Source organism: Uloborus diversus, chromosome 6 (genome assembly GCF_026930045.1).
Source record: "Uloborus diversus isolate 005 chromosome 6, Udiv.v.3.1, whole genome shotgun sequence".
Lineage (NCBI taxonomy): Eukaryota > Metazoa > Arthropoda > Arachnida > Araneae > Uloboridae > Uloborus > Uloborus diversus.
Window position 1 is genome coordinate 150,305,844 of NC_072736.1, and position 72,089 is coordinate 150,377,932.

At 33.0% G+C, this 72,089-nt stretch overlaps 2 protein-coding genes across 3 annotated transcripts in view; one reads left to right on the forward strand and one right to left on the reverse strand.

The window, feature by feature from the left end:
• Positions 1-15,875: 15,875 nt before the first annotated feature.
• Positions 15,876-44,683, reverse strand: LOC129224585 (DNA polymerase delta subunit 2-like). The gene is made up of 10 exons (XM_054859067.1): positions 44,475-44,683; positions 39,103-39,224; positions 38,309-38,432; positions 33,537-33,651; positions 30,508-30,694; positions 29,810-29,890; positions 26,157-26,314; positions 21,074-21,201; positions 16,757-16,855; positions 15,876-16,665 (listed from the first exon to the last, which is right to left on the reverse strand). The coding sequence occupies exons 1-10, from the start codon at positions 44,677-44,679 to the stop codon at positions 16,547-16,549; spliced, it is 1,338 nt and encodes a 445-aa protein (XP_054715042.1). The 5' UTR covers positions 44,680-44,683; the 3' UTR covers positions 15,876-16,546.
• Positions 44,684-56,452: 11,769 nt separating this feature from the next.
• LOC129224340 (uncharacterized) overlaps positions 56,453-72,089 on the forward strand; it is an 18,282-nt gene continuing 2,645 nt past the window's right edge. Inside the window, exons 1-6 of one of the 2 annotated variants that reach the window (XM_054858781.1) lie at positions 56,453-56,526; positions 60,545-60,644; positions 64,669-64,729; positions 65,659-65,766; positions 67,595-67,654; positions 70,131-70,337. In XM_054858781.1, the coding sequence (XP_054714756.1) occupies positions 60,603-60,644; positions 64,669-64,729; positions 65,659-65,766; positions 67,595-67,654; positions 70,131-70,337 (478 nt within the window). In that variant the 5' untranslated portion in view covers positions 56,453-56,526; positions 60,545-60,602. Of the gene's footprint in view, positions 56,527-57,296; positions 57,400-60,544; positions 60,645-64,668; positions 64,730-65,658; positions 65,767-67,594; positions 67,655-70,130; positions 70,338-72,089 lie in introns of those variants that run through there. The other variant, XM_054858782.1, reaches the window with a different exon arrangement.

A 72,089-nucleotide genomic window follows, 5' to 3' on the forward strand; every position in this document is an offset into this window, starting at 1 on the left:
AGTGAATAGTCCGATTCGAAAAAAAAAATATTTTTGTTCGAAAGATCTCGGCGAGGACACCTCATTTCTATATTTCACTTTTTGATTTGAACTATATTTTGTTCAATTTTGAACGGTTCAAAAAAACTTAACATTAGCACCTACGGGGAAATTCAAGGCGATTTAAAACTGTGAGGCGAATTTGCTTCAAATAAATTTTGTAGGAAAAAGCTTTTGATGAAAAACTTGTATATAAAATATCTTTTTGATTTGAACAATTTTCCGTTGAATTTTGAACAGTTCAAATCCCTTAACATTAGCGCCTACAGGGAAACTGAAAGTCAACGTAGATTCCATACTTGAAGGCGGATTTACTTCAAACAAATTGTGTTGGAAATAGCTCTTGACGACTAACTCCAGACTCCGAGAATTTAAGGGCACTTGACTCCAACTCCTGTGCCCGACAATTGGTTGGACTCCGACTCCCGACTTCGACTCTGACTTCCTAACTTTGGCAAAAATTTATACAAGGAGGACAAGTGACCGACTCCGATTCTTGGATATTCGACTCCGACTCCTTTATCCCAAAATGAGATTGACTCTGACTCCGCAGCTATGGTTTTAACTGTGAAATAAGTATTTTTAATATGAGTTGTTTTTATTTCTACTCTAAAGTTGTAATTTAGGTATGCAGTTTTTGGCGTATAAACTCGAAGTCATTTATGTTTCTACATAAAGATATGAGTAGGCAATTTTTTTTTTTTTTTTTGACAATGAAAATTATTTCTTTAAGTTGAGATTTTATTGTTTTCATTTATTTTGGTAAGTGCATTAATTCATTTAAAGAATTATTATTTTTGGCAACAGGAGAAAAGAAACGATTTTTTTTTTTTTTTTGATATGATGTATTTATTTTAATTAGCTTATTGATTTTAATTATTATTTTTTCGTTTTAAAAGTGGTTAAAGAATTTTTTTTAAATGAAAAAAAGTATATTAGCTGCTAGCTTTGTTTAAAAGGTGCTGCTATTTTGTTCGTTTATTTAATTTATTTTATTTTTTCTTTTTTTTTTTACGCATCTAATTTTTTAGATGAAATGAGTGAGGCATATTTTATTTCTAGAAATCAGCTTAAAATATTTAAAAAATATGTTTGAAACAATTTGCGGTTTTAGCTATTTTTGAGAATATTGATCAGGTACTAGAAAATAATATTGGTGGGTATACGGGAAAGTAGGCTCGCTTAGTTCTAGACGGAAATTCTTGTCTTACTATCCCTAGTACTTTTACTTGTGTCAATCACAGCATTTGTTTGGACTTCAGCTTCATGCTGCGGACTAATGTTTCATTGAATAGAAATTCAGAACTTTAGTATTTTGAAAATTTAAAGTGAATCCAGGGACTTGGCAACAAGTTTCCCCTTATTTGTCCTGTATGCATAGTTCTTTGGTCCTCCTAAAATACGAGAAAAGTAATAAGTTTAGAGGCGAGAAAAGTAATAAGTAATAGTCCTTTAAAAAATATTTTTAAAAAGTTTCAACTTTTTTGCCAGATATGAATGGTGTTGGAAACAAGCATCGTGAGTCACATTTTGAGACAAAAAATTTTTATTTGACACCATTTCCGAACATAGGCGCTAAAATTGCTGCCTAAAATTTTGGATTGCATTGAATTATTCTCTTCTGACAAACCATATTTTGAGGCTAAATTACATAACATACAGTGCATGTACAGCTAATTGAATGTTTTGTTAGTATACTTGCACTAATATAAGCCTTATGTGCTTGTAAGGCTACTAGCTAAAGTTTATTTAAATGTTTGATAAAAAGCATACCTTGCACTTAGAAGTGCAATTGTTAAGTTTTAGTACTAACACTCAATGCACTGTGATACAGGACACCCGAAAATACTTTTTCATTTCTTTAGGCATAAAAATAAGCTATTTTTGTCTAATTAAGTAAAAAATAATTAGTGCTATGCAAGTAACACACAAAAACTGTGGTAGGCCCTCAGAGTATAGGAACTGAATGTCACAAGCATACCAATTTAATGGATACCCAACACAGATCCATGATGAAATGCAGGGTCCATTCCAAAAGTAATGCAATGATTTTTTTTTAAACTAATTTATTGAACAGATTTGCACAAACACTTAAGTTCTTCAAAGTAATGTCCTTAGGCCTCTACACATTTTTCCAGCGTCTCTGCCATGACTGGTAAGCGCCCTGAAAGGCGTCTTTGGGGACCTCTCCCAAGGTGTTCGTCACGGCTGATTGGATGTCCTCTATGGATGAAAAACAAGTTTCTTTAAAGTCTGCCTTAATCCGAGTTAACAAAAAGAAGTCTACTGGGGCAGCTTGGAGAACACCGAGACTGGTTTTCCTGCAAACACCATACCTATCCCAAGTAGTTCAATATCACTCCGACCAATAAAAGCGCCTTGAAAAATTCAATTGCATTACTTTCAGAATGCACCTTGTACTCGACAAGACTCTAAGAGATTTTGAGAAAGTGAAACAGAAATTAAAGCACTTACTTTTTAATAATTCAGTTTCACAAAAAGTCTATTCGCTACAAACTCCATTTATTGTTTCAAGAGTTTCTTGTTCATTCCAATGAGTGCGACAGTCAAGGCTTCAGTCTAAAATTCTTGCTCAATCATCAGTTCATCAGATATTGGCAGTCCTCTTTTTAGATTGTTTATTTACATTACACGGATGAGTGTATTCCGACTTTTCTTCATTAGTTTTACATTCTTTTGGCCATCCGCTGTTCTCGTCTCTGATCTTAAGGAAAATATTTATATGTGTGAACTAAAGAGCAAAAAGCTCTTCTCCTAAGAATAATAAATCTTATATACCTGTAAAAAAGAAGAAAAAGAAATGCATGCACAATGTGTTACAATATTCAAACAAAATGTAATTAAAAATAAAAAACTAGTATAATGTAAGTGTACTTGCATCACTTTGTACTCCTTAGCCAACTTTACTTCTTTAATGACCCATGTACCAATAAGGGCATGCTGCTCATCAATGTATTTGCATGGTTCTGTGCTTAACTTCTAGTACTGATGTTTTGCACAGAGGGAACATCAGCTTTCTGCTGCACCAATGCAGCAAAACAGGTAGATCTTTGCTGGATCCGCTTTCCGGAAAAGTTTACTTCTTTTGTCACCAATGTACCAATGAGAGCATGCTGCTCATCCGTGTGTTTGCATGGTTCTTACTTAGCTTCCAGTGCACATGTTCTGCACAGAGGGAACATCTGCTTTTTGCTGCACCAATATCACAAAACAGGTAAAGTTCCTTTGCTGGATCCCCTTTCCAGAGAAAATTTTACTTCTTTAGTAACCCACATACTAATGAGAGCATGCTGCTCATCAGTATATTCGCATGGTTCTTGCTTAGCTTCCAGTACACATGCTTTGCACAGAGGGAACATCAGCTTTCTGCTCCACCAGTAGAGCAAAACAGGTAGATCTTTGGTGGATCCACTTTCTAGAAAACTTTACTTATTAGTCACTCACGTACCAATGAGAGCATGCTGCTCATCAGTGTGTTTGACTAGTTCTTGCTTAGCTTCCAGTGCACATGTTTTGCACAGAGGGAACATTAGCTTTCTGCTGCACCAATACAGCAAAACAGGTAGATCTTTGGTGGATCCACTGTCCAGAAAACTTTACTTCTTTAGTCATCGACGTACCAATGAGAGCATGCTGCTCATCAGTGTGTTCACATGGTTCTTACGTAGTTTGAAGTGCACACGTTTTGCACAGGTGGAACATCAGCTTTCTGCTGCAACAATATGGCAAAACAGGTAGATAAAGTTTCTTTGGTGGATCTACTTTCCAGAAAATTAGAGCAAGATAGTTGGCAACTTTCTCCACCCTTACTAGGATTATGTTAGGATGATATATGAGGTACATGCAGTACTTATTAACCTGTAAAAGTACAAAACAAAGCAAATTATTGCTAAAATAATAAAATTAGCAAAATGAAAGTCATTCATCTGAATTTAAAAAAAAAAAAAAACTAAGAATATGAAGATGTAAAACTAACATTTTTCATCTTCCCCTCGTGAAGTAATTTCACTGCGTTTGTTCACCCAACAAAGAAGGCATCTCTAGGATTAAATATCTTTCTACTGATGAACAAGGAGGAACTTTTTTAGTTCTTTGCTAGTGTTTTTGTTTTCGAGAAAGGCATGCTCCGAAGAATTTAAGTCGAGTTCAAAATTTCTTCAGCAAAAAAGCTAAACTTGGAATAAAAAATTTAGCAAGATTTATAAGGCTCAAAGGTTAATGAATACACTGACATATACAGTAGAACCTCCATTAAGGGACACCTCTATTTAAGGGACATTTTTTCTGGTCCCAGTCCCTTTGAATAGGGACTTCCATGCATTAACCTCTAATTAAGGGACACTCTGTTTAAGGGACAGTCACAAACAAACAAAAAAAAATGCAAGAAATAATGTATAAGCACATAAGAAATAGTGAATTTACTGGAATTCAAGAATTACTTTTCCTCTAAAAATCAATTGAGGTAAGTTTGACATAAACATATGTGAAGGAAACCAGTAATGTATTGTATGAAAAACTTGCTGAAATTAACATGCATGATTTGCCCTCTCAACAATTTATTCAAGTAGGTTCAGGGCTGACGAAGAGTGCACAGCAACTAATTAGCTTTGCCTTTAAAACTTGAAAAATTTGAACATAAATTGTAATTCACATAGTGTTACATTGTAAATTACATAACATAAAGCAAATACATGTAATGAATTACTTCAAAATTATTTTTGTGTGCTACAAAATTTTGCCATTACAAATTTTTTGATGAAATTTTAATTAATAAAATAATATAAATTTGAAAAATTGAATAATTATGAATTTTATTTAACATAATGAGACATTTTCAGCATTTAATCTTAATTGTTAATAGTTAATGCTTATTGTGATATTATACTACTTAGTACAAAGCATGCACCAATTTATCCACCTCCGAATAAGGGACGCCTCTATTTAAGGGACAAAATGTCTGGTCCCCTTAGTGTCCTTTATCGAGAGGTTCCACTGTATTTCTAATTGCCTCAATGTGTTTCATATTCCGTTTAAAATTAAATTCAAAATTCAACCATGACATCTTTAAAGAACTAATGCACAGTAGGTAATAAATATAGATTTTTAAATTTGAAATTATCAATTTACTTATCATTGAGGGAACACACAAATTTGATTTTTAAAATGTAAAAGATCCCCTTTCCAAAATAATGCATTATTAAGACAAAATACTAACTGTTCGATGTAATAGTAATTTAGTACCTAGTAGTCAACATCTTGGCTAAAATGCTTAATAAGATTAAGCTGAATGTTGCCATGCTTGCAGCTTCTCTGCGATCATGCATCTTTTATTATTTTTCTTCTCTTTCTTTGAGCGAAAAAGAGAAAATGTTTTGCTTCATATTCTTATTTTTTTTTTTTTTGCGTTTTTCAAAAAATGTGACCGTTACAGAAACCCTGGTGCTCCCACTTCTCTTTCATGAGGATACCCTCAGAGCAAACCTTAGAGGTTGTATCCTTTTTTTTTTTTTGCGAAGAGTTGCCATGGAAGGTCTTTCATTGGGATGAAGATAGCACCCGTGAAAGATAGGGTAAAAAACAAAGATAGCACCCCTAAAAGAAACAACCCTAAATATTAAAAGTAAGATTAATAACTTTTTTGCTTGAAAGGGGTTTGTTTTCAGTGCACAGAATGGATGTTGGTAGATCGTTTTTGTATCCTCGCAAAATCCATAAACATACAATCCAGCAATTTTTTGCCGTGCTGAATCACTATCCATTTCAGTGCAACTTCATAATCTAGCGATCAGATACTGCTTAGACTATGACTGACATGGAAAACATACCCATGAGTAGGGACCATGGCTATCGTGTTTTTTCTGCATGAGTTACAGGAAATACAGCTGGCGCAGATGTAATTGTGATGTATCTGAAACTACATAAAAACTAGTAAGTTGTGGCCATCACGCAACTTTCTTCTACGAGGGGGGACCCAAAAATAACCGGATTTTTGTTCTAAACATATATATATATATATATATATATATATATATATATATGTTTAGAACAAAATATACATACATATATATATATATATATATATATATATATATATATATATATATATATATGTTTAGAACAAAATATACATATATATATATATATATATATATATATATATATCAGTTTATCCACAAAATTTCTTTAGTCTCCTTCAAAGTGTTCACCCTTAGATGCAATACACTTGTTATTCTTTTTTGCCACTGTTAGAAGCTCCCCTGGAACTCTTTAACTTTGACCATGTCCAGTGCCCGTTGCGAAGCAGTTTTTACAGCCTCTACATCATCAAAACGCTCATTTTCAGATTTTTTTCATCCTCGGGAACAGAAAAAGATCACAGGGGGCTAGGTCTTGCGAATACGGGGGTCGAAGAATGACTAGCCACCCGAAAGAGGCCAATTAGCGGTTAATAGTGAAGACTGTTTGTACGGGAGCATTATCACGGTGAAGGAACCATTCTTCCAATCGCCCGCGCGAGCTTCAACTCACTCTTGTTTCTTCTAAACCTTCGTCAATTGTAAAACGACGACTTTTGTTGATTTTTTCAACGTTTTCATCATTTTGAGACGTTGAAGGGAGCTCAGAGCGAGCATGATCTTCAATATTCATGCTACCACGTTTGAAGCGCCCAAACCACTCGAAAACTTGTGTACGGATCATAGCATTGTTCGTGAAAGCTTGTTGAAGCATTGGGTAAGCTATTCCGTTGCAGACTTTTCAAGCAGGAAGCAAAATTTCAAGCTAACAGTTTGTTCTTTTAAATCTGCCATAATGAGTTCGCAGGCGGAAAGCAACAACACCCGAGAAAACCAACACTATGATCAGACTTTATCAACTAAACTGACGCCACTTGCACAGCTAGTTTATGAAGGTCTCTACTTGAGCCATCTATCTGGAGAACACTCTACTACATCTAGGATTGGCATCTCACCATTAGTCCGGTTTCTTTTGGGTCCCCCCTTGTATATCTATCTTATGAATTCGTGGATTTAACGTATAATTTAATTGTTACCACAAAATTCTGCTCGGGAAATGGACTCGGCACACCTCAAAACGTGCAAATCCGTCAATTCAAAAACTTTCATAAATCCAATACTTTCTTGTATTAATTAGATATAGAAGAGAGTATTAAAGTATACAATACAATGTATTACAAATAAAAAATTTTGATTTTTTTTTTCTTTTAATAGAGTACCTAAATGAAACCACACCAAAAACGTGAAAATCTGTCAATTCAAAATTTTTCATGGATCCAATACTTTCTTGTATTGACTAAAGTCATCAATAAAATGTATTAAGAGAAAAAAATTAGTTTTCAAATCAGATTTTTTTTTTCTTCTTTTAATAGAGTAACTTCACGTTTTAAATTCACAATTTAAAACGTGAAAATCTGTCAATTCAAAAATTTTCATGAATCCAAATTATATATAGAAGAAAGTATTAAAGTCATACAAAATAAAATGTATTAAGGAAAAGAAATGGCTTTCAAATTAGGGTTTTTTTTTTTTCTTTTAATAGAGTACCTAAATGGAACCACACCGGATAATTTAAGAAACTCTGCCTGAAAGTGTAAGTAACACTTATTCAAAACGTCTAGATCAGATCTAAAAAAAAAAACATATTGAGGTGGCTGTCTCTCATAGTATTAATCATAAATAATAATTATTATTATACTGAATGCTATTACTTTTAATAATAGTAATAGTAATAGGTAGAAAAATAAGAACATAACAATAATAATTACAATAAATTACCTGCAATAAGCCAGCATTTTATTTTGTAAATCAAAGGACTCTTTCTAATATAATTTCGTTCCATTTTAGAAAGTCATCACGAGATTCCGGTCCCATTGTGCCTGGAGTAAAAAAGGCAGGCACGTAGGGTGGCCCAAGAGAATGCCCAAGAAGCTATAATGTATCCAATTGTCTTCAGATTATCACTTATACTTTATATTTTTTTGTAGAGCATCTGTGTTTTCAGAGTAAAGCATGCTAATTCTAGTAACTGCCATGTTAAATAGAACATTTTTTATGCGGCGAAAACAAAAGTGTGATACATAACACTGATTAATTACAAAAATACATTAGAAATGCATATTAGCAAATTAGCAACATGTTGAGAAAACAAATCATGACTGAAATGGGGTCAAAAATATGCTGTATTAAAAAATGCTGCGAAAGCAAACCCAAGTTTAGAGCTTTTAGAAGCAAAAAATACTGCATTGAATTTAACACACACACAGTTCATTTATGAATAAATTTCTTCCTTAATCCATTAGCAGCAGAATATTCAATTACATAATCGAAAAACTTGTGTTCCTCTCTTTCACAGTTCACATTCAGACAAACTCAATCCAAGATTGAAAAGCCGCATCCTGTAGAAATCCAAAAAAAAAAAGCCAAGAAGCCAGACCATTTTTTTCAAGCCAGAAAAAAGCCAATCTGGCAACTCTGCAATCTCTCCATGCCTAAAACTGCTTGCTTGGTTTCGAAAATGAAGAATAACTAACAGCAATGTCTTATCATTAGATAAGGGACAGGACGGTACTGTGTCATCAAGGCAACACCCCTTCCATTGTTCTCTTGTAACGGCTCAATTTTTTGCTTCGCGTTTTCTTTTCTCTTTGCCTGGCGATACTTGTAGCTTCCCTTTAGGGATGGTAGGTACACACCAGGGTTTGAAAATATTATGATATTTTGATATCTATCCAATATTTTCAATCAGCACAAACGAAAGTCTTCAAGAGACTTTCGTTTGTGCTGATTGAACTGAAAGTATTGTAGACTGAAAATGAAGGTTTCTTTCATTATTTATATCTAATATTTCATTTAACATTTTTATCAATTTTAATGGAGTTAATTTAACATTAGCTGTTTTACTCATTTTTCCTCTGTTAGCTACTTTTACAGTTATATGATTCAGAAATAAACTAGTATGTTGTGGCCATCACTAAACTTTCTTCTATATTTCTCTTTTCTTTTTTTTTTCTGATCCCTCCCCATGCTTGACGAGGAAGCAATATTCCCAACAAAAACAAAATGACACATGCAAAAACTTGACGACTATCCCAATGTCTGAATTATTGCAAAAGCAAAGCAAAGAGCGAAAATTGAAAGTTATTTTAAAAGCCTTGCTTGAATTAATTACAAATATTTTATTTGTTAACAAACATAAGATGGCAACAGTTAAAAATTTTAAATCATTGAGATAATATTTCCGATCATTTCCATACAATTAAAATCACGAGAAATACGCAGACGATAATCTATTACGATTTATCTTTCTTATTGTTGCATTAATAAAGCTATTTTTATTCGCTAAAAAATAATGATAATAAAAATAAATCAGCACCTCTTGGCGCGATTGGCGCCAAAATTGAACCAAAGCCTGTTTACATATGGATTCACATATATTCCAAATTTCAACCAGAACGTAGCATTACTTCTTGAGATAGGGCACTCACAATGGAAAAAAAGAACGGCCGATTGCGCTACCCCCTTTTTAGCTGTTGACACCAAAATAAAATCAGCTCTTATACCCACTAAGGGCTACTTGCCGATAAATTTTTCTTTCATTCCGTTCATTATTTCTTGAGATACAGCAGTCACAATTGATGACAAAAACGTTCTATAGCTCAACCCCCGTTTGAGTTATCGACACCAAAATTGAATCAGCACCTGTTCCTGTTAATGACAACATATGGACCAAATTTTGTTTGATTCCACCAGTTACTTCCTGAGGAATAGCAAGCACGCGTAACTCAAAAAACGTCCCATTGCTCCACCCCCCTTAGAGGAATTCGCGCCAAAAACCAATGGGCACAAGTTCACATATGTTTACCAAATTTCGTTCGATTTCATGCGGTAGTTTTTGCTGTAGAGCAGCCACAAAAAACTGGTCACACACAGACGTGACACACATACACACACACACAGAGACAGACAGACATTTTCCAAAAATAGTCGAAATGGACTCAGCACACCTCAAAACGTTCGAATCCGTCAAAATTGAAATTCGAAAATTTGCACGAATCCAATACTTTCTTCTATATATTAGATATAGAAGAAAGTAAAAATATGCGTTACTCGGTGCACAGACATAAGACATTTTCTTTTTTCCTGACCAACATTTTATATTTAACTAAGGTATTTTTAATATGAATTAAAATTGTTATATTACCAATAATTTTATTAATCCAGACTAGAAAAAAGGTCAATTAAAAAGGTTTAATATAACAAAGGAACAAAGTACTATGACATTTGTTCCTTCATTTTATCTTTGCTCATTATACGTTTTCATGAATAAAAAAAAGGTTTAATATAACAAAGTCCCTTGTTTACTTTGTTATATTAATGATGTATTAATACATCATAAAAATATACATAACTTTTTAGTTATTTTTAATAATAAATAAACAATATTACTATGATTAATATAATTTTTATACTAAAATACTGTAGTTGAAAACATAAATATCAAAAATATCAAAATATCATGATATTTTCAAAATAAATATTGGATATGTATCATGATATATATATGATATATATCAACGAACTCTGGTACGCATACCAGGGAAATCGCAGAGTTAGTGACAAATAAATCTTTTTTTAAATTATTTTCAGAGAAAGCCAGGATAAGAAAAAGCTTCCTGTCAATTATGAGAAGGGATTTCAATATTGGAGCAAAAATGCAATACCGATGTAGGTATTTTTAAAACGTTGTACCGGAATGCCGGTATTAATACTGGTATCGGTAATTTCACAAAAAATAATCGAAAATATAGTTTTGCTGCCATATTTCATAATTTTGCGCAAAAATTTTTTTATTCATGAAAACGTATAATGAGCAAAGATAAAATGAAGGAACACATGTCATAGTAAAAAATCAATAATTATTAAGAAATTTATTGTATCCATTGAAATGTCTCTGAGCCTAAAACTCATTTTAGTGAACAAATTTCCAGCAGTACAAAATATTCTTTCTAAATTCACGCAGGTCGGTCCGGTGGTACTGTTATAGATGTGCGATGCACCTCCTCTAATTGCCTTGAAGTCCTTTATCTTCAAATAATTTGGTCTATTGCCGGTTATTCTTAGAAAAATCCTTTTGTATGTGTGTGTTTGTGATTCTTTCGTATTGTGTATGTTATTATTTTTTTTTAATTTCTTTATTTTGTTATTTTTGTTATTATTATTATTGTTGTTATTGTTATTATTTTGAATTCTTACCTGCGTAGTTGTAACTTCTCTTCAAAAGACGATACTTTTCCATTTTTTACATCATCTTCAATCATTTCCTCTTGATCAGAATAGGTTTCTCTTTGCTTTTTATTAGCCCTTTAGTTTTAAATTTACGATGAATTTAACTAAACTTGATCTTGTTAGTTTTTCTATTTGCTTTTGTTTTCTTTTCAAAATTCCTTACAATTAAAATTACGTAAATATCTAAAAATATGTTCCAGCTGATTATGACCTACCTATATGCAAATTTTCAAGGCACTATATAATTTCTAAATAGTATCTTGCCAAGTATAAAGCGAAATAGCGAGACGGGACAAGAAACTAATACCGGTGACAACAAATGGCCATTTGTTACACTAACAAGAATACGTTTTTGTGGAAATTCAATACAGTTAAGACAATTATTTAAAAAATATCACAAAGAGCTATTACTTCAATTGATGTTTTCAATAATTATTCATTGGACCAATGCAATCAAAATTACACTTGAAATTAACTTTCACAAAAGGGAGCGCGAGTGGTCAGGGAAATGGAAAAAATAAAAACATGATGGTGCACATAAGCGGACACAAATGTGATCCATTTCACTATCTAGTTATGAAAATATCATTTTGCAATCTTTCCGCTACTTTTGTCTTTTATTTTATAACTAGAAAGTCGCCCGTCAAAGTATGACAGGTGAAAATTGCTTCTACTCTTTTAAATTTGAACGAAGCAGTTGCTTGTTTGGTGATATTTTTATGGTTGAAATTTTAACCCAAACACCAGTGGATTAACCCTAAACTCCAATAGATAGCGTTAATTGTTTTCGTTTCTTCATTCCCCTGAAATGACAGTCTTAACAGTAAAACTTAAGTTACCGAATCGAGTTCAGCCTTGTCACAATAAAGCCTATCCCTGCATGTTAAACATTACCAAAACATATTATCAAATTATCATGCTGTGGGACGAGTTTCATTGTTGAAACGTGGGTTATTCGATCATCAGCAATTATTTATATGAGGATTTACTATTAGTGTTTCTGAAGCCAAAATTTTACATCAATGGATTGATTTTGGTACAGTATCATAGAAAAAATGATTATTGTCCATGAAAAGTCTTTCAAAATAGAAAACATAAATAAATACAATTAAAATTGATAATGATTGTTTGAGAATCATCCCGGCACGTCATTTCGAATTTTTCCAGGAAGGGGGGGGGGAGGGTGTACATTCAATGTAAATTATACTAAAAGCAACAAGAACTAAGCCCATTTACAATAGAATACATTGATTTCCCAGAGCCTGAGGGCACAATTGACCCTACTAAATTAACAGGCCTGAAATTAACTCACTTTATTTAAAAATATTTTATTTTTCACTATTAGGTAATAAGTAATATTTTCTTCAATATCAAGATACAATACAAATTAAATAAAAAAAGCTAATGTATCTGAAATTTTCTCAGATTTCACTCGTTCACTAATTATTTATTACTTTTTAACTCTTATTTATGTTCCAAGTGAAAGTTTAACAGAGTACCAAACCATGCAAAGCAACTCCAAAACAAAACTTAGGTGTCACATCTAATGATTTTTCATTCTGCCTTGAGAAATATTTCATACAATATTTAGCACTATAGGATAATTTAATCTTATGTCTTAGCAGACATAAGAATCTTGAAAATCCTTTCAGCGAAAAAAATTCGGAAGGGGACTTAAACAGCAAATTTGATGAAAATGGCTGATTTTTCAACTTTTTGTTTAAGAGGTAGTATAATTCTTCTGGTACAACTCACAATCGTTTTGACACTACATTTTTTTAATGAAAAAAAAAGCAGTCAAATAATTTAACTGCACTGTGTTTCTAAGTTTTGAGTTCCAAATTTTTTTCAGAATTTATTAACAGCATGACATTTAAAGTAGCAAAACAAAAGACATATAATCGAAGAAATATTGCACAAATTTCCAAAAAAATGCATATGTGATTAGTTATTATAAGGATCCAATTTGTCAATGCAAAAGATGTGAGCACATGGATGAAAAGACATCCAACAAAATTAGAAGTAAGATTAAGAATTTAAATCTAGACATCATGATAGCGCCATGTTATCATCGCGCTATCATGATTAATATGGCACGCTTATGATAGCGCATCATGATAGTGCTCATGATAGCGCATTTAGGCGTCAAAATTAGTAACTTGTGTGCCATTTTTAATGAATTATCTTCTAGTATATAAAAATCTCCTGTCACGGTGTTAGTGTTTGAACTCCTCCGAAACGGCTCGACCGATTTCCATGAAATTTTTTATGTGTATTTGTTAGGTATGAGAATAGGACATAAAGTATATTTCATATCGCTAGGCAATCAAGGTGTCCCTATACAGAATTTTTTTTGCAAATCATTGTAAAAACCATTGTTGAAAATCATTGGAAAAACATTTGTTGAAAATCGTTGTAAAAGCCTTGTTTAAATTAATTTTGTAGACAAAAAGAATATGGAAACAAAAAATTTAAATCATTGAAAGTTTTCTGACGTTTTGCCGGAGCGTCACATTTTGACATTTTATTCTGCATTTGGTTCGTATCACAAAACAGTGCATGCAAAATTTTGAATGATATAAAAAAAATTTCTAGATGTGTGTAAGATATACATTCGCAATGACAATCAATTAGTCGCAAGGCCAAACAATGTCTGTTTGCGACATAGATTTGGGCACACCATGGTTTTCACACGGACAATTATAGCATGTTCTCGCGTTGGCAAATGGCAAACCATCCAGCTGGTTTGTTTTGGCTAAAGATGGACTGACAAAAAATATCGTGTACTCAATTGCTCTTCCAAATGAATATTGATTTTCTTTATTTCAATTTCATATTTTAGTATAAAAAATATAGCACTTTTTTCACACTAAGCTTAACTTTAAAGAGATCAAGCAACAAGTTTATTTGTAAGGTTAATGAAATGTATCGTATTGAGAAAATGAATGGTTGGTGTTTTTTGTTTTTATCGGTGATCACCAACTACAGTGCCCTAATCTTTTTCCTGTCAAAGATTTCATCCCAACAAACTTAAAATATATTTGTAATTTTTTAATTAACAACCAAATTATTCACTAGAAAATTTACATGGCAGAACAACGTTTGCCGGGTCAGCTAGAGAATGTATATGTATGTATATACACACACACACAAGTATATTGCATATATTGAAGACACTGTTAATACATGAAATACATCGCCAGCTGGCACTGAGCTGGCGGTGTATTTTATGTATTTCTGCCCTGGCCCTGGCTAATGGGCGGAAATTTACTGAATACACTGTTAATAGTATATTAAAAATACAGTACAACCTTGATATCTCGAATCTCTCGGGATCGGAAAAAAATTCGAGATATCGAGTTTTCGAGTTATCAAGGTTTTTAAAAAAATTACACTAGTAACTCTCACGATTACACACAAGTATGCCATATGCATTTATATATGTACTATGGGACTACTTCAAATTACGATCAATAAAGTTGTTTTCAATATTTCACTAGATTTGAAATTTTCTAATTGTCAAACGTGCACAGGATGAGATTTTGAAATGAACAATAATTTCAACTTGGTTTTTTCACCAAAAAATTTAAAAATTCTAATTTTATTTCCAACCAGTAACCCCACATTAAAACAGTTCTCAGCAGCCATTTTGCAGGAGTTAAAAAAGCTGAATGATGAAAATGAGGAACGCATTCTCCGTTTTCGCTTGAAAACTGAAGGACGAAAAATCGACCCCCTCTCCTCAAAGTGGACAACATGTTTGAGAGAAATGTACTAAGATTCTAAACTCTAGGGAAAACACAGCACCTCCTTCATACCAACACTCTCCTATTATCTTGCCCCAATCCCCTATTCATAAAATTTCCAAGAAAAGGGATGAAAAACGTTAAGCAATTGTCCCTGAAACTGCTTTTACTACAAAAATTGCCAAAGAAAAACGAGAATTGAAACTTGCTTCTGTGCAAAAATTTTGACATATCAAGGGTTTCAAAAAATAAATTTAGAGGTAACTATGTAAAATACATAGGGGTTTTTATAGAAAATGCTTGGGAAATTTTTTTTTTCGGGACATCAAGGTTTGATTGTACACGCAAGAAAATTATTTTTTAAAGACAAAATTGAAAATTACTTTTACAAGTTTATCCTTCAGGCCAATCATGAGCTTACAATGAGTCAGGTAAGAAAAGCTTCAATGTCATCCAAAACTTTAGGTGTCAAATGTCCCGCCTGGCAATAAAAAAATGTTGCAAATGTAAAAGTTTGGTTGTAAAATGAGACTAACAACCATCAATTTCTAAAACTGATTGGAAGTCATTGCAAAATTGAGCATTTATATTATTTAATTTACTTTTTAGTAAAAAATGTTAATTTATTTCTTAAACCCTAGATGTATGAAATTATATTTGATGGAGATTAATTTTAATATGACCAGTAGAAATGTCTGGATTGTAAGAACTTCAAGCTGAGCAGATTTATAGTTAAAAGTTTTATTAGCATTTTCTGAACAAAATAAATCTACATAATTCACATGTAAAGACCTATGTATGAAGATTTATAGTACTATCTTTCTATTTAACACATTAAAAGAACTAATAGGTCATTCCGAATTAAAAAATTGAATGGTTTCAATATTTACACAATAACTTTTGAATTCATGTATATAAAATACTAATCTTAAAATTAAAAGTGTCTAAAAGCAAATTTTTGAACGTAGTTGAACAATAGAATCAACGCTGCAAAGAGAGGGTGTACATAAATGATGTCAAACTCTGTTTCAATGTAATTGACAACCTTCCCTCCCCCTTTACCTTGTGTCCTACACCTCCCCTGTCACATGGCATGTTATATTACAAAACATATTGGTATAAAGAACAAACAAATATTTCTACCAAAATGCATCAGTTACACTTCTTGTTCAAACCCCTCTCGCCACTGAAAGCGTGGCATCATTTGTGGACAACCCCTAAGATATTAATGCACATAAATTTAGAAGACCAAAATTAATTATTTTACAAAAATGTTTCAATGATAAAAATTTTTAAAAACGTAGGAAATAAACAATTGGTGTTTATAACATTCTTGACTTCAAGTCAAATTCACAATATCACTTTCATATACAAATAAAATGACAAATGTTTTGAAACTTCAAAAATATTCAACAAGTACGTAAACACTTCACTAAATCAGCTCTTAATGTCAAACATGACAGGTTCTGCTTTAAGAGTTCTGAGATTCAACATAACTGCTGTGAATGCATCCGAAAACTTGGGAATGGTTAACATCAGTGTCTTTCCCACATTACCTGTAAATACAGATGGCAGGTGCAAATGTAAAGATAAAATAACAGCTTCTATTTCATTTTAGTAACATTTATGACACAAAAAAGCACTTACTATGTATTTTAGAAGATAGTTTTGATGTATTGCCAACAAAATAGACATGAGGATATTCGGAAATAACGAATGGATCTTCATTCAAGAATGGATAACAATCTGTCAAAAAATTTGGAAAAAGAAAATGTTAGAAAATCACACACATACAGTCATTAATTACGTAAGGGATCCCAAGGGGGAGGGGGGTGGGAAAAATCTCTACATGTCCTTACTTGAGGGGGAGGAGAGGTCAAACCCATTCTTACGTAATATTTTCTAAGTCGATATTATATATTAGAAATCGCATTGCCAAGTTGTCTGGCAGGGATCGCATTTCATTTGATTCTGGAAGGTAAAAAGCATATTAGGATGAGCTGTTTTTTTTACAAAAAAATGAATAGTGTAAAATGTGTGGCTTGTGTATGGCATGGTGGCACAGTGTATAGTATGTCTTATTTTTAATTAGTATCACATCATTTTCAAAAAATATCTGTCGAAAAAAATATTCAGTCTCGATTCCTTTTAGTAAATATTTCTTTGCACAAAAAGGTTTTTTAAAAAAATAATAACCAATAGTGAATTTAATAACGATTCCAGTGATGTAAGATTCGTTTTTTTTATTATTTTGAAAAACGAAATGGAATCTCACGTACGATGAGGGGGAGGGGGTGAAAAATCTTACTTACCCTTACATGGGGGGAGGGGGGGGGTCAAAATCATCCTTACGTAATAAATAGCCCGATTCATAAATAGCCCCTAATGTGTCACCCCTCTCAAGAATTTGGCATATTTTGACCAATAAATGTTGTTATCCATCACCCTTCAAATTTCTGTTACATCAGTTTCCATTTAAAATTTGAAAAAGAAAAAAAAAGGAAATTTTAAATTTTGGCATCTTGAATTCAAATTATGTTTTTCGCAATCACGAGCGTGTGAGGCGTGTGTGTAATTACACGCGCTTTTGTATGTGAATATGAATGTATGTATGTATCTATGCGCGCGTGTGTGTACAGGGTTCATACCCTATTCGGATGAAAAAATTCCATGACTTTTCCAAGACTTTTTCATGACTTCATAAAAAAATTTCATGACCTTGTTACATGATGAGAATAGTACTATTTAAATTCAAACTGCAAATTTTTTGGAATGAGCATTAAGGAAACTTCTACGTGAATGCTTCTACCTCATCGAAACACTTACTTGAGATTGAAAAAATCAGTGTACACTTAAAAACTAAACTCTATTCTTATTTGTCTTCATCGTATAACTTTTAGTAAAGTTAGTAAAACTACAGTGAATGAAATATAACGGTGCTTAAATGTCTAATAATCTTTATAAACAGGTAAAATGATAATGAATGGGACAAAGGTTGAATGAGTCATTAAAACTAAGTTTCAATAAATTTGCTTCAAAGGTTGCCTTTTAGCATCAGCAGTGCATTTAAGTATACACATAGCTTGACAGTACTTTGGTTCATTAAAGAAAAGCCATTCTTCAGTAAATTCATGTTTCTAAACCAAATATTTATATTTAAAAAAAAAGAAAGAAAAACATTCAGTAGCGAATAAATCTTCTGATTCAAATGTACTTGTTTACTTATTTGCACATTTTCAAATGCATATAAATTAATAGGTTCAGAAATTCCTGAACATAGGGTTTGATTCCTGACATTGAACATAGCAGTGGGTCGCATGGATTAGTTCTGCGGGGCGTATGTTGGGCAGTACTGTTTTAGAGTATTAGAATTCCCCTATTTCTGTGTTTTATCACCTGACTAAAGATCTACATTTTCTAAAATTTTCAACAAATTGAGATAAGCTCTGATAAATTTAGAAATAAAGTTTTTACGAGTGATGGAAACAAACTCGGATGCAATTGAATTGCATTTTTTAAGTGGGCGTGGCAAAATCAAGAATGTGCAAGTTCGCTACTACAGAATATAAAAAGTCTTGAAAATAATGGTAAATGCAAAACGAGTTATGTCCAAGCAGTAAAATCACATTGCAAAAAAAAAAAAACGAGCGGCTGCTACAGAAGTGGATGTAATAAGATTTCAAAATTCAGAATTGTTTTTGCGATCATTCAAATTTCCAGTTTTAATATGTAAGACTGTTAAATCACTCAATATTTCTGATGTTCTTTTAGCAACTGTTACTTTCTCTTTGCCCAGGACATTTTTTCATGACTTTAAATAATTTTCCATGACTTTGAACGAAAATTTCAATTTTCCATGACTTTTCCAGGTCTGAAATTCGCTAAATTTTTTTCCATGACTTTCCAGGACTTTCATGACCCGTACGAACCCTGTAGGCCCGTGCGTGTGTGCGTGTAAGCATTCGCGTGTGCGTGTAAGCATTCCTGTGTGCGTGTAAGCATTCGCGTCTGTGTGTAAGCGTTCGCGTGTGTATGTAGGCATTGGCGTGTGTGTGTGTGTAGGCGTTCGCATGTGTGTGTCAGCGTTCATGCGTGTAGGCATGCATGTGTGTATGTAGGCATGTGTGTGTATGTAGGCATGTGTGTGTGTATGTATGCGTGTGCGTAGGATATGGACCCAACCTGGACACTTTGCTCGGTAGAGGAGCAGCATCAGGAGGGGTAGGTCAACGGTGGTGCTGCAGATTAAGGCGGGGGGAAATCAAACATCATTTAACAGTCAAATGAAAACAATAAGCAATTTGTGATCATTCAAAAAAAAACAGACGAAGGATGAATCTATAAAAAAATTTAAAAAATTTTACAGTAAGAAAATAAACTCCTATTGCTGTGAAGAAAGTAATAGGTACAAGACAGTACAAGTATTAAAAACACATTTTAGTCTGTCTTAGGTGACATCAGAGGATGGATAGACGCGGGAGGATTGGAGGATCTCCCCCAGAAACTTTTCAAAATTGAGGTACAAAAAATAGTTTTAATTAATCTTTGGTTTTGTTAGGTTGTTAGGAGAAGAGAGTCGGGGATGTTCAAGGGTCTCCCAATGTGAAACTTTCAAAGTTGATGTCAAAAATCGTAATTTAAGAACTTTTTGGGAAGTTAAGACTCTATAAGGAAATTTTTTCAAAATTGAAGTTTATTTTAAGCTTTTTTGATGACTTTACCATAGGAAGGGTCAAGGCACTTCCTGAAAATTACATTTGAAAACTCATCTAATAGACAAGTTCTGATTTTTTAATAATTAGTTAACTGCATAAGTTAATTAAACGCACAAAAAAAAAAATTACTGATTCTATGTAGCAAACCATTACAACGAAAAAAAAAAAGATTTTTGAGAAATGATGTCAAACGAAAAGGAGTTTTACAATAATTGTGGAAAAAAATTTGTTCCGTAACCTAATATCTTCAGAGGATAGTGTGTCGTCACTCATGGTAATCTGCTGGTTTTTTTTGGATGACCATAAAAACTATTCCTTTTGTAGAACAGGATCAATTACTAATTTCAGATCATCAGTTAGATATCTTTAGCAGTGGGTAACTTCCCAAAGATGCTTTGCACTGGCTGTGCATGAAGACTCAGTTTAATTAGAAACCAAACTTTTGTATGTACTTTTACAATGTATTCAACAATGGTCTAGTCTCTATTTCATACAATAGCTCTTTTGTACCAATAAATAAAAGAAGTACTACTCTGTTTGCTGTTGTAAGCCATCTTGAATGAGATAGTTTACTTAGTGGTAATGCATACAATGATTTTATACAATATCCAGAACATATTGCCAAAAAATATCATTTTTTACATACTTGGCAAAACTTCAGGGACCTAGGCGGGGGATCTAAATATCGTATTATTACCAAAAAAAATTTACATACCATTTTTAGATGTCAATGCACAACTTTTCCGACCACAGGTAACCAAAAAAAAATTATAAATAAGAAAAAAAAATTAATTTTTAAATATAAATTTTTACGCATTTGGTGAAATTTTAAGCTGGCAGGATTGAAATATATTTTGATTTTCAAAATCTTTTTTACACTAACATTTGATACAATACACAACTTTTCCCACCATAAGCAATTTCAATTTCTAAAATAAAGTTAAAATCAATCCACCTTATTGTATATATCCTTAAATATTTAACATGTTTTACATTTTTAATGAAAATATAGCTTTAGATACATATTAATTTGTAATCAATTTATCTAAATTTTCCAGAAAAAAAACCGAAAAACTTTTTTTTCACTACCTCAAAATTTCCGGAAACTTTACATCTCTACTTCAGATTAAATATATTTTATAAATGGCAGTTTAATAACATTTAAACCAAGTTTTCACATTCACAAATACCAGTTACAAGTAAAATTAGTAAAAATCTTCAGACTAATAAATAGTTTTAATAAACTTACTAAGGGTGTCAGGAGCTGTGGGAGACATATGTCCCCAGTCGATCGTCTTCTCCAATGCAATCAGTGGATCTGAAATTCTGCTGTATGTTGTTATGTCTTTAATATTTTGACCAGATGTACCTAAAAACCTGAAATATAGACAGTTATTTAAAACAAGTTTTTTTTTTTTTTTCACTTCTATATATCTTTGCAAGTACCTTACTCATATATTTCACATATAAGTTGAGAAATTTGGTACAAATTTTTGTTTTTAAACTCTATGGTTTTCAGGTTTTTAAGTTAGGAGACTCATGGGGTATTTCTCTAGTAAAATAATTAAAAAGCAACCAAAAACGATATTTTTCCAAGGCTTTTTTAACTTATTTTTCTGTGTAAAACAGGAGCATTGGACTCACTCCTGTGAGCCCCATTCCCGAAAACGTTTTATCGTTGTAAAAAAATCTATCTTCAATAAAGAAACTTTCGTATTATTTATAAACGCTCAAGTCTCATTCAGATGTAATTAAGAATAAAAACTTAATTCAGTAAGCTGATAAAATAATATTTATTTATATTAATATTTCGGGAATGCACCGCCCCATTGTTAATCTACGTCAAAATCGCTGGTGATGGTCGGTTGGTTGTTGTTATGACGCAATATAATGCAGCTGTTGGTCGCAAACTTCAACAAATGCATCAAACCTCTTTTTAAAACTAAAATGTTTTGTAATGTCGTCTGCAATTAGTCCTGTTAATGTTATCTTTGTGCTAAAAATTTCAAATTTGTCAATTTGTGACTTTGTGTGCATGTAGCATGTCAGCATTGTTTTTGGGACCCTATGTTTCGGTGTGATTCTTTCTTGTTATCGCCCCCTCTCACCCCGTTCACAATTTTGACCCACATTTTCTGATCATCCTCCTACGTTTAATTCAGAAGTTTAACACAGAACAAAGCAGTTTAACCAATTCTGTGATTAACAACTTCTGCCGAAAACCTATACAGATTTCAACATAATTGCAAAAAAATGTTGCTTGCTCTTGATATACCTTAATGCACAAAAGCAGCATTTCTGACAGGGCTTTGTTTCATAAATTCAATTACTAAAAACCTGTTCGGGGAAAACTAAATGTATGTTTGCTAGGATCTATTTTGTTTAAAGCATTTTTATTTTAAATGGCCCTTTTTTTAATACAGTCAATTCGCGATAACTCGAAGTTTTTATCAAGTCCCGACCCCTTTTTCTTTAATTCCATGCTAATTATTCTCAATATCACGAAGTTAACTTCCTTTAACTCGAAGTTTTTTCCAAGATTAATCAAAATTTATTTCCTAAGAACGAAAAAAAAGGAAAGAAATAAGTGACTATGAGAGAAAAATTAATTCACCTTCACTTGCAATTCCTGCACAAGAGACCTCTAAAGCAAGAAGAGCACCTGTGATAAAGGAGGTAGGTACCCGTGCGGAAATGATAAAGCTCAAAACTCGCGGTCGCCAGTCGCCAAATGCGACCAATTTTCAAATTTTGGCAACCATTATTTTTACTTCGGTCACCAATGTGGCTACCATTCGCCAATGCAACCTTCCCTGACCTATAGTCTCGACATATGACCTTTCTCCAAATTCTTTTGTCCACTAAAAGTGCGGCTATCGGATCGCCGAGGATGAAGGAGGGGGGGGGGGGGTATTGTCCTCTTGTCCACTAAACTTTCGGCCATCAGATAGGGGAGGAGGAAGGGCGGGAGGTATTGTTAAAGACACCCAAAGTATTTTTTTGCCCCACATTTGCTGCTCTGAAGCTAAAGTTATCTGTTCAGGAAACAAATCATTTTGCCTTGACAAGGTTTTCGACTAAAATGAATTCCCGTGGAGGAGGCAAACGGAGGAAATTTCTTTCTGATGTCTCTATGTCCAGCATTAAGAATTATTTTACAACGAAATGCTAGTAATTTAATGTATTTTAAATATTATTATATTTACATGCAATTGTGGCTAATTGTGCTATGGGTTCTTGTTCTGAATAGAAACAAAAATTGCAATCACAACGGCAAATTCGTTACAAAACTTGCTATTTCGAAAATTCGGCTTTCTTTACACGCGATTGTAAAAATAGACAAATTTCATACACCAATTTAGTAAATTATGCTTTTTTGATCTTAAATTCTTTTTTTAACTTTATTTCTCCTTAAGAAATGGCTATTTTTTCGTTTTGCGGTATTTTTAAACTACGCGTTTTCAAAATGGCGTCGCGTTGTTAGACTGTTCATTTTTACCAGTTAAGACGAAAATGTCCTTTCCAAAATAAATTAAAAGAATTAATCTTGTACATTTGGTTTACATATGAATAAACAGAAATGGCGCCTTTGAGTCAAAATGCATCGAGACAAGGTAAAAACGATATCGCTAAATTTTTTTTTTTTCGCAAGATTTTTGATTTTTTGTTTGAATTATATTGTTTGTTTTTTCTTTTTAAAATATAAAACCTACTGGAGGAGAGGACATATCCGTTAATTTACTTTATTTTTCCTAAAAAAAATTTTTATTTTTAAGTTTGGCGGTAAATTTTCAAAATGGCCTCCCGCATTTTCAAAATGGTGCCACGTTGTAGAGTGTCCATTTTCACCAGTTAGAAGAGGAAAATGTCTCTGCTCCAAAATCAATAAAGAGAAGTACAATCATATTTATAAAACACATAAATAGAGGAGCTGCTGTGTGCATCACATGACTTCCTTTTACTCCAATTTGATGTCATTTTCTCATTATTGGCAGTTTTAATGTGAGTCGATAGTTTACTCTCTAAATATCACCAACAGTGGCCATATTGGAACCAAATTTAAAAAATAAAAAAAAAATTAAAAAGAAATCAAAACTTGGTGTCCAAAAGACTGGCAATACATCGCCAAGTGTCCGCCAAATTATAACACCACTTGAGTTTACATCGAAATTAACAATGATTTCTCCCCAAAAAGGGGCAAAAGACCCCCTTTGGAGCATCCGAATGCAACCAAAAACGAAGGTGCACAACTAGAGCCCAATAGGAGTCTACGTACCAAATTTCAACTTTCTAGGACATTCCGTTCTTGAGTTTATGCGTTGTAATTAACTCAAGGATCGTCAAATGGATATTTCGGGTGTCTATATATCCACGTGTGGTCGGGTTGAAAAATAAACTCAACATTCATTCAGGGGTGAGCAAAATGGAAATTAAGGCCGATTTTTGAGTGAAAATTTTTTTGCTAATACACTACTTCCTTTTTTGTAAAAGGAAGTAAAAAAAATGGCACCCTTGCGTCTAGAGAAGGTGGAAAGAATACCGCTACCGCTGAAATCCTTTTTTTCCTCTGCTAAATCATTTCCTTTTTTTTTTCGTTTTGCTTTATATTGTTTGCCTTTCTTTTATTTATTCATTTTTTGACACTCAGGCTCCGATTTTTATAAAATTTTGCATGCATTTGAAAAATCAAAAAAATATTTTTATAGAATCGCAAATGGTTTAGGTTTTACATTCTGTTCAAGTTTTTGGTATTTTGTTGTTTTCTTTATCAAGGAACTAACTCGTCTTTTGGTTGAAAGCTGTGATTTTTCTAGAAGTTTTGAAGGCTGAAAAATAATAATAATAATCTTTATTTATTTATTTTTTATTGTGATGTGTTTTGCTTAAAGATAAATTAATGCAGATTATAGTTTGCAAATAATGTGTCAATTAATATCTGGGCAGGGGTGCCCGTTCCCCCCCCCCCCCCCCAAGTTCAATTCTCTCCCCCCTCCAAAATTTTTCCTGTACCCTCTTTTCTTTTTTTTTATTTTTTAGCTCGCTTTTTATTTTATTTATTTTTTTTATATATTTTTTATTTACTTATTTATTTTAATTATTATTTTATAAGAAAAGTTCTTTGCTACGCCAATGACATATATATACATACTAAATAAATAAATGGAATAAAATAAATTAAATAATTTAAATTAAAATAAAGTTTGGCTATCATTTTTTGAGAGTTGGCTACCATTTTGTGAGGCTCTGGTAGCCATTGGCTACCAATTCAAAATTTGAGTTTTGAGGTATAGGAAATGAGTTAGCTTGTTTTCTTTTGTTGTACTGTACTGTTTACACTTTGACATGTTGCTGGACTACGAATTTGCTTTCAAGTTGTCGAGTCAACTGATTGTACCTTTATTCAAAGGCTGACCTAAGTTAGTTAAGATGCATTCCCCTTCATTCTTTAGTTCGATTATTTGCTGATAAGTTCCTGAGAGACAGAGTGAGTATTCTTTACTATTAAAGATGGCTAAGCAAGCACTCTGTCAATGATATTAAAAGAAAAATAGAAACTTCTAAAGTGGTTGAATACATGAATTCGAAACGAATGAAGATGTGCACCTTTTCTTAATTAGAATCAGCTCTATTCAAGTGGTTCCAGCAGAATCGAAATCAAAACCATGCTTTTGATTGTTCTCTCTCAATATTTTTGATTAAACTGTGCATATTCTGCTTAAAAACTTTTAAGTTATGTAATTTTGTCTGTTATATGTACATAGTAGTTAAAATACTCGATGGTTTTTAATATTAAAATGTCGAAAACCAAAACCAGCGGTAAGTCGAACTTCCGATAAGTCGAAGTTTTTCGTCGGTCCCTTTAGATGCGAATTTTTGCGAATTCACTGTATAACTTGAACAATGGATTAGTAGCCCAAAAAAATTACATTTGCGCCAAGTTCTAAAACCATATTAATGACCAGTGCTGAATTTTTAAGATGGCAGATTAAACAGTGGTCAAAAGCTTTAAAAAGCACTAAAAAGAATCTGGATATGAGGACTATTACCAAGGAATTCAATTTGGCAACCTCTGGGGGACATGCTTTTCTAAACGGCATTTATATGATGTAATACCAAAAACGGTTAAAAAAAGTGTCACTGATTTTGATTCATCAACATAAGACACATGAAATTAACATAATAAATTTGTTAACCAAAATTATTTAACAAAATATTTGTTTTATCTATGATTCTGTATTAACTGCAGTTATAGAGCTGTTAAACTTTTCACTGATAAGAGACATTTAAAACAATTGTGTTAATTATTTTATTTTAAAAACATCAATGCTTACCTAACACCATCAATGATGGCATCATAAGGATTAGTAACAACATGAAAAGTAGAATAACTTGCTGATTTTGGAAACATGCATGGATGAAGTGGTTGCTGGGGAATGAGATGATTAGCTGGATCAAACTCTCCAGGCATGATATCAACATCTACCGAAGCCTGAAAATTACTTTGTCAACTTAATTGAAATGACTTTCAGACTCAAATTTGTAGAAGTTTAAACACATAATAAAGCATTTAAAATTTTAAAATAACAAGAAAACAAGCTGATGTGTGCCTCACATGACTTCCTTTTACTCCAATTTAATGTCATTTTCCCATTATTGGCAATTTTAATGTGATTCAATAGTTTACTCTCTAAATATCACCAACAGTGCTCAAATTGAAACCAAATTTAAAACGAGCTGATGTGTGCATCACATGACTTCCTTTTACTCCAATTTAATGTCATTTTCCCATTATTGGCAATTTTAATGTGATTCAATAGTTTACTCTCTAAATATCACCAACAGTGCTCAAATTGAAACCAAATTTAAAACGAGCTGATGTGTGCATCACATGACTTCCTTTTACTCCAATTTAATGTCATTTTCCCATTATTGGCAATTTTAATGTGATTCAATAGTTTACTCTCTAAATATCACCAACAGTGCTCAAATTGAAACCAAATTTAAAACGAGCTGATGTGTGCATCACATGACTTCCTTTTACTCCAATTCAATGTCATTTTCCCATTATTGGCAATTTTAATGTGATTCAATAGTTTACTCTCTAAATATCACCAACAGTGCTCAAATTGAAACCAAATTTAAAACGAGCTGATGTGTGCATCACATGACTTCCTTTTACTCCAATTCAATGTCATTTTCCCATTATTGGCAATTTTAATGTGATTCAATAGTTTACTCTCTAAATATCACCAACAGTGCTCAAATTGAAACCAAATTTAAAACGAGCTGATGTGTGCATCACATGACTTCCTTTTACTCCAATTCAATGTCATTTTCCCATTATTGGCAATTTTAATGTGATTCAATAGTTTACTCTCTAAATATCACCAACAGTGCTCAAATTGAAACCAAATTTAAAACGAGCTGATGTGTGCATCACATGACTTCCTTTTACTCCAATTTAATGTCATTTTCCCATTATTGGCAATTTTAATGTGATTCAATAGTTTACTCTCTAAATATCACCAACAGTGCTCAAATTGAAACCAAATTTAAAACGAGCTGATGTGTGCATCACATGACTTCCTTTTACTCCAATTTAATGTCATTTTCCCATTATTGGCAATTTTAATGTGATTCAATAGTTTACTCTCTAAATATCACCAACAGTGCTCAAATTGAAACCAAATTTAAAACGAGCTGATGTGTGCATCACATGACTTCCTTTTACTCCAATTCAATGTCATTTTCCCATTATTGGCAATTTTAATGTGATTCAATAGTTTACTCTCTAAATATCACCAACAGTGCTCAAATTGAAACCAAATTTAAAACGAGCTGATGTGTGCATCACATGACTTCCTTTTACTCCAATTTAATGTCATTTTCCCATTATTGGCAATTTTAATGTGATTCAATAGTTTACTCTCTAAATATCACCAACAGTGCTCAAATTGAAACCAAATTTAAAACGAGCTGATGTGTGCATCACATGACTTCCTTTTACTCCAATTCAATGTCATTTTCCCATTATTGGCAATTTTAATGTGATTCAATAGTTTACTCTCTAAATATCACCAACAGTGCTCAAATTGAAACCAAATTTAAAACGAGCTGATGTGTGCATCACATGACTTCCTTTTACTCCAATTCAATGTCATTTTCCCATTATTGGCAATTTTAATGTGATTCAATAGTTTACTCTCTAAATATCACCAACAGTGCTCAAATTGAAACCAAATTTAAAACGAGCTGATGTGTGCATCACATGACTTCCTTTTACTCCAATTTAATGTCATTTTCCCATTATTGGCAATTTTAATGTCATTCAATAGTTTACTTTCTAAATATTACTATCACCAACGGTGACCAAATTGAAACCAGATTTAAAAATAAAAAAAATCGCCAAATTTGTCGCAGGCAACACAAAGACTGGCGATATATCGCCAAGTGTCCGCCAAATTGTAACACCACTTGAGTTTACATCGAAATTATTAATGATTTCCCCCCAAAAAAGGGTAAAAGACCCCCTTAGAAACACCAGAATGCAACCAAAAGAGGAGGTGCACAACTAAACCCCACTAGGAGCCTACGTACCAAATTTCAACTTTCTAGGACATACTGTTCTTGAGTTATGGGACATACATACGTACATACAGATGTCACGAGAAAACTCGTTGTAACTAACTCAGGAATCGTCAAAATTGATATTTTGGGTGTCTGTACGTTTCTAGGCACTTATCTACGTGTGGTCGAGTTGAAAAAAAACTCAACATTCATTCGGGTGTGAGCAAAATGGAAATTAAGGTTGATTTTGGTGTGAACATTTTTACGCGAATACAATACTTCCTTTTTTGTAAAAAGAAGTAAAAAATATTAATACATATCAAAGATGCCAATTATCTATAATAAAAAACCATAGTAAGAGCTCTTTAAAAAAAACAAAATATATATATTACATCAATAAAAATTCAAAAAAAATAATAATAATAATTATAATAATAAAGAAATCGCGTTCAAACATACAAATAGAAATTCGTTTTCGAAACACAAATTAAATTTTAGGAACTGAAAATCAGTGTGTGCAATTTAATATCAAATAGTCAGGAGAGTCAAGATGGTCATTTAAAAGGCATATGAAAGTTGAAATTGTTTTAATCAAAAAAATAATTAATTCATCGTATGATACATCACAAAATAACATGTTCAATGTTTATAAGCATTTGATTCTAATCAATAAGCAACTCAGTTACTAAGGATGACAAAAACAAGAAGTAGAAACCATCAAAATAATAGAGCAATCAGTGATTACTAAGAGCAATACTTAATTTTAAAAGATGGTGCAACAGAAGCAAAAATAGCACATTGTGGACCAGTCACAAGAATCCAAATTAAATTGTTTTTTTTTTTTCATAAAATTAAATTTTACACAAACAAAATTACAAAGCCCAAGGGCTCGATAGCCTTTTGAGCTTCTTTACCACAGACATGGGATCGATAACCGGGTTGGACACGGTCGACTCAGCTTTTCATCCCTTCAGTGAGTCAATCGACCCACTGAAGGGATTATCGACTCGATAAAATGAGTACCAAGCTTGCTTGGGAACTAAACCCTGGGAGTTCCACATTCTGTTGACCACTTAACCAGAACATCTGCTTTGCACCTTTTAAAACAAATACATTTCAGGGATATATATTTTTTCTTTTTTTGACACTTATCAGTTACAATAACTACTGCACATTTAAAGGAACAGACTGCCTGATTTTTTTGTAAATGAAATAAAATTAAAAACTATTTGTTCAAAAAATTCATAAAAGAATTTTCTGAATTAATTTAGAATTTTCTGATGTAAAGGTTCCGTCATCACCCAGTTAATACAGCATAGATTTTTTTTCCCTTGATTTAAAAGAAAATGGAAAAATCTGAATCACATGTGACAATTTAGAGATACATAAAATAAAACAATATAGAACTATTACTCACAACTAATTGAGACACAAAATTATCCAGAGCTTTAATTCCATCAATGCTTGCAGCTTTTGACTTCCTGGTCAGAAATTTTGCCTAAAAATTGATTCAAAATTTAACTCAAAATTATTTCTTCAAATGAAAGAAAATTAACTATTACATTTTTTTTCATTACTAATATCAAAAAACATTAGGGGCTGTCCACAAATGATGTCATATTTTGGGGAGGAAGAGGAGTTGCGAGGGGACGGAGGGGTAACAAGTACGATATCACACACTTTTATAAGAACATGTTAATGAAAAATAGTGTGACATGCAACAAAGGGTGGGGGAGGGGGTATGGGGAAGTGTGACTTTGTGTAAAAGAGGGAGGGGGTCAAAATCTTGAGAAAAGTGTGATGTCATTTATGGAGAGCCCCTTCTAATGACATACCCTTGTAACACAATCATAACAAATAAGAAAAGTTGAACCTAATCTATAAGCATTGCATTGCACCCTGAAGCCCACCGCGTCTACCGCGTTTGCAGTTTACCAGTTTTAAATGCCCGAGATGACTCGGGCAAATGGGTCTATAGGCAAAAATAATCTGTCCATGAAATGCAAGACTTTTATTGGGTCTCTCTCTATAATCTGATCTAATTTTCATCTGATTCTTAAAAAAAAAACTTAATTAATGATACTATGATCAAATATTCACAAACTTAAGACATACCTTTGCAAAAAAATCTTGAGAAACTTGGCCAATACTGTTTCCAGCGATGACAACCCTTACTATGCGAGAGCATTTCTCTTGATCTTGAACCTCCCCTAATTGACCAGTTAAGTAATCAATCATTAATTGAAGGGGAAATAGAACATTCGGGTCGCCCAAGTTGAATCCAGAGACAAGGAACACGTACCTAGTAAAGACATTTATGAAAAATATATTAAAATCTTAAAAAGTCAAGAAAGACACGACATATAACTAAAAATTAGTTTTAAATAATCAGCATGGAATAACGTAAAGTTGAATGTGTATGCTTTTACAAGGTTTAACAAAACAAAAGTTTAGATTTTTGAGATAGTGATGGGAATTATGAAATTTCAGTTATACTGGTTTTTCTTCACAGTTCCTGTGTTTTAACTATTTTTCACATTAATGATTTAATAATATGCATACTATGTTAGTGCTCTGAAAATTACACTTAGTTTATGATGAAAAACGGAAAAGTTAACTTTAAATTGTGAAAACTCAAATAACCATTATTATATTTATTTAAACTTAAATTATGGTATAACATTTTAATTTATTAATATGGAAACTAAACCCCTAAGATCTCAAGAGAAAAATTCATCCGAATTTTTCCCATAAAAATGGGTTTTGCATTTGCTAAAGTATGCTGTTCATATAAAGGAAAGATTAAACGCAGATAATATACAGTAAACCCTCGTTTTACGCGGGGGGGGGGGGGGTATTTTACGCCGTTTCTCGATTATACACAGTTTAAGATTTAACACCTTTATTTTATTTTACGCGGATGACTTTCAGTTTTACACGGATGCGGCAATGCAAACACAGATAAAAGTTTCCCCTCTTTCAAAATCCAAACTCCTAAAGATTGCAGATTACACGTAATAAACTGCATTTTGGCGTGCTAATAATCGAGCTTGGGCCACTGTAGACATTTTATGTAATTGGTTCCAAAGCTCTTTCCAGAAGTTAAGTTATTGAACTCACACAGTTCAGAACTCACTGGAAGATAAGCTTTTGGGGTCAAAACCACTGAGGATACCGACGTCGGTGACGCACAATTAAAAACGTTCACATTGAAAATGTTGAGCCATTCCTAGACAATAGAAATGATCTTTCTGATTTGTTAGTGAAGGAAGATTCTATCATGGAAATGACGCAAGTAATCATGGATGCGTTAATGCTCTGCAAAGAATTACAGAGAAAAATTCTTAATGACTGCCAAAAGACTATCATAGCCAGCTCCTCTTTATAAACAGAACACAAAATTAATTTATGTTTTCTTTATGCATGTTGTGCATAAAAATCGATATAATTACACATTAAACTTATTATACAATTAGTCAGCATTAGAATGAAGTTTTTTTTTTTATCTACAGAACCCCTATTTTAACATTACTATTAGGTCTCAATTTATGTGGTTTCGATTCATGCAGCATTTCCGTGGAACGTAACCCCCGTGTAAAATGAGGGTCCACTGTACTGCCGTGGGCAGGTAAACGGCAGTAGATGCAGAAATGAGTTTCAAGATATTTGAAGAAATATGTGTTGTATTCAATACTAACAGTAGAGAAATGTTGGAATTAGATGTTTTTTCGAGCCTTTTTTCAGTGGAAACCAAATAAGCAAGCTTGTACAATAAAGCTAACGTACAACAGATGACAAAAATGCAAAAAAAAAAAAAAATGAAAAATTTGCAGTTACTGCCCTTTACTTGACCACAGCAGTATAGATATACATTTCTTACACCAAAATAAAATTTAATCAACTAGAAAGAACACAAAAACAAAACTGTTTACAGCAGAAAATGATTTTTAAAGTTCCGTAGTTCTCTCTTGATTTACAAGCTTCTAGTCAAAAAGCCCTAAATTCTATGTAAATATAAAGTAGTTATTTCAAAAAGTTATTTTTAAAAAAAATCAATTTATAAGTTTATCTCCTAAAAAGAAAATTGTGCACAACAAAACTCTCACAACTAATTAACAAGATATGTTGATATAATCTTTCAGATAACAAAATTTACAATACATTAAAAACAATAAATTGAGCATTATTTATGCTTTCCAATATCTTTGGATCTCTAGGAGTATTTGAGGAATTATATGGTTTCTTTACAAGGTTGAATTTGCACCACACAAAATTTACCAAGTTGCAGAGCTTCATAACATGTTATTTGCATGAGAGTGAGATTATGAGGCCATACCTTACCTTGTAGGTAAGGTATGGCCTCATAATCTCTGAATTAAATTCATTCAATATTAGAAATGAGGATAAGAAAAATCAAAATTTAAAGTACTCATGTCTAGTTTAATGTACATTCTGAATAATTTTATTTTTAATTGCCTCTATCTGTCTATAAACTGGTCTACAAATTTTGTCGTCATTTCTTGTGTTTACAGAACAGATGAATGCAAATGTTAAATTTGATTTGCAATGAACAAGTGGTCAAGTTGCTTTTTTTTGGCATGGAAATTATTCAAACTGTGTTTGTTAAATTTTGCTAAGATACCATTGAATTCACAGAGGTGATTTTTATATATATATATATATATATATATATGTATATATATATATAAAAACAATTTAAATCAAGTTAATTAAGTCATGATCACATTTGGATGCAGTGCCTAAAATTACAAAGAAATGATAAGGTGTTTTCTAGCTTTATTTATTTACAAATACAATCCTATTTTTAATTTATTTATTGAACTTTCCTTTCTTTTTTTTTAATTAATGGAATTTTTTTAAAAAATGCGCACACAAGATATATCATTATCAACAGAGAATTGCAAAATTTCTCTTCTTTTTTTTTTTTTTTTGCTAAAGATAACTTTTAAATTTTTAATTGATTGAAAACAAGCTCTGGTAACTGATAAATTAAAGCTTCCTTCTTTATCATTGTAGTTTTATTACTCATAAGTTTTAATATATAAATAAAACAATAAGTATTTATTAGAATTTTTTCCTAAATTAAAAAATAAACAATGATTGAAAAAAAAAGAGAAAAACACCTGTCTTCTTCAATGATAGGTAAACTAACAGATTCCATTATTGATGAATAACAGAAGTCTTCAACAAAAAACTTCCCATTTTCTTCAGTGTAACCCATGACAGCTATATTAACACCTAGGAATTAAAAAGAATGCTTAAAGATAAGTTGATATGCAAATGACTACATGACATCAATACTTATATTCTAAAGAACATTTGTTTGGCATATCTAACACTGAACAGAATCTGCGGCAACTGTGAACAGAGTTCAAAAATTTAGAAAATTGCCCGAGCAAAACCTTCACCGTTACAGTTGAACCTGTTGACCTCGAATTTCACATGACAGAAGAAAAATTCGAGAAATGGAGGCTTGAGATACAGAGGTTTTGATAAAAGTTACAAAAATGAGCAGTTGAAACTAAGTCAAAGAGTTAACATATTCTGCATTGATATTGCTTAAAATTTTACAGTATGACATCTGATTAAAAGTTTAACTATTTTTAATGGTTATATTGACAGCAAGTTTATGCATACCTTTTAGGAAAAAATTTTTTTTACTCAAAAAATTATTATATTTCATTAAAATTATCTTTCAGTCAAAAATGTTGAGATTTTTTTTTTTTTTTTTGGAAATAATTTAAACTTTAGAAGGGTATACCTGAAGAGCACGACAAAATAACTGTTCTCAATGACTCAAAAGTAAAACTCAGTTTGCTGTTCAACACAATACGCCTTCTTCCCATTTTCTAAGCGGATGAAATTCCTAGAAAACTTTCTCCTTCTTCATTTAGTTTTCCCTCGGCTACATATCTCACAAGACTTGGAGACAGTATATGGCTGCTGATATTAGAAAAAAATGCTTTCTGTCTACAAGTTATACTATTGATAAGGACAGCTGGGGATCAAATTTAAAAAAGACAGTAGTCTTAGCAATTGGAGATGAAGAGGCTTTTGGGAAAATTTATTCGAAATAAACATAGGAAAAACATTGAATGCATGCTATAAATGAAAGACCACTGAAAAACTTTGACATAGAGAGGTTTTTGAGATAGGTAGGCAGGTTCTACTGTTTATGCATACAGTTCAATTTCTTTTCATTTCCCAGACCATATAAAAAGAGGAAAAACCGCACCTCTAACTTATGGAATGAAAGCGCCGATTCGAAAAAAAACTGCAAATAAGCAGAGTTCGTTGATTTAAATCAGCTTAATTTAAATCGTGATTAAAATCATGATTTAAATCAAATGATTTTTTTTTTAATCATAGATTAAAATCAGTTGATTTTACTTTTATAAATTAATATTACATTTTTAGAATGTATTGCTCTAAATTTAACTACACTGCATTGTACTATCTTAACTTCAACAAGCAAAACTATATAGATCCCTCTTTCTGTGTGTGTAAGACTTTCACTCTATTGCTCTTACTCCAAAATTACAGTTTAGAACAAAATAAAAATTTGGAGTTTTTCTTATACACCATGACTAACATAATTCAGAAAAGTAATTGTTCAACAGATTATTTTACACTAAAAAAGTACATGATAATGGAAACCTTGTCCTTAAGCAAAGCATAAAACAAAATCGCATCTTATCAAAGCATTATAATTTATACTAATATTATAAAGAGAGAGGATAGATTTTTGTGTGTTTATATGTTCGAGGTAATCTCTGGAACCACTGCACCTATTTGAAAAATTCCTTCACTATATGAAAGGTGCTTTCTTACTGAGTAACATAGGCTTTAATTCGAAACAAATCCGATAAATAGTTCTTTTTTTTATTCCAATTTAGGCCCAAATTTCACGTAAATTGCCTATTATTGGCTATTAAAGGGGTGAAAAATTACTTGCAAATATTAATATTATGTATCATTGAAAAGGGTAGAATTTTCCGCATTCTAAACAGTTTGTTTCAATGCTCTAACTTAATTACGGCGGGAGTAATTTGCGTTTTTAGCTCGAACTTTTTTAGGCTTAGCTGAAATTTAGGCACTACTTTCTTCATTAAATCTATCATAAAAAGTAAAGGAATTGTCCCACAGTTTTCTTTTTGACACCATTGGAAAAATCGACATTTTTTACTCCAGATCTCTCTTGACCTATGGTCGAAAAAATTAGCTTCTATCTTCAAAGGAAAAAAAGTTACAAGCGTTTTTAAATCAATTTCGAACTATGTCATTTTGATTCAGGTTGTCAACCATTTTATTTTCATATTTCCACGGTTACGCTTTTTGAATCCATTGTTTATTTCCTTATTTTGCATTTAATTTCTCAAACTTATTTTATTTCATGTTTCCATGGTTACACTTTTAAAATCCATCTTTTGCATTTTAATTTCTTAAAAGTATTTTAATATCTGTCGTCATTTTTTGGAAAGGTGATTTTGCATGGTGTTTTTTTTCTTTTATTTAAGCCTGATTGTTGAATATGTCACTTGACATAGTTTTTCTTCTCAAGGTAGACCGGGCAAAGCCGGGCAACGCAGCTCTTAATATATAAAGACTTGAAAGCTACTGTTAATGTGATTATATACCTTTTGTTTGTTTGGCGAAGCATTTATTATTGCCAAAGAAAAGACATCCGCTTCACTCGCAAAAGGGCCGAGTTCCGGTAGCGTGGTCGCTTGGCGCGTTAGACGCTGAGCAGTTCAGTCTAGGATTATTGTTTTAAGGCAATTGTTAATGTAATTCATTGTTTTGGCAATTTGTTTTGAAAGAAAAGAAACGTTTGATTTGTTTTTATCCAAGTGAAATGTTCGACATTTTCTTTTTTTTTTATGACGACGATTTTTGAATGTTCCACGGGATGCTTTTTTTTTCGTTAGACGGATCGATTATGATAGCGTGGTTGCTGGGCAAGTTTTGCGATAAACAATAGAGTTGCGGAATTATTTTTACATATGAAAGATATTATTTGATTTTTTTTTTTTTTTTTTTTGTTTTTTGTTTATTTGGCGAAATATTGTAAATTGCAGTAAAAACCGCTTCACTCACTAAATAGAGTTTTAAAGCAACTGTAAATCTAATTTAATGTTTTGACGGAAAGTTTTAAATTCCAAAGAAACTTAAATAGTTTTTTTTTTTTTTTTTTGTGTTGTGTACGCATTTTATATAAAGAAAAATGATCATTTCACATTAGAGGGGGCGGGGCGTCAATTTTTTTTATTCAACGGACTTCCATTAAATTTTTAGCACGGGCATCGCTGTGTGGGTACTACTAGTGTATTTATAAATCTTAATATTATTGAATAGTTAGAGAACTTATCTTACTTTTAAAAGTAAGTTGAATGGATTCATCTACCGTATGAAATATATTATGTTTACAAATGCTACAGTAATTAATATCTACAAATTTTTGAACATTTTTAAAAAATAAGAAAAATTTGATTTAAATAAAAAAAATCCGACTTTTTTGATTTTTTTAACAAAATCAAAAAAATTACGAACCCTGCAAATAATAATGAGAATAGTTAGTTACATATACTAGGATGTTATTACATATGAGTCAGTGAGAAGCAAAAGGATGTAAGTGGCAATATTAAAAATTTGGCAATAACCAGTACAAATGGTAGCTGAGCTTCTCCTATGCTTGAGGCAAAAGATAGTACTAGTAGCCCTGGTGGATGCTGTTATACAGCATGATTTAGAAAAACTTTTTAATGAAAGCCTACCTATAACTTTACCTTACGCGTTAAGACTCAAAACTTAAAAATGTCCACTTACATCCCTTTGCATCACACTGCCTCATATGATACTTTCTGTTAACGGCACGTCACTTAGTTTGGCGACTTGCATACTTTCTACCTTGGCAACACTTGAAAAATAACTAAAGTGGTTGGTGATATCTACAAGTATATGACAACCTTGGAATTAAATGCTATCAACTTCAAAATTTTTAGTTTGCAAAACTGAAACTAAACCGATACATAAAAAAAAGTACCAAAAATTTAAAATGTGCCAAGTGTCATGCTTATCCGGGAAAGATACCTTGCGTATATTAAAAATAATTTAAAATGCATAATAAAGTGAATTAATGATACAAAAAAATTCAAAAACTACCAATAATTTAATAACAACAAAAATAAAAGATTTATTTTTTTTAAATATAAAATAAGATGTACAGATTAAAGGTAGCATAAAATATTTTTCACCTTTCAAAATGATTGAAATATTAGCAGGATCCTAAAGGATTGAAATTTCAAACAAGACTATGCCATTTTCGGCAACCAGATCCAGATAATATAAACAAACACGCAAATGTTGTTCGCAGAAAATTTTCAAAGTTTGCAGATAATTTTGATATTTTTTAAACAAATTTCTGTAATATTACTTTTTTTTATGAGTAAAAATGTTGATCACCCATTTTTAGTTGCTCCAATGAATAATAATAAAAAAGGAGTAAATATAATTGAAAATACATTCTAGTTGCTTAGAAGTACCCTACTCACTCTCAACTTAAGAATTTTTTCTGCTGATCGCAATATAAGACTCGGGGGAGTACTGTGCTTTTTGGCAGAAAATTTTTAAGAACTCATTTGAGTTCGCAGACAGTTTTAAATTTTATCTAGGTCTGTCCCCAACGCACGTTTGATGCTGGCACAGAAAAAAAATCTTTAAGCCAGTAACAAGGACTACAAAAACAGGCGTAGAAATTTTTAAAATTCTACTGAAAATTAAATTTAAATTTTAGAAAATTCAGAATTTAGAGAATTCAAAAAAATTTTATTACTATTTAGAAAGTCATCAAAACTAAGAATTGTTAACATGCAAAACGAAAAAAACAATCGATTACCTGTCACATGTTCATGTGGGCTGATATTTCCACATAATATGACTCTTTGAAGATCATCTTCAAGGATTAAATAATCATCATCTTTGGTAAATTCGCCAGTAACTGGTTGAGGTATAACATTGTGCTAGAGAGAAGAAAAAAGGGAAACTGTAATTCAATGCATATACATGCCATCAAAAATCATTCTAATGTAAAATATTTTCAGTAAATGATACAAAAAGAATTTAAGAAATAAAATAATAAACATTATTATTATTTTACAATTTTAAACAATATACTGGGAGGATTCAACAATAATTAATTGTTTGTAGTAGAACTTATGACAGTAAAGTTTTGTGAATAGTCCTGTTACATAAACCTAGATGAAATATAAACGAAAGTAATCTTACTGTTTTTTGAAACAGTCACCTCATATAACTGCACTGCTGAGATCTGCTATATACATGCGCTGGAAACTTGATAAAACAGATTTTATAAAATTGCAACTTAAAAAATGATTTTGATTAAGATAAAAATATCATTGCTATTTACTGCAAAAAAAAAAAAAAATCAAATTAACTTTTTTTTCATTGATTATAAACTGTCAGAAGAAAACACTTATGCAAATTAACAGCACTAAAGAAATTTGAAGATTTATAAATGGAAACAAATAACTTCATGTATCAAAAATACAAAATAAATAAAAAATTTAACTTAGCACTTGTTTTAATTTAAGACTGAAAACCAGTTAATTCAAGAGCCAACTTCTCAAGCTCTAGTATGAAACAACAAACGAATTTGAAATACAAACCAACCTCTTCACTAATTTCTTTCAAAATACTAGGGTGCAATTCCATATGTTTGAAAATAGTTCCAATAACTATAACATTTTCACTGCCACTGACATCACAGAGCTGCTTAATAGGAATATCTTTCCCTGTAAATAAAAAAAAAATTTCAAAATCTAAAAGAACAATCATTAAAATATAGAGTAAAACCTCGGTTTTGCATCCCCCCCCCTTAATCAGGATAAAATTTATAGAATTTAATATATATATATATATATATATATATATATATATATATATATATATATATATATATATATATATATATATATATATATAATAAAAGTGAAAAATATTGAAAAGACCACACCAAGAGCCCATAGATGCGCAACGCAGCAAAACTAAAAAGCCAAGTAAATATAAAATAAAACAAACAGAATTTCAAATATTAAACAAATTATAAATAATAAATGATGATAAAAAGGAAAAATGCAAACAGCTATTAAGTAAGAATAGATAAAGAGTGAATCCAGAGCTCATCAGCCGTGGAGGATTCATTAATTATGGTCAAAAGACCAAAATTTTAACTATGAACTAGAAGAGAATGTTTAAGCTCCAGTACAAGCAATATAGAGTAACAATGGGCAAACGCACCACTTGCTAAACTAAAAACAATAAACTAGAGCTCAAACCTAAAACTAAAAGCAGGGGGTTTCGCCTCGACTAATTAGGAAAACAAGTTCCGATAATTAGCCTTCCACGGACCGTGCCCATTGTTACTCTATATTACATGTACTGGAGCTTAAACATTCTCTTCTAGTTCATAGTTAAAATTTTGGTCTTTTGACCATAATTAATGAATCCTCCACGGCTGATGAGCTCTGGATTCACTCTTTATCTATTCCTACTTAATAGCTGTTTGCATTTTTCCTTTTTATCATCATTTATTATTTATAATTTGTTTAATATTTGAAATTCTGTTTGCTTTATTTTATGTATATATATATATATATATATATATTCATTTAAATAATAATTTTAAATTATAAGCAAGAACAGAACTATAAATACACCAAACATTTGACTTCTTATTTTGATTAAATGTAGAGCTTCTGCATAGGAAGTACACCACGCCAGTGGCGGCAAATCTGGGGGCCAAGAGGGGACGATCGCCATAGTACTTTTTTCCTTTTAAATGATTGACTGAACGCTTTTAAATTCCTGAACCAATTCCATGTACACCCTCCCCCCTTTCCCTAACATCAAAAATGGCTTAAATTTTCATTATTAAGACTCCAGTTTCAAAAATTTTTCCAGGACGGTTATCACGCTTACCGTTACATCCGTAAAGATGGAGTAAAATAGAGTTTTAAGATTCTTATTTGAAGAACATTAGCTGGTAGTCCCGGCAGTTTCTGAAGTCGCCAAAGGAAGTCTAAAATTCTCTTTCGAGGACTTCACCAGTTCAAAAGTAGTTATATATATATAAAGGTACGGGGGAGAACTTCCAAACCCCTTCCTTTCTTCTTAAACCACCCAATGATAGCTCAAAATAAGTTTTCAAAGCTTCAAATTCAGTTTTCGGGAAAGAACCACCGAACGCTTTTCCTTTAGTTTGATACATGTGTTTATTAAACTATTTTCTTCTCCCCATTTCCCAAACATTGGCAAAAGTATATTCAGTAAATCACCGCCCATTAGCCAGGGCTAAAGCAGAAATACGTGAAATACACCGCCAGCTCAGTCATTTCCAGCCGAGGACTGCTAATTCTATATTAGCTACCAGTTTGTTTTTCTCACTCGTGGCTTACTTAAGAGGTTTTCCATCTCCAGCTCAGTCACTTTCCTATGCCGGGCTGTTGAGTGCTAATAAGCACAAAACAGCAGTCCTCGGCTGGAAATGACTGAGCTTTCGGTGTATTTCACGTATTGGCAAAAGTATTCGAAAACTGCGTTTTTTAAACTCCAATTTCAAAACATTAACAGGAGAGAGCCTCCGAAGCATCTCCCCCTGAAGTCATTCAAAGATAATAAAAAAAAAAATCCTCAGCCCCTAAAATGTTTTTGCTTCCCCCCCCCCTCCCACTTTTATAAGCCCCACTCGCTGCCACTGCATCACACGACACTACGGGGTCTCCTGTACCTACCACTACTTGTGGATTAACTGATAGGATAGGGCCCTGAAGACAACTGCTTTTTTGACCCAAAACAGCAGCCTAGCAATCCCTGGTCCAGCACCCCTAAAGGTATTGATTCATTTCATGGACTTTGTGACCATGTCACATTTAACATGGCCCAATCACCAATATCGAACACTGCGGACCATTGACCGGCTAGAATTGAGCCCAGGACCATTCCCTTACGAGTCTGATGCCTCACAGATCAGGCCAACACATAGGCAGTTACAATACATTTTAGTAATGTAATAACATGGGGTGCTTGGAGCATTAGTCCGATACCACTACAGTTGAAGAACTATAGGGTCTGGTGGGGGAAAGTGGTCAATGGGGTAAAGTGGTCATACGTCAAATAAATGACTATAGCTTAGAAATAAATGTTCGAATGAATGTGAAAATTTTATTTTAGGTTCGGGAAGTTAGAAACTACATTTTGAATATAAAATTTCAAAACTGGCAAAATTTTATTTGGTCAAAAAAAATATTTTGTGTAAATATGAAAATTTTAAAAATCTAAACACCTCTTTTAACTTCTTTGGGAAATTTTGTTTGTTAGAATTATGAACAGATTGACGGCACAGGAAGCTTCCTACATGTCTTAAGATCGCTTACTCATTAGCAGTCAGCTGAATATATTTTAGATCATTTTTTAGAACAATTTCAGTAAGATGGGGTAAAGTGGTCATAATATTAGGCTTAACGAATATCTTTCTTCTAATGTCACTTAATTGTTAAGTAAAAGGCAGATATAAATTAAACATTAATGTCCCTTAATATGTATTGTTTTTACAGTAAATGGGGTTAATATACGAGTATATACGTATGCATACGCATATCTCGTGTAGGCGCGTATATAAACGTATTCTCATAAATGTACCAATAAATACGTATATGGGTATCCGCGATATGGGTATTTTTTATCTATGCAGATATACATTCGACTATACACATATATACCTGCTTTTACTCGCATGTATACGAACACTTACATACTCAAGTAGACACGTATATACACGTACGTACTCGAGTAGACACTTACATACAAGCATATGATATACAAGTATACAGGGTGAGTTCAAACTCTTGGGAAAATTTTTAAAAGGTATTAGAAGCGAGGATAAGAAGCAAGAATCATAAGGAACATATGGTCACAAACACAATGCTGACACACTACATGCACGCAAAACCAAAGACTGATGGATGCAAAACAGGTCAGAAATTTGTTACACTAAGACAATTTTACACAACATTTCAGGTCCTAAGAAAGTTTTAAAGCGATTGAATAAATTTGCGGCCTGCAGCTGTAATACATGCGTTGCAGTCACAAAGCACTCTCTGTTTTAATAACGAGACTTTTGAAAAACTTTCATCCTTCGCTGCGCCTTTGTTCCGATGCGTCTATTAGAACTACTACGAGCCGTAACTTTTAACAAGTGCTCTAAATATTTCTTAAAAACTAAAATTTTGAGTAAAATCATCTGTGTGTAAAAAATTTGTGACCTGTTTTTATCCATCAGTTTCTGGCTTTGTGTGCATGTAGCGCGTCAGCATTGTGTTTGTGACCATATGTTCCTTATGATTCTCTTCAATGTACTGTGTTCTCCTCATTATTCTTTGCTTTTTATCCTCCCCTCTCACACCCCTTAGATTTTTGCTCAAGAGCTTGGAGTCACTTTGTAGGCATACATGTATATAAGCGTATATACTCGTGCATACATATATGTACTGGTGTATACACGTAAATGTACGTATATACGTCTTTTTAGGTATATAATTGTGTTTACACGTATACATACGTATATACTCTTGCTTCCATAAATATAAACGTGAAAGGATCACAAGTTCCATATATACATGTATATACGTGAGTAGACACGTACAAACACGCACTGGATGCATCCACGAATTAACTCGTGTACACTTATGTATGTATCCACATGTAGACTTGTACATATATGAGTATATACGTCTACTATACACGTATATACTCAGGTATGCACATGTATACTCGAGATACAAGTGCATACATGCATATGACGTTCGTTTATACACGTACATACACGTGACACGTATATAAACATGACACACATATACTCGTATAGACACGTCAATACTCCTTTAGGTAATCACGTATACATGCTTATATACTCGTGTATACAAGTATATACTTGAGTAAGCACGTGCTTGCATATGTATCTACTCATATACTCATGTTTACACGACACGTGTATACTCGTGTATACACACATATATTAGTGCATATACTTGTAACCATAAAAATAACTGACATATACAAATATTAGGGTTATTTAATATGGTTTTGCCTTTATTTTTAACTATGACCACTTTACCCCATGCTATGACCACTTTCCCCCATCCCATGGGGTAAAGTGGCCATAAATACAAAGGGAAAAGAAAGTGTTTTAAAACTAATTAAATCAATATTTTTTTTCCTAAACTTCAATGTACTGTGTTCTTTAATAATGCAATGTAAAATAACAACAAAAAAAGTTGAAGTGTTTAAATAATTTGTTGTATTTATTATCCACCAAAGTCGAAAACCTGCGATTTTATGACCACTTTACCCCACCAGACCCTAAGTGATAAACTGTTTGTGAGAAATGATCCCATGTAATTTTCACAAGTATTGTTTTTTGCTCCACAATAAAATATAAGTCTGCTTATTAAAGAATGTGCTTTTGCTTATGCCTTTAAATTTTCATTTATACAGATTGCCTTTGGTCCCAGTTAGTCTGAATAAACGAGGGCGTATTGTATGAGGATTCCAAGATTTTTATAAACTGAGTCTATTGGTTAAAGATTTAGGACACCAAGCATTTGGTTTGCAATTGATTGGGTTACTTAGTTGTAAAAGATTTTCTTAAATAGACAACCAAGTATTCAAAATGGAAATGTAAAAATTGTTGTAAGGTAGATATACATGTGTTTAATTTATTAAAAAACTCTTTCAAATCAAGAAATCACAAAGATATAATGTGCAACCAAAAATATTTTGTTGTGTTTTTAAAATTTTCCCTAAAAACTATAACCACCAATGTGACAATATGGTTGTGACGAGCTTCATGTTCATTTTCATATGCTATTTAAAATCTAGAAATAGTTCACCCTGAAAACTATCATCTCTAAGAAACTTCTGCTTTGTTGAAACTAAACTATGATCAGATTTCATGGGAATAAAAAAAAAGAACAAAAACAACTTACCCCATTTTTTTCTAGCATGTTCTTGCAAATTACTAGCAGTCATTTTTAACCTGGAAATGTAAAATGAAGCATACTGTCGATCAAATGTCCTGTCACGGATTAAATATTTTTGACAGTTATTAATATACGTTGATTTAGGTCTACTAAATACAATCGAATCTCCAGAACTCGCATCAGTGGAAAATCCATTCGTTACAGACTTCATTTCACTTTTTTTTTCACGAAAACAATTACTTTACGAGCAACTACAATTAGAAAAAAATTTCACAAAAACACGCGCCAACTTTACATTTGGTACAAGCGCGCATCAAAATACCATGAGAGTTGAAGAGGAAAAGTTCTTCCTCTCCAATTACGACATTACATTATATTTAGCGCAATTCATTTCTCCCATTGACATTGATATTGACTTCGAAGCAGCTGATCAAGTTTTGATAAGGCACCTCGCTTCCGTTACACATTATTATGCTTTGGTACAGATTTTACACATACTATGAAAGAGGGAGTTGATATGAACTTCGGTTTAGAACAAAACCGAATTGAACTCTTTTTGGGAAATCCGATTGCAAGCAAAAAAGGCATACAGACGCTAACGACGATACGACAGACGATAAACGCTAACAAGTCCTAAGAACAAAACTAAAATATGCTGTTGTTATTGAAGCCACTTGGGAGACCTAGGCTTTTTTTTTTTTTTTTTTTTTTTGAAGAAATGAATTCAGCCTCCTGAGAATGTGAGGATATTAAATGGGGAAGAAGGAATCCAACTCGTCCTCGACAGATGGCAGCACTGCCAGTGGCAGACTGGGTCCCCCAAGAGGGTGCCAACCTTGACTCCCACAGGACGCAAAAAAAAATAACCCTGAAGGTGGGGGGGGGGACCGAATGATCCCAAAAGATATATATGATTTTCATTAAAAAAATAATTAAAAAAAAAACAAAGTTCCTAAAGTTCATTTTTGCATAAAGCAGTGCCGATCCTACGGCCCACGGTCCAGATGCGACCCGCTTAGTTCCATGTGGTTGGTTGTTATATTTAATATTACGAACCAAAAACTATATCCCGCAATATTCCAAAACAACAGATCATTTTTATTCGGTTTTAGAAATGGTTGTTTCAAATTTGGAGCATAATTAACAGAAAGTTGCTAAAAAACAGATCAAAACTTCGTAGTAATAATAATAATGATAACAGCGGTTTGTAATTTTCCTTCCTTTCACGTGTTTTACCGTGCAAGAAAAATAATTAATAATTATTGAAATTTTTTATGGGTTCTGGACCGCAAAATTCATTTGAGTATCAGACGCGGCCCTTGAGTAAAAAAAAAAAGTTAGGCACCACTGATTTAGAGTATCAATAAATGAAAGCGTTGAAGTTGGAGAACGGAAGGCCTTTTCAGCAGAGAATAAATTGTGTGTGTAGTACGTTAGTAGAGACCACGCGCAAAAAACACCTTTGCTTAGCCCCATGGTGCCCCATGGCTTCACGGGGTCCCACGCTGCCGTTTTGTCCGCGTATCGTTAAACCCGCCACTGACTAAATGGTCAATTACTGGCAGATCACCCAAAGTATTTAGAAAGTGAAACAAACTTTTGATCCCCTCATCAAAGCTACATTTATATTTATAACTAGTGGTACCCGCACGGCTTTGCCCGAAGTAGAAAATTAAAAAGTCATTTGGTTCGCCTGTATATTTACAAATATTGGATGATGATTTGATGATTTTCTTGACAATTTGCTATATTCATTTGCTTGCCCATGTTACGGTTCCACGTTATGATAATTTGGTAATTTAGTCGTCCACGTAGTGATAATTTGCTCGGTAAAATTTTCTTAAAATTGGAATAGAAAAAGAACAAAATCGAATTTTTGAAAAATCGCTTCGAGGTGCACACCCCCATGCTACAAACTAACTTTGTGCCACATTTCATGAAAATCGGCTGAACGGTCTAGGCGCTGTGCGCGTCACAGACATCCAAACATCCTCCAGACAGAGAGATTTTCAGCTTTATTATTAGTAAAGATAACTAGTGGTACGCGCACGGCTTTGCCCGTAGTAGAAAATTAAAAGGTTAGTTGGTTTGCCTATATATTTACAAATAATGGATGATGAATTTCTCGCCAATTTGGTATGCTTGCCCATGTTACGGTTCCACGTTATGATAATTTGGTAATTTACTCGCCGACGTTGTGATAACTTGCTCGGTGAAAAGTTCTTAAAATTGGAATAGAAAAAGAACAAAATCTAATTTTCGAAAAATCGCGTCGAGGTGCACATCCCCATGCTACAAACTAATTCTGTGCCAAATTTCATGAAATTCGGCCAAACGGTATAGACGCTACGCGCGTCACAGAGGTCCTGACAGAGAGAGATCCAGACAGAGAGACTTTCAGCTTTATTATTAGTGAAGAGTAATCTAAAAAGGATGGGGGGAGACAGAGAGAGAGAGTTATCCTAAATGTGTGTGTGTGTATCTACAATAGAGCCCCGTTTATCCGGATCTCCGGTTTATCCGAATCAAATTTGTAGAGTTAAAAAAATTATCATCACATAATTTCAAATTAACGATAGCAAGAACAGAACTATAAATGTGCTAAATATTCGCTCTTTATTTTGATTAAATGTACAACTCCTGTACAAGAGTCTTACAATAAATAATAGTCATCTAATAAACAACATGGCGTATTTAGAGTGTCATTCCAACAGAGCTGCAGCTGAACTATAAAATGAGAAAGTGTTTGCGAGTAACAATCCTATGCAATTTTGTTACGAAGCATCGATTTTAGCTGTAATAAAAGATAAAGTCTGTTTATTTACGTATGGGGGGGGGGGTGTTTTACTTGTTACCTATACAACCCGGATTTTCGATTATCCAGATTGTCTTTGGTCCCAGTTAATCCGGATAAACGAGGTTGTACTGTATATTACTGTGAAAGACCGAAATTGGAAAGAGGCAAAAACAACATTCACCGGTGATTCACCGGAAATATTCAGTTCTTCACTTCATATCTTTGATATGTGAACGTTGACATTCACCCGAGACTGTCGACATTTGCATGGTTTTGGTCTTTCACAGTAACTAAGGCCACTATATAAGGCGAGCTGACTTATCCAACATTTTGGTTCCAAAATTACCAGGGAGACAAAATTAGTATTTCTAAAAAAGCCTCGTTGCAGAAAACTGGTGCCCAAGCTTTAGATGAGTTGCCTGATTGATGTTTGATTATTGTATTCTATAAATAAAGAAGATTTAATTAAAACAAATTGTAAACAAATAAGGTGTGAAAATGAGGTTAATTACAGTCAACATTTCTTGATAAACTTTTGTTGAATTTGTAAACTAAGTTAACTTCTTAGATTTACCTTAAGTGACATTTTACTCAACTTATCACCAATTTTTGTACGACATAGCTACCAGCGAATATTATGACGTATTTATAAATACTAGAAACATGGTTGGATCCAAAGCCGTCTTGGAACCAAAATGTCGGATAGGTCGGTCTATCCTTTTCAAGGGGTTCTAACAGTAACGTACTGTACAGTGTACATGCATACGTCTGTTGCTCAGGAAGGCAAATGTAGCTAACCGAATCAACAATTAGAAATTTGACTGACGTAATATTAGCACGTTTTTTGTGGAGTATTTGTGTATAAAAACAAACTATAGTGTTTTAAAATCATTATAATTTATTAATTTAGGGTTGGGGAGAAGGAGAGTTATATATTTTAATTCAACCATTGAAGGTAAAATACTATATATCTCAGAGCAGTTTCAGATTCTAACACTTGTAAAGAAACTTCCTCAAACTCCTAACTTCTAGCCCAGGGGTGCCCAACCAACGTCCCGCGGGCCACATCCGGCCCTCGAAGCTGATCCGAGTTGCCCGTTGTTTGGTCCAATGTTATAAATCGAAGAGCACGATCAGCGACAATGTCACAAATTTGGAGCCAAATCTTCAGTAATTGGTTTCTGAGAAACGTGCATTTAATAAAATAAGCATCAAATAATGATAACAACAATTGTTGGTCAGTAATTTTCTTTTCTTTTTCATATTTTCCCATGTTATGAAAATAATGATTGAAAATTTATGTGTTTTTTGGCCCACGAGAATGATTCTAACATCGACCTTCGGGCAGAAAAAGGTTGGGCACCACTATTCTAGCCCCACAAATTTATAAAATCTATTTAAAAGATAATAATTTCTGGAAATCAAAAACAGTGCCTCGTCTACCTTGTGACTAAATTTCTGAGAGATTTCAGTTTCGAGTGGGAACAAGTAATTGTGATTCTGGTCATATTTGTCATTTTACGGGAATATTGAAATGTTCTTGAAAACAAGAACTTGTGATCAACAAGTTGGTGAAACTTAACTGATTAGATGATATTCTTAAAAAAAACACGAGAACAAACAATAACTCATTTTATAATTCCAAAACAGTTTGCTCAATGTAATCTAACTGATAATTGTGATTCATCAGTACCCTTCATCTATCCAATAACCCTGATTGATTGATACCACGGCCTGGGACCAACACCCTTGATCAACTTAAGAACCTTCAGGTAAGATAAAAGCACGTGCCACTTGTCAGAGAAAAGTGTTTTCATTTTGTTTATATGATTTATTTAACACGCGATGCTTGTTTATCAATTTTATATTTATCAGTTAGATAAAGATCACAATGACTTAACAAAAATGTAACATTCCAACTAACGAATGAAAATATGGAAACAAATTAGGGTTTTGTTATTTTGGTCGTGTGTGCGCAGCCAAACGATCCATATTGGGTTCAGTGATCATGCTAAATTTCTAGAATAGGAACTCTGAATAGTAGGCACTGATTGCTAAAATCACAAAAAAAAAAAAAAAAAAAAAAAAAGGTAGCCACTTTTGGTAGCCATCACGCACCACAAAAAGTAAATAATTTTTCGCTATTAGTAATATGAGCAACAAATTAAAAGATTAGGGCAGAGTGTTGTACCTTGGGACACTTTTCACATTTTAATTTTTAACGTCAGTTATTTGAATCAAATTTAAAATCTAAAAGTCACATTAGAATACCCCAACATACTTCTATGCAATATTTTTCAAAATTCACACAGTTTGAAAATAAAATATTGCCAGCCATTTTAAGTAAAACTTCCAAACTGTCCCAAGGTACAATATCCTATTGTACTTTGGGACACATTCTGTTGTGCTATGAGAAAGTCTTCATGATTCAGAAACAGCCATATATTTAAACCAATTTTGCACCAGAAAACAAAACAAAAAATTTTTTTTTCATGGTAGTGAATTAATTCATGAATATTTAATAATGAATTATAAATAATGAATTATGAATTATTATTACCTAGAATTAAATGTGTTTAAAAGTCTACATAAGATTAGAACATTGTTCCATGTTCCTAAACATATCTTAATTATTAAGAACCATGCATATGTTGTACCTTGGAACGTGTCCTAAGGTACAATATGTTTGGCTGTCCCGAGGTACAATCACTACGTGGTTTAAGAAAAACCAAAATGGTGGTCAATCTAGATGCACTATCATTATTTTCTCATAAACAAATTATTTAAAGTACTTCCCTTTTATAGCAAAGTAAAATTCAGTTGATTATAGTTTTACAAATATAAAGACAGAAAATGAAATAAAAATGAAGAAAATATTTACTTTGGAGTCATGAAATTTTCTTTCTCTCACAAAATCGTCAATTTTATTTTTTTGATGCTGATTTTTACTATGGCACCATTGAGTGGTGAAAGTTACTATTAGAGATTACAAAAACATGGCTGCTAAAAATAGATTCTTAGAAATTAGCAGTGTCCCAAGGTACAACACTCTCCCCCTACGATACTCCATAAAAACAACAGAATTTCCCTGGATATATTTGGCTATAGTAAGTATGCAACAAAAGAAAATAATGTACATTTTTTTAAATATGATACAAATGTAAGCAATTAGAAATAAATGAAAGCAAATGTGATATCTAATACCGGTTTTGGTTTGTTTATTGGTAGGAAAATTTCTGTCGCCTGACACAAGATTATTTTTCAGGGAATTTGGAATTGTAAAAGGTCGTAAATGCAAAAACAAACTCTTTACCAAAGAAATCGCGATGGATCCTTTTTGAATACGAGTAGCTGTAAAAACGTCAAGAATTACTGATTTTGGTACTTAAATAAAATTTTCGGTCTGAAATGAACGTTCAAATAGGATTGGAAGCGTGTTGTGGTAGCGCGATATAATTTTCTCTAAAAAGAAACACATGATCGCCACTTTTGACGGCAGGGACTTGGTTCTTTGGCTGCCATTTTCAACGAAATGGCGAATGGCGACCGCTAATCTAGAGCTTTAGATTATGCAAACGAAGTTTGAATAATTCCGTTCTTGCTCTTAATAAGGGGAAAATGTTCGAGCTATATAATCCAAAAAATTTCAGAAAGAACAAAATTTGAACAGCGAGTGGAAATTTTTTAATTGAGTCAGATGTTCATAATGAACTTCATTGTCATGAAAATTGCCTGCTGTAATTCATAGTGCTTTAACTTTCTTTCTGCAATGTGTAGAAATTAAGTTGCAATCATCCAGTGTAAAAATACAGCAAAAAGCACAAAATATTAAACCAATTGTCGAGTATAAGAAAAAAGAGATTTTTCCATGATGACTTTTAAAATTTGAGCTCTGAAGTAATCTATTATGGTTTTATAATAATTTGCATGACAAGTTCTATGACTGTAATTACGGTAGATTCGCGTGGAAACCGCTCGCGCACAGATGTTTGATGAATGGAGAATTACAGCTAAACAGCATAAGAGTTTTTTTTCAACAAATATGGCTAATCTTCTTTCTCCCACAAACAAAGAGCCAATCGTTCAAAAGGATGCTGCTAATGAGGGTTTTAGAGGTTTACACACTGAGTGAAGTTTGTCTATGAAGGTTTTCTTTATACTCTAAATTAAAATGTCGTTGGTTACCTGCTTTTTTTTTTTTTTTTTTCTGCTTTGCAATTGCGTAACTTCTATTCGATGCAAAATGAATTTTGTTCATGGAAGAAAATGGAAATAGTGATATTTTGGGGACAGAGGTTAGGTTATAAGACATTTTATAAAAATTTGAGGGGAGGGGGAGATGAACGAACTGTCTTCGGATATAATTTCTGGCTGTTGCAAGAACTGCTAATATTTACTCATTTTTTGAATCATTTTATTTTACTATTATTTCATTATTGTTGAAATGAACGCATGCATACACGTACATACATATGTGGGTTGAACGAAATAATATGAACACTTTACAACATAGGAAAATAATAAATAACTTAAAAACTACTTAGCGAATGTTTTTAAACTGTCGTCAGGTCTATAGACACACGGGACTGTGCGCGTTAATCAGACCCTGATCAAAACATCTCACGCAGTAACTTATTATATGTTATTAAATCATATATGTTAAGGACCGTCTATTTGAGAATGGTTTTGTAAAAACGGCGTTAATGTTTGTCAATACCTATCGCGTTTTTCCCCCCTCGACGACTTTCACGTGTAAACTTTGATGCTACAGTCGGACCCCGATTTAACGAATTCATTGGGGCCGAAACTTTTAGACGCTAAATCTAGGTTATTCGTAATATCGGGGTGAGGAAAAAAAGAACTTACTTTATATGGAAGCCCTAAAGTAACTGCTCAAAAATATTCATAATTAGAAAATGTAGACTTTTTATTCAGCACTCCGCAACTTATTATACACTAGTTAATTTGAAATTTTAAAGTACTGAGTAATAGATGTTTGACAATTTAATTGATACTTGACTCGAAATAGTTCTATCGACTATAGAGATTTTTTTTTTTTTTTTTTTTGTAAAAGGGAGTATATCTATAAAAAGGAAGCATTATTGTATTCGCGAAAAAAAATTCACTCAAAAATCGAGCTTAATTTTCCTTTTGCTCACCCCCAAATGAATATTGAGTTTTTTTTTTCAACCCGACCACACGTGGATAAGTGCTTAAGAACGTATAGACACTCGAAATATCCATTTTGACGATCCCCGAGTAAATTACAACGATTTTTCTCGTGACGTCTGTATTTATGTGTGTGCGTATGTATGTTGCATAACTCAAGAACGGTATGTCCTAGAAAGTGGAAATTTGGTACGTAGACTCCTAGTGGGGTTTAGTTGTGCACCTCCCCTTTTGGTTGCATTCGGGTGTTTCTAAAGGGGTCTCTTGCACCTTTTTGTGGGGGGGGGGGAGGAATCATTGTTAATTTCGGTGCAAACTCAAGTGGTGTTATAATTTGGCGGACACTTGGCGATATATCGCCATTCTTTTAGTCGCCAAGTTTTATCGTCAATTTTGCGACAAATTTGGCGATATTTTTTTTTTTTTTAAATCTGGTTTCAGTTTGGCCACTGTTGGTGACATTTAGAGAGTTAACTATTGAATCACATTAAATTTGCCAAAAATGGGGAAATGACATTAAATTGGTGTAAAAGGAAGTCATGTGATGCACACATGAGCTCGTTCGACTTTGATTTCACATTAATTGATTTGCTCAAATTATTTGCTGGATATTGTAGAGGAAACGCGTTTTTTTGTAACTTTCCTTTGATTTGTTAACTTTCTGCGCCTTCATCTCACTGAAAATGTGAGAGGACAATTAATACTATTAAGCGTTAATGCTCAGTAATTATTCATTTAACATTCATTTTGATGGAACAAATTTCGTAGTATCTTTTTAAAAATTCTAGCATTATTTCTCATAATTTTCGTCTACTGAAAAGAAATGAATGTGTTTTCTTGAGAATATACACCTTTCTCCTTTTTTAATTTTACTTGCTGCATTTGTAGAGATTCAAGCAATTTAAGAGCAAAAAAAAAAAAAAAAACACTGAGCATAAAAAAAAAGAATTTTAAATCAACGACGTTTCCTGAGCACTGAATATTTTCAGAGACATTTGATCATTACACACTTATGTCATAGTATTTTCGTACCATAGGAAGAAGTGCTTATCGTCTCCTAAAGTAGCATTTCTCAAACTTTTTTTTTTACCTACGGAACTGTCGTAAAAATATTTAAAAGTAAAAGTTATTATTGCTATTAATATAAATAAGTGAATAAATATTTGTGTAAAATTAGAAAATTTCGAAAAGAAATCATGAAGTTCCCTCAAAAATATGAAATTAAATAGGAAATTATTATTATTGTTATTGCGGTCCTTTAGTAAGGAAAAATTTTTAACGTGAGCGATCGAAAACCTATAAGCATCGGCAAAATTTGCGGGTCGGTGCGCAGGACAATCGGTTGAGAATCGCTGTTGTAAACCATGTTTGAGGTATTCGGAAATCGCTTTCTGGGTGATCTATCAGAGAAACTAGATATCCATTTTGTTACTATCACAGAAATAAAGTCAAACCGAATGAAAAAAAAAAGAAAGAAAATTTGAATTTTTGGCATCTTGAATTCAAATTATGTTTTTCGCAATCACGAGCGTGTGAGGCGCGTGTATTTACGCGCGTTTGTATGTATGTACGTGCGTGTGTGTGTAAGCCTTCGTGTGTCTGTAGGCGTTCGTGTGTATGTGTGTATGTACGCGTGTGAGTGTAAGCGTGCGTGTGTGTATGTACGTGTGTGTGTAGGATTTGGACGCAACCTGGAGACTTTTCTCGCTAGAGGAGCAGCATCGGGAGGGGCCGGTGGACGGTGGTGCTGCAGAGGAAGGCGCGGCGAAAATCAAAAGACATCATTCAACAGTCAAATGAAAACAATAAGCAATTCGTGATTGCTCAAAAATCCTAAAATTGTATCCTGGCCCGTATTTTAAATTTTTCCGAGGGAAGGGGTGATTCCCCTTTTGACCCTCTAAATGTAGGAATGACGGGTCTGAGTGTATTCTACTCGAGAAATATGGCTCTTTTATTATATTCATACATACACACATACACGCACACACATATGCATATATTTTTACATAGTGTGGTGTCATACATATACAGTGACTCCCAAAACTGTTCGTACACCTACGACTTTCAATTAAACAGGACCCTATTCATTGGTTAGAATTAATATTTCGGAATAGGTATTTAATTAGAAGATCTATGATCAATTTTCAACAAAACTACATGATTTTTTTTTAAAGATGAAAACTTAATTTTTTTTAAATCAAAAACCAAAAAGTGCCGGAAATTTTCTCTCACAAAAGTCTTCGTACACTTACAAAAATGTCTATATATTGATGCATAATCTAACTTTTTATTAAGTTATTGTTTAGTAAAAAATCATGCAGTATCAACAACACCTTTTAAACGTCTGGGAATATATTTCATTATTATTATTATTATTATTATTATTATTTAGCGTAATTTCTGAGTAAGTGTTCAGCTACACTTCGAATCTTACTGTTTCTAGCTCTATTTTCGTTTCAAAGCCGTATTTTCGTAATCTAGCCTCGAGATATCTCTAAATATGTTACATTAAGTTCAAATCTGGAGATTGAAGGGGTATTTCTAAATAGGACAATATTTGAGGCACTAGACGCAAACGTTGAAAACCGTGTGCTTCTTATCGTTAACTTGATAAAAAAACAAAGTTGTTTCCAATAGCCAAATTTTTGGCTAAAAGTTTAAAATTGGTGTTTAAAATATTTAAATGAACAGCATGATTCATTATTTCATCAAAAAATTCCAAACTACCATGTCCTGATGCTGATATGCACCCTCACACAAGAACACTTTTACCGTCCTGATTAACTGGTCTAACTAAGTTCTTGAGATTAAGTTCCTAATTTTTTCTTCTATTTACAATTATGCAACAATTTAACCAAAAATGTTAAATTCATTTTTATCTTTAAGTAAGACGTTATTCCAAAACCTTTTGAGCTTATTTATCATTGATTTTGCGACGAAAAGCGTAAGCTTTCTGTTTTTCGTACGGCCAAGAAAATTTTTGCGGGAAGAGGTCCCATTTAATCCAGCTAATCAGAGAACTTGGCGAACAATTTTAAGGGAAAATTAAATGTAAAATTTTTCATTTAACTCTGCAGAAACTTTTACAGCCCTCAAATGTGTATTTTTCATAATTTTTTTAACTGTTAATCTCCTATCACACGCTTTGTCAACTTTGCAGGTTGACCTTTTCTTACCTTGTTTTCGGTCCGATTCTTTTCTTTAAAGCATTTTATCAAGCACTTTACTATAGAATGAAATAAATTAACTAATTTAGAAACATTTCAAACCTATTTACCGCCACTGTGAGGAAAAAATTCAAATTTCGAATGGTGTTTGTAGTTTTTCACGAATACTAATCATTTTAAAGTAATAAGCACAATATTAAGGAATAAATAAACACAAAATTAAAGCCAAATGACGTTTAAGGGTCAACACAATGCAAAACTAATAAAAATACGACACATGACAATTTTAATCATGAATTTATTCGAAAACATTTGAGTATGCGATGACTTTTGTGGCGCGTTATTTCTCTGTCTCTTCGTTTTTTGACCCATTTCAAAACGAAAATCCGTCAATATTTTGGAAAAATTACTGGGTTGTATTTAGAATGACATAGGAATGAGATGTGAAAAAATATTGGACTTCATATTCGAATTCCGTTTCGCGTTATTTTGGTTTTACTGAAAAATTTCAAAGTGTACGAACACTTTTGGGAGCCACTGTACATAAATTTTATATAACTGTTAATATGTCAAATTAATTGTTATTGGGGAAGAGATAATGACTAGTTTCATCTGATTGTGAAAACATTCAGAGAATCCTTATCGACTCCAAAAGGTGACCAGCCCTCCAATCAGATAAAGTGATTTTTGATATTAAAATTGCACATCGTTGGAGCACAATTCAATGGAACATCATTTTCCAAATCAAGTGCATTACGTTATATCAATTTCACAAAACATGTGATTTGCGAATTTCTCTTTCTCGATGTTATAAAAGGATATCCTCTGCAACTTTGGAGATAAAAGTCAGTGGTTCTAGTGAGTACAACTCCGTTGTACTAAATACTCGTACAGGATTATTTGGATACTTACTTTTTTGGTGGTAAGGTTTATTTCACTTTTCAAGTTGAAACTTTTCTTACAGATTTTCCGGAAGGTCCCTTTGTTTTTCTAAAACTTTACTTGCCAAAAATATCTGCCTTTCATACTTTGGAGTAATGCAAAATATATTATTACCGACAACTTATTGATAATTTAAAAGGAGTTATTGCACTAAAACCTTAAAAAGAGTAATAATTTTCCAGTTTTTATCTATTCAAAATATTTAAATCAAGAGCTTTCAAGTGCCACCGAATTTATTTTTCAATATAGATTAAAAGTAACGGAATTTAAATATTAATGGAATATAAAAATAAAAAATAACAACGTGTAATTGCAAAAAAAAAAAAATAATAATAATAATTGCCGATTACTGCATACACACGCTGCTTCATCACTTATTTTCCATTGAAAAAGAAGTTCCTTGTAACTCTGAAACACATGTATGCAGAAATCTGCAATTTTTGTGTAATTATACGTTATTTTTTATTTTTACTTTTCAAGCACAAAGGTATTTATTCAGTTTTATTAATGGAATGTATTAAAATGTACGTACAATATTACTTTCAAATGCGACTTTCTCAAAACGTCGATTTTAAAAACTCATTTTTTTTTTCATATTTCTTTGAAATTTTCACCACATTTTACTTATACAAGGTGTTCCGTTTTAACCTGCAAGACCTTTATTTTCGCTACCGTTAGTCCTCGATGTTTACTTCCAATTGCAAAAATTTTCAAAATCAGGTGCAGAGTTAAGTTATTGAAAGTTTGAAGTGACTAAAACTCAAGGAGATATTCCATTTCAAAGTTTTAAGGGACCATACAGAAGATGAGATTGGAACTTGTCGCCCTTTCAGAAGAATGACAGGTCGTCAAAGTAAGAAAAACAAGATATTTATATTTTTCATTGCTATTCAAAAATAAATGAAAATGTTATGCCGTGATACGCAAAAACGCACCACAAAACCTCGAACAATTTGCGAAACCACGCTCTATGCACCCATATCATTTTAAACACTTGTTAACCGCTATATTCCCCCCCCCCCCCCAAAAAAAGGTGTTATTGACGGCGAGTGAAAAGTGGTCCAAGTCACAAAACGCTGCGTTTCATATCTCGGTGAATATTAGTCGTACTAATTTCAAACTCTTTTTGTTGAAATTATTTTTGAATGGAGATTATTTCCCTAAATATAAGTTAGGGGACCTGGGGTCAGTATAAAAAGTTAAATTTTGAATTTTTTGACTCATTTTTATTTTTACTACAAACTTTCAATACCTTAACCCTGCATCTGATTTTGAACATTTTTGCAATTGGAAGTATATATCTAGGACTAACGGTTGCGAAAATCTAGGTCCTGCTGTTTAAAACGGAACACCCTGTATAGTAAAAATTATACTGAAGTGAAATTTTTTCTTTAGAACTCTCACTTTTTCCTAAACAGCTGTTTTTCTGGTCAAAAACGGTGTCTGGTTTCATTAAAAAAGTTAATATTGTAGAAAATTTGATAAATTATGAAACAAACAGATTTGTGTCAAAGTTCTAGACTTTAAGATGCCTCTTAAAAACACTGAAAATTGTAAATTTCTATCATTAAAATTTTTTCAGAGAAAGGAACATAAAGTTTAGCAATTTAACATTACGCGTAAACAGGTTATTGAGTTTCCTTAAGATCTATATTGCTTCTTTTACAGTTTCTTGACTGCTTTGAATACAACTTTAAAAAAAGTTTCGAGTGTTTTTTTTTTCTTCTACAAATTGACTTTTGATTTTTAATTTTTTTTTCTTTAAGTATCAATTGTTAGCTTAAGTAAAAATGGAATGGTTGACAAGTTTCAACAAGGAACTAAAAACTTAAAAAACTTGCTTTTGTTGGTTGAAAATAAGCGAATGATCCCGATTCCTCACATTTGGCTGATTCCATTTGTTTTTGGGAGACAATATGAGGCAGTGAGAAGCAAAGGGATGTAAGTGGACATTTTCAAGCTTTGAGTAAAACGCGTTTAAAGATTAGCTCCTAGGTAGGCTTTCATTGAATTTTTTTCTAAATCATGCTGTATAGCAGCAACTACCAGGGCTACTAGTACCATCTCTTGCCCCAAGACAGAGGAGAGGTTCACCTACCATGTGTACTGGTTATCTCCAAATTTTTATTTTTGCCACTTACTACCCTTCGCTTCTCACTGCCTCATATATAACCTTACATTTTTTGAAATACAACATGTTCTATAAATTAAATAGAATTCATTTTGTTGATAGATTTATTTTGTTCACAAAAACAACATGAAATATACTTCGGATGTGGTAAATGTAATTTGATTAAATCAGCTTTAGAAATGAAGGAAGTTTTTCGTCAATAAATTTTGAGATGTTTCAATTCTCCCCAACTGCTCAGATATTTTACATTGAAAAAATGATTCCTTGTGAGTCTGAAAAACATGCTTATTGCATTTTTTTCAAATTTGTGTATTTATAAAATTGTTCATTTACCTATAACTCGGAATAATCTGGAATGTATTACCAGTTTTGGATCTTGCTACCTAAATATTAGTCAAGATTTTATCTATTAATATCAGGTAAAAAAGAATTTAATGAACATTAAATGCACCATGAAACTCACCTTCATGTAATCTTGACTTAATTTTCTACTTTATTGTTTTTCCTAATAAGCTCTTCGTAAGTTGTAAAACGTGATATTTGTTTTCATTTTAATGCTGTTGTGAAGAAAATCACTTCTTTTGCTTGTGAATTACAACATCATAAACAGTACTGTATACTCACTCTTAAAGGAAAATACTTCTGAGATCACTCATTCACATTATTGGAATTAGAGGCTTAATTTCAAAAAAAAAAAAAAAATCAGGATCCTTGTAGTCTTTTCATAACATATTTATTTCGTAAATAGTCTGAATTTCGTTCAATATGTGAAAATTCACATAGAATTGAAAGAAGCGCGAGAGCTCCTATGCAAATTCAACTCTGATTTAATGTAAGAGCTCTTTATCAAAATTTTGACCATCATTATACGCACCAAAAACCAGGGCTGTGGAGTCGAAGGAAAAAGGCTGAACCTGGATCCGACTACTGGAATTTAAGAGCCTTTAACTCCAACTATGGATCTTTTATCCCAAAATCAATCTGATTCCGATTCTGCAGCTCTGCCAGAGTTGTGGACAAGGAGGGAAAAGAACTGACTCCGACTCTAAAAATTTTAAGCCCTTCGGCTCCCGATTCCGACTTTTATTCTCAGAGGCGAACCGAACTTAATTTTTTTGGGAGGCCTGAAATTCTCAACTTGCCGAATAGAACTCCAAATTCCGTCAAATGATGATAATTTTGCCGAATGGCACTCCAAATTTTGCCAAATGGAACTCCAAATTTCGCCGAATGATGATAATTTTGTCGGATAGAACACTAAATTTTGCCGAACCGTCAGAAAAATACTTGCCGTATAGTGAAATTTTTGGAAGGTCACAGTGAGCTCCAATCGGGGCGCCCCAGCTTTACCCCAAAATCAGTCCAACTCCAACTCCGTAGTCCTGCCGACAACATTCGAAATGTCAAATAAAACCGAACTAAAGTTTTTTGGGAGACCTGAAATCGTCAACTTGCCGAATAGAACTCCAAATTTCCGTCAAAGGATGATAATTTTGCCGAATGGCAATCCAAATTTTGCCAAATGGAACTCAAAATTTCGCCAAATGATGATAATTTTGTCGGATAGAATTCCAAATTTTGCCAAACCGTCAGAAAAAAATTGCCGTACAATGAAATTTTTGTAAGGTCACAGTGACCTCCAATCGGGGCGCCCCAGTTTTATCCCAAAAGCAGTCCAACTCCAACTCCGTAGTCCTACCGACAACATTCGAAATGTCAAATAACACAAGATGCTGGAGCATAACCAGTCTATTTACCAAAAGCTGGGAGAGAAAAAAAAAGAACGTAATATCAGCAGCCGTTATCTGTTAGAACACCTGTTGACATTGACTTTGTTTTATTTTTGCTCATTATTTCTCCTCTACAGAACTTCTGCTGGCAACCGCATACAATTGTCATCACGTGGTTCAAAGACGTAACGCGTCATGTATCAGAGCACGGATCAGCTCGTTCCCAATGAACAGGGGGTAAGTTCTCTGTGTTTATTTGCTCTTCTGTTCGAATGTCGTTTTAGTGTGTGTTACTGCGAACAATATTCAGAGCCGGATATTGAAGTGGAAATGTTTATTTTTGAATGTTTGTAAACACGGACTTGTATTTAATTTCATCTGCTTGTTGTTTCATTCCGGATTGCCGGGGAGGGTTAGGGGGAATGGGACAGCTGTATTATGTCGAGGAAAAAAATGTGAAACGTTATTTCTAGCGTGTCCAGTAGATGTAAAAGATTAGAATCAAGTAAGAGCCTAAACCGCTGCATCTAGTGGACTAGAAATAGTAGAAATTATTTTTCACATTTTTATTCCCGTGAAAACGCAGCTGTCCGATTTCTCCCAACTCTCCTCAAAAAATTCATTTGCAAGCATAAAATATTCGCGAATCAGTTATATCGCAATGCTGAAACATGAAAAAAAAAAAAATGCTATTACCCTTTAAAGCTGCTTGATACTATCTTTCTTTCCGAGATACAAGCTGAATCGAAATATTGTAGTTGACTTTTAATACTTTCTCAACAAGACTTCTCTTTAATAGGGGAATAAGATGTTGTAATACTAAAGGGTCAATTTTGTTACAATACCAAAACATGAAGGGAAAAAAACCTATTGTCTATCAAAGGTGTGGTTAGGGGCCATTCATTAATTACGTAAGGGTCCCAGGGGGGAGTTGAAAAATCTCTACATACCCTTACTTTGGGGGGGGGAGGGGTTAGACCCATTCTTACTTAATATTTTCCAAGTTGATATTTTACATTAGAAATCGCGCGGTCAAGTGGTTTGACAGGGATAATATTTCATTTGCGACTGGAAGGTAAAAAACGTATTAGGATGAGCTGGGTTTTATTTGTTTTATACAAAGAATGAATAGTGTAAAATATAATAAAAGAATCGCACAACTTATGGCATGTTTTATTTTGAACGAGTATCGCCATAGACTAATAATAAGAGTAGACCGAGCTTTCTCATGCTTGCTGATGAAGAAAATTGGTTCATAGATGTATCATGTGACTAGTGGAAGGGCTTGGCGAAGACTTTGGCAGCATGGTTGCTAGATTGCAGCATTATCTATAGTTTGGCACTCGACATGTATTTTAAGACAATGTGTTTTTATTAAAAAAAACTTCCAGGTGCAGAGATTGAACTGTTTTTCTTTTAGTTATGCATTATTTTGACATTAGTAATAGTTTTTGATCAGTTTTCGGTAACTTTTATTTCATTTGGAGCTGTCAGCGTTGGCGTGAACGAAATGGCGTAAACGTTTAATCGGTATCTTAAATTGAAACTGTAGGTAAAAATCTTACCGTTTGCTGATTCTTCTTGGTCGCTTGCATCTTTTATTGCTTAGAGAGTTATTGAAATTGACTAAAGAAAATGCACAATACTATCTAAACGAAAAACTCACTATATTAACAAAATATTTACAACTTAGAATAACAAATTTACAAATCGGACTCCATAAAAGATCATTCTTCCGTGTTTTATAAATTATATTTATTTTATTTCGCGCTGGCGTTGATCGTCTGCTACGATTAACGCCCGCTGTTGCTAGGATATCCACCAGTCACATGGTTTGGTTTATGAGCAGAAAAGGGTTGCCATAGCTCGGTCTACTCTTATTATTAGTCTATGAGTATCGAATCATATACAAAAAAAAATGTCGAAAAAACATTTAGTCTAGATTCCAACCTTTTAGTACATATTTCCTTGCACAAAAAGGTTTAATTTAATAACAGTGAATTTAGTAACGATTCCAATGGTGTACGAATCGTTATTTTAATATTTTGAAAAACGAAATGGAATCTTACGTAAGAATAGGGGGGAAGGGTTTGCAAAATCATACGTACCCTTACATGGGGGGGAGGAGGAGCAAAAATTGCCAAAATCGTCCTTACGTAATTGATGAAGGGCCCCTTACACATCGTCCTTTCAGAGACACAGTTTAAGCCGAAGTATTATTGCTAACTTAAGATATTTGCAAAAATTCTTATCTTTTAGAAAAGAAAAAGAGAAAACGACTTGTTCGAAAAGACATTAAATAAAACTTAATATCAGCCCCAGTTTTTTTCAATTTGTATTGATTATTTAACAGAATCGTAATTTGTTGCATTATTCGCAATTCCAGAGCTCGAATACGCTACCTTGCGGTGATTAACAATACTAAAGCAAAAAGTAAAACATTCCATTCCACGTGTTTTCGTTGGGGGTAAATTACAAGCTTCAGACAGTTTGTGATATTATGTATGTTCCGAAGAATAGAAAAGAAAGCTTCCCACAAACACGATGAAAAATAACTGTCATTCACTGAGCGTCAAAGCAAGTCAAAAGTTGCGGCATTTGTTTGTTTTACCTTTTTCATCCGCCATTTTACAGTGGCTGCAGTGCCCCCTATAGTTTATTGGAGTTGCGAATTGTGAATTAAATATTTTTGTAATAATTAAATTTTAATAAAATATACTTTAATCGTGCATAAATGTTAGTGCACATATAAAATAATACGAGCCGTGTGTTATGAGTATTGCGTTTTGGCATTTCTTTCTGGAACATAATAATGAGGCTCAATTTCTACGAACTTTTATACATAAAAAACAATATTTTTCTTTAGACGGGAACAGAGAGAAAACTATTAATAAGAGAAAGCATTCCATTCTCAGGTTTGACGCCGAAGTAAAATTCCTTACATTCATAGCAGTAAGAAATTCACATAAAAAATTTACGACACATATCGGGTCATTTCATCTTCCAAAATAATGTATTTGGCATAAGAAAGAACTTTTATACTAACTTGTCGATCAACAACTTTTCCCTGACTTCTCGTTCTCGTTTGGGAAACCTTTTAAACAACTGAGATTCAAGTCAGCCGTGAATCAGAACAATTGTTTTGATTGATCACTTGTCTCAAAACTCAAAACCTTTTTGAGTTTCATCCCATTTCAAAAATTCGTATAAATTGCTTTTCAGTAGAAGTACAAGATAGTTTCTTACACTGTAGTCGTAGTTTTTGCTGCGACGACAGCGAAACGGGGCCTCCGGGAGCCAATACTGGCTCCTTGTCAGTTTCGTCGCCGAACCACCATTTCCCTATAAAACGTATGAAACTTGTGCTTATCCGATTCCGCGGCGTTCCCTTCTAACTTCCGGGCCTTTAGTTTCCATAGGCTGATAGCGATGTAAATATTATTATTTGGCTCAATTAAAGAATAATTTACCACATCCTTAAACAAAATGCTCTTAACTCCAAAGCGGTTTCCGAACCCTACTCCAGGCGAAAGTAATTTTAATCAAAACATAATTCTTCAGGGTATTATTTGGTAAAAATTGGACAATTATAAACTATCGGCAAAATGGCATGTTACCGATTACTACCAATTTATGAGTGCTTCCCAATTTAAGTCCCTTTTACGTCTCTTTTTTTAGAATTTAGATCTCTTTTCTACCAAGGAACAAACTAAAAATGTGTTGAGAGCTCCGACGCATATAAACAACCTTTAATCATTTAGAGACCTTTGAGAATCTGATTGGACTTCTGACGCAAATGCGTCGCCCATGCTTTTTTCCCCATCCAAAGCACATCAACAATTTCCGTCCGTCAGAAATTCTGAATTCACATTTGAATGTTTTTTACTTGTTGCAATCATGTCTAGAAGATCTTGTTTCGAAACTAAACAATAAATAGAGCACGCAAAACAAGCTTTAAGAGATACGGATAATGTTTTTACACGGTAGCCAATCAACAATCTCCAAATTTTTACATGGTCTCTAGCAAAGTAAAGGTTGTTTATATGCAGCCCCGACGCTACTTGAACTCAGCCTTGAAAGTAATTTGACAACCGTATAGTTACTAGTATCTGTTTTTGTTTTTAGTAACAATTAAAAAGCTTCTTCCACCCAAGTTGATAAATTTAATCCGGATCCACGAGAGCCGGATAAACGAGGTTCTACTGTATTTTGTCTAATTATTATTTTTATATGGTTATTAATGCATCGTTTGAAATTTTAGACTTCCCGAGGGAGCTATCAGAACATTGAAGGTGGGAGAGGAGGAACAACGGGGCCGAACGGTGAGTCTTTACTTTATTATTAAAACTTTTATGTATACAATGGATATTAATTAATTTACCCAGTTTGAAGGAAAATAGAAAATGTTTTCTAACTTGATTGATAAAATATTGTACAATCGTTTCCTACATAGAAAAATAGTATTTTTAAATGATAATGGGATATATTAATGGAATACATAGGTAAACAAGGATATTAAATGAAAAAGAAAAGGCATTAATTACTGTGTGAGAGAAGAGAATATGATTTCAACTTTTTACAGCTAGTAATAAATTTTTTTTTTTAGATACAATTAAATATTTGTAGTTTTTTTTTTTTCTTTTACTTTTATACAATTAGATATTTATACTATAGCTACAAAAAGAAAAACAAAATACATTGCAAAAAGTTTTTTTTTTTTTTTTTTGGTTTTTTCGTTTAACATTGAAAAATGTTTAATTTTGTAGAATTTTTTTTTTTTCTGAGTGCTTAAATATTTACAAACGCAATGCAATTATTATTATTATTTTTTTTTTTTCGAAATCCAGTTTGTCGAAATAACTAGTTTTTACATGGAAAGCTAAAAATAATTATGCACTTTTTCAAGATTTCAACAAATCATTGTAATTTATGAGGTTTACGCAATGTTTCGTTGAATTTTTGCTCGAATTTTAACATTAGGTTCACTATGTTTTCTTAATTATTTGTCAGTAAAACCTTTATGAGGAAGAATCAGGTTAAAAAGCAAAAGAAAATTTGGTAGCGTAATGGAATTGTTGAGGAAAATAACTAGGGCTTAACTAGTTTTCATGGTTCAGGTTTTATAAAGATTGCTTGCTCACAAAGTTAAATCAAATTATAAAAACGCTTTTTTAAATTATTTTAACATCAAATTTAGAAAATATATTTTTGTGATTTTAATAGTTAATGTTTTTTAACTTTTCCCTTACAGTTACAGAAGTCCCTCAAACTTTTCTGTCTCAAGTGCGAAAAGCCAAAGAGGAGAATATATCATGCTGCGGGTTTTGCATGGCCTTTTTTGCCCTTCTGATAGGGTCAAGTAAGTGCTAAATGATCTGATTCATTTAATTTTGTTACAGTAAAAAAAAGTAAGCAAGTTTAAAAATAATTTTGGTGTACAATAAACTTGCGCTACAACGTGATTTGACTTACGTGAAATACATAAAACGGGAGTTTAAAATGAGTAACGTATCTCTGAATTAACGCGAACTATTCGCCCGAAACACGAGATTTTTCGGTAGCGAAGCGCGGAGCGTAAGTATCTGCTTCGTTACTGGCTAGGAAATACCGTGAAATCCCGTTACAACGGATATCGACGCAAAGAAATATCCGTTTCAACGAAAGAAAATTTCAGTCCCGATTTGATTTCCATTACGTTGCTCGAATTCCATTACAACGAAAATCTCGTTACAACGAACAAAATGTGCGGCCGCTTGAAGTTCGTTGTAACGAAATTTCACTGCATAAAACTTAACTCTCTTTAGCATGGCTGAAAGGTGAAGCTCCCTCAACGTACCAGTCTAAACTCAGCTTTGTTAGAGTGAACAAATAGCCACCCCACATTAAAATGTCACCTTTGTGCGCTACTCATCCAAAGCTAGTGAAGACGGGAAGAGGCAGAGAAGGTCTCTTACAATTAAAGAAAAATTTTGCGCATCGTAACAGTATATTACGCTGCATTAGACAGTTATTGTTAAATGCAGTATAAATTTAGCTCTTTATGTAGGAAAAGATAATATAAATTTAAGGAACAGTTTAAGACAGTTTGAGGGATGTTTACAAGTGTCTAAAATAAGTGTATGTTTATCAAAAAGTCGTATACATGCCCTTTGTCACGATGCGAAATTTTGATTTAGTTCGAGGGGCCATCCCTCGCGTAAGTTAAGACTCCACTGTATTCTGTATAATTGTAAACTTTTAAGATCGTTGCACTATTTGATATTTACGCAATGTATCGTTGAACTTCCTCACAAATATTACACTACACCGTATAACAAGTTTTGTTATTTTGCAGTAAAGCATTTATGTGTAGAAATCAGGCGCTAAAAGCGAATTAAATATAGGGATCATAAAGGAAATATTTTAACATGAAAGCAAAGAGCCATTTCGAGGTTTCAGAAGTTTTTTACAGTGCTGATCTCAAACAGAAAGATAACTAAAATATCTGTAAACGAAACACATCATCCAATTCAGATCACCTCTTCTCCCCATTTCTTCCTTATTCCGATTTTCTTCTTCAGCAAACGAAACCATCATCCAATTCAGCTAACCTCTTCTCTCCATTTATTTTTTCTTTCGATTTTCTTCTTCTGCAAACGATACGCATCATCCAATTCAGCTCACCTCTTTTCCCCATTTCTTCTTTATTCGAATTTTCTTCTTCAGCAAACGGAACACTCTCTCCATTTCTTCCTTCCTTCGATTTTCTTCTGCAGCAAACGAAACACATCATCCGATTCTCAGCTCACCTCTTCTCGCCATTTCTTCCTTATTCCGATTTTCTTCTTCAGCAAACGAAAACATCATCCAATTCAGCTCACCTCTTCTCACGATGTCTTTCTTCCTTCTATTTTCTTCTTTTCATTTTCGATCTTTCTTTTTTGACCACATTTATCTCGGATGATTTACATCATATTTTTCCAGCCGTAAAGCATAAAACCTTTACAATATTACAGCACTGTTCAATAATTATTGAACACATTTCCTTAAGTTTAAAAAACCTTATAGTATATTCCACATTTTCTGAACAATACTGCTTTATGCAACATCATACTTGCTGTGCAAGAAAATTCAAAATAAAACATTAATGTTTTTGAATTTTAATATTCTTCAAGATCTTAAAAGTATGTATTATTTTTATATTGCAGTTGTATGGACCATCGTTTTGATTGTCATGATTACAGTCCCCATCGTAATGATTGTCATTGGTAAGTATATTTAATTTGATTTCCGCATTTTTGACTTCAAAATTGTATCTTATTGCCGATAGTTTCGATCAGTTTTGAAAAATGATTTCCATAAACTTTAGTTCTTCAATTCCTAATAGCTATTATTACTCCAGTGATAAATTTACCACTGATCATTATTTTACATATTTTTACTAATAATAAAGCTGAAAGTATCTCTGTCTGGATCTCTGTGACGCGCACAGCGGTCCGTTAGGCCGACTTTTATGAAATTTGGCACAAAGTTAGTTTGTAGCATGGGGGTGTGCACCTCGAAGCGATTTTTCGAAAATTCGATTTTGTTCTTTTTATATTCCAATTTTAAGAAAATTTTACCGAGCAAATTATCGCAACGTGGAAGAGTAAGTTACGAAATTATCATAACGTGGAACCGTAACATTGGCGAGCAAATGAACATAGCGAATTGGCGAGAAATTCGTCATCCATTATTAGTAAATATACAGGCGAACCAAATGACTTTTTAATTTTCAACTACGGGCAAAGTCGTGCGGGTACCACTAGTATTTAATAAATTTACTGAAACTAAGATTTGAATAGTAAATCAATCAACATTTTTTTCCCTTGTTAAATTGCCCATTGTCAGTGCTTGCGTTTCCACATAATATATTTCCCGGCTTCTATGGTGCATAAGACGCATTGTGATTAATAAGGATGTAATTTGCGAAAATAGTTTGGTTCTGGTAGGAAAGCATTAAAGCCTCTCTTTTAAACATATTTCATACCTAGAAAACGGCACTGTTACATTAAAAAATTGGCAAGTGCATCTGTATGCAATGTACCACCCAATTATCACATCCAGAGACTGCAGTTTTGTCCTTGTTATAGACTGAACACTCTGGAATAGTGAAGATCGGTTATTCACTAGTCCAGACTGATGAGTCCATAATAAGGACGAAACTGCAGTCTCTGTGTGTGATGACCGGGCTGTCGGTACATTCCATGTAATTCCGCCTTAGTCCTGGCTTAAGGTCGGTAACTTACTGCAAAAGTGCATCTTTTACTTTTTCTTCTAAAAATTTGTCGTCATTGTCACTGCAACTAAAATCATACTCGATTTTCGTATTTCACTGGCTGTAAATTGTAACAAAGGCAACCATTTTCTATGTATGATTTGGAGGAAAATACTTAATCGTATTAGTTTTATTCACAGTGAATTAGTTTGTGTCAAATGATGGATGGTACCCTTGGTTCCTGAAGAGAAGGATGATTTTACGTCACATAATTGAAGAAAATAAAGTGCTCCCAATAAGTTTAGAAATAGAAATACGGCACGTTTAGTCAGCCACTAATAATTAATGTAGGCATACATTTTAACTACACATAAAACGATGTAACACGTTTTGAAGCATTTTAAATTTAAAAAAAAATCTAGATGACTCACGCTTTTTAAAGAAAATGTAGTGATTTCATCATACGAATTTATTTGGCAAATGTATAGCGTATAAATGTTCAGTTATTCACTGGATAACCATTAGGTGTGCAACATGGCGCAGACTGTGTCATTGAAATTTTTACGGGAGGGGGGGGGGGTGTTACAAGGCTTTTGGTGGCACTTTGGGATTTGCTCTAGTTCGGGGGTTGGGGGGGGGAGGGGGTGCTCCGTAGCAATTGACGGATTGCGCCATCGCCGTTGGGGAGGGGGATGTGCACATCAATTTTTCTGAGGGTATACTCCCAGGAATCAGTTGCACAATATGTGTAAGCGATCATATACATAATATGTCATAATATGAAAATTTTTGACGATTGAGGGTATACGCCGTATGTCTAAAACATATTTGAGAGTATACGGCGTATATGGAGTATACCCAATGGGAACACCACTGATTACATTGTAACTACTTTCTGAACAGAGATGCATCTAAAAACCGAACTGACTTTTTTTTTTTGGTTTGTTCGGAATTAAAAATCGTTCTAATATTAGTCAAAATTTTAGGAACTTTCTAATTTATTAGCAAACTAGTGGTACCCGCACGGCTTTGCCCGTAGTAGAAAATTAAAAGGTTATTTGGTTCGCCTGTACATTTACAAATAATGGATGATGAACTTCTCGCCAATTTGCTATATTCATTTGCTTGCCCATGTTACGGTTCCACTTTATGATAATTCCGTAGTTTATTCGTCCACGTCGTGATAATTTGCTCGGTAAAATTTTCTTAAAATTGGAATATAAAAAGAACAAAATCGAATTTTTGAAAAATCGCTTCGAGGTGCACATCCCCATGCTACAAACTAATTTTGTACCAAATTGCATGAAAATCGGCCGAACAGTCTAGGCGCTTTGCGCGTCACAGAGATCCTGACAGAGAGAGATCCAGACAGAGATCCAGACATCCAAACAGACTTTCAGCTTCAATTGCCTTCTCACTTGAATTTCGTTTTAAAAAAAATCTTCCAAGTTAAGCTTGTGAATATTTATTTCCTTTGTTATTAACAGGTGCTGAATACTTCCATGACTGCCCTGCACAATTCATGATACCTATCACCTTAATTGTTGCTGGTTGTGTCTGCATGTTGAGCAACGTCATCAACTTCGTTGACAGGTTCAAGAGATTTAGCGAAACTGGCATTCCAAAGAGACACACTGTCATAGGATGGATCAATGTTGTCATTAACATCTTCCTCTTACTATGGTTCTTTGCAAGTAAATATCATTAAATATTTTTTTCAATATAGTATTTATCAATTCCTTCAAATAATCCAAATTTACAAGGGCAATAGCATAAAAGCAAAAAATTATATACATTAGAGAGAAAAAATGTCTATTCAACGCATTTGCTTACATCAGTATACGTTGAGATAGTGAAACTCAATTGTAAAAAACATTGTACTTCGCGTTGTTGGCAAAATTGTATCATAACAGCCAAAAAACGTATGCAGTAAAACCTGTGAAGTTGACCACCCTTGTAAGTTGAACGCCTGCCTAAGTTGACCGCTTTTTCCAGGCACGGAATCATAGGGCACCTTATCATATAATTCAACCTCTGTAAGTTGACCACCTGTTTAAGTTGACCACTAAAGAAGTGCACCGCAAGTGGTCAACTTGCACAGGTTTCACTGTATTTTGCAAAACAAGGTTCACGTTTTGATGTTAGTTTTGAATTATGTTTTGTTTGCTCTGTTTCAAACCTACTTTTGGTAAATTGAACGCAAAAACTATTGTTACAAATCCTATTTCGTTACTAGGAATAAATAGTATTGTACATTGGAACTTGATAAGTTTAACACAAACGGTTTTTTTTTTTTTTAATAGCTTATATTTGAATGAAAAATGACCAGATAGACTTTGTGCTAAAATATGACTGAAGTTAAAATCAACGTAAATAAAGCACAAATTATCAAGAAAATACAGCATATGTGGCTATTTCGAGGCATTACAGAGGCGGCGATTGGGGATTATAAGTGCGGGGGCAAGAAATTTTTGTAAGCTGAAGACTTTACTTTTGGCTATCTTTGAGTGATTAAAGGGAAAAAAGGGATTAAAGGGTCCTCGAAAAAATTTAGAAGCTGAAGCAGATAGCCATGGTTGAAGTATCAAAAGAAACGTGTTTGGTGATGTAAAGGTAACTTCCTGAAAATAATCCCACAACTGGTGTCATAAGAAAGAAAATTTAGGACATCTTTAGCAAACTGAGAGCAAGGCGTTCTGAGGTTCTCTCCCGAGATGAATCGTTTTAAAAACGCTATTTTATGATATCTTTTGAATGACTTAATGAGGAAGGAATGAGTTCGGAGGTTCTCCCCGGTAAATCTTTGGAACTGATAAAGTCTTAAAACATCAATTTTAGACTTTCTTCGGTGACTTCGAAGGAAAATGTGGAGGACTACTTCCGAATTTGTTTCTTAATTGGAGGTTTAAAAACGCATTTATACATATTTTTACTGATGTTAGGGAGAAGCGAATTCGCTTCCTAGAAAAAAATTCCGAAGTTGGAATCTCATAATAACACAAATTTAGGGTTTTTCTTTGAAGATGCAAGGAGAGTGCGTGTTTGCGGATTCTCCTCCGGAAATTTTTCGAAACCGAAGTCTAAAAAATGCAGTTTTAAGCTATCGCTGGCCCAGATTTTTTTTCAGATTAAAATCTTAAAAACGTTCAGGCGATCTTTAATGATGAAAAAAGTGCTGGGGCGGTCACCCCCACCTTGCCCCCCCCCCTTGAATCGCCGCCACTGCAAGGCAACAACGAAGCCTCTTCATCGGTACAAAAGTGAACAACACTCAACAAAGCGTCGTGAAAGATTCGGTGCTCCTCCAATTCGCCGACAAAAAAATTCCTTCCCCCACCCCTGTTTATCATTTTCAATTATACCTTTTGATATATTAAGGCGGGGGGGGGGGGGGAGGGGAAGTTTAAATGTCGGTTAAACTGCGGGGTAAACCGAGAGAGCACCGT

Excerpts from the sequence above, each read along its gene's own strand:
- LOC129224585 (XM_054859067.1), bottom strand. The coding sequence starts at position 44,679 with ATGAAGTCTGTAACGAATGGATTTTCCACTGATGCGAGTTCTGGAGAT. Across the intron at positions 33,652-38,308 it reads CCCACATGAACATGTGACAG|GTGTTAATATAGCTGTCATG; the intron begins GTAATCGATTGT and ends TTTAATTCCTAG. Across the intron at positions 29,891-30,507 it reads CTCAAGATTTTTTTGCAAAG|GCAAAATTTCTGACCAGGAA; the intron begins GTATGTCTTAAG and ends ATCAATTTTTAG.